Raw genomic sequence first — 71,615 nt, forward strand, 5'->3', positions numbered from 1 at the left:
GTTTATATGTCCAGTCCATGCAAGTACATTTTAAGATTTAATTTTGTATATGTGCTCTCTCTCTCTCTCTCTCTCTCTCTCTCTCTCTCTCTCTCTCTCTCTCTCTCCACTCTGTGTGTGTGTGTGTGTGTGTGTGTGTGTGTGTGTGTGTGTGTGTGTGTGTGTGTCCACAGAAGAACTGGAGTCACAGGCAGTTGGGAGGAGTCACCCAACATGGTTGCTGGGAACTGAACCCAGGCCCCCTGAAGAAGCAGGAAGTACTCTTTTTTTTTAGATTTTATTTATTTATTTATTATGTATACAACATTCTGCTTCCATGTATATCTGCACACCAGAAGAGGGCACCAGATCTCATAACGGATGGTTGTGAGCCACCATGTGGTTGCTGGGAATTGAACTCAGGACCTCTGGAAGAGCAGTCAGTGCTCTTAACCTCTGAGCCATCTCTCCAGCCCACAGGAAGTACTCTTAACTGCTGAGCCCTCTCTCCAGCCACCCCACCTCCAGACCCCGTAAGAGCATTTTAATAGGTCCAACCAAGTTGATCTCCAAACCCTAGCTGCAAAGTAGTCTGGGAAATACCATCTTTCTCCTTCAAGACTGTGCATACCAGAAAGCACACAGAAGGAGGTTGAAATGGACACTAAATGAGTCAACCTTCCACATGAGCCGATGGCTACAGGGATGCCTCTATTTGCAGTAATGAAAACAAAGGGAAGCAACTGAAGTGTACAATAAAATGGGACAGATACAACAGAGTTCACCTATTGGGTGGAGTTCTAGACCACCGATAATACATGCTGCAGAAAAGCGAGAGGCTTCAAAAGCATTAGACACGCAGGGGGCAAACATATCACATGGCAACTTTCACAAAAGTAGGCACCATGTCCTTCCTGTCCATCACCTGACCTACCTTCCTGTGGTACTCAGCACAGAGGAGGCCCTCAAAACACAAATCCTGAATGGTGTAGTGGTTCTGTTTTTAGGAATGCAATGCATAGCTATGTGAGCTTACAGTTGCCTGGATATAACAGAGCAAGCAGGAGAGATGTCAACAGTTGCTCTCTCTCTGCTGGTGATTTTCAGAGTGACTTTCACTCTCCTCTTTTAGTTCTTTGAACTTTGTAAATGTCAAACAGTGAGCAGGCATCAATATCAATTAGAGAGAGCACAGATGTTCTGGAAGAGCCTCAGAGGGAAAACACTGATCTCATTGCTCTTTCTCTCACAGGGCTAGCCAAACGGGGCCCACAGTGGGTGCTGCTCTCCGATTGCTAAGCAGCAGTTGAGTCTCATTTGGCATTGGTGTGTGTGTGTGTGTGTGTGTGTGTGTGTGTGTGTGTGTGTGTGTGTGTGTCTTGGGTGGGCAGGAGCAGGACAGGGAGGGGGTTCCCTGGGTGTTTCTCTGAGAGACTGAGGGGAACTAAGCTTCCAGGGTGACCCTACCTCTTTGGTAGTGCTTCACTTGGTTGAGCACCAGAGCTTGGAGCCCTTTGAGAGATCCAGTATTAAGTACTGCTAAGGCTGGCTTAGGTCATCCTCAGGTTCTGTAAGGACAGGATCCATGATTCAGCCCAGCTCTTCCATACACCCACCAAGGCCTAGGCCATTGCTGTGCCAGCTCCCAAACCAAGCCTGACATCAAAGCTCCCAGCTGTACCTAGAATCAGAGGCTTTCTGGAGATGGGAGGTTAGGAAGGCTTGCCCTTCTTCAAGGCTGCCCAGCACATCACCTGGAGACGCTCATAAGGGTGTGCCCATGTCACTGTATTGGGCTGGAGAGAGACACAAGGCCAGAGTCCAAGAGGCTTCTGCCACCCAGAACACACTGGGTTTGATGAAGCAAGTTATATGCCCCAGTTTCCCCACCTTTGCTAACAGCCAGCTGGTAGATAGGACTCTTGGTGACAGCTGCCCTCTTCCTTCTCGGTACCCTTGTAGGTTTTCAGCCATTGAAGCATCTACCACACACATCCAGAGAGGCAACAACACGACCAGGCCACACACAAGTAATAGAACGTGTACAAAGAGGATCACTGTCCCCACCAAGGTCTTCTGAGAATCCAGGGTAGTACCTACAGGAAGATATGGAGAGGGGTATACTAAAGGCCCAGGGGCTCACCAGCCTCCTCCTCAACCTCTATGCCCCTCTCCTGACAGACTAGGTGGGAGCTGCTGCCCTGGGTGGCTGCAGGTACCACTGCCAGCTCTGGCCTCAATGTATTTATATTTCAAAAGAGCCCAGGGATGCTGATATCACAAAACCCAACTCTAACAGTCATAGCTAATGTCATCATCCCGAAACTCTGCCCCAAACATGCCACTCTCTTTCCTTCAAAATAATGGGGTCTTTGTAAGTCAAACCCCAAACCTGGTGTACTGTGCTGTCTGTGCTCCACGCATCTAGTCATCCCCTCCATGGCCTTGAAACTCCTGTGCAGATGAACTTTCCTTTGGGCTGCCAGCTCACAAATAACAACATGGAGACTTACTATTAATTATGAAAGCTTGGCATTTGCTTAGGCTCTTCTCCAACTAGCTCTTATAACTTAAATTACCCTGTTTCTATTAGTCTACCTTCTTCCATGTAACTCGGTTGCCTCTCGTCTGTACTGTATGTCCAACTTCTTCAGTGTCTCGCTGGTGTCTCTTTTGCATGCCTAGTTCCATCCCAAGTTCCTCTTGCTGCCTGGAAGTCCTGCCTAGCTATTGGCCACTTAGCTCTTTATTAAACCAACCAGAAGGTGCCTTAGACACATCTTTACAGTGTAAACAAATAGTCTGCCACACTCCTGTCGTGTGTTTCTCCACATCTGCTCACTTCTGTGACTTGGTCCTGTGTGTACACCCAGGTCTCTTGTTGGAAATACTGTACTTTGCCATATCTGCCCAACCCATACAGCAACGCTCAGACTGTCACCTCTGTCTTGATCTTCCAGGCAGCCCCTTGGGTCTCACATCTTTCCCTTTGCAGCTCTAAGCTCAGGCTATGAACCCCTTACACCGTGAGCATCTTGGAACCTGCCTGTTTACCCCACCAAGTTAAGAGTTCCTCAATGAAACTCTATTTACAACTCAGGACACATGAGGAGCTCAATAAATATTCAGGAAATTATTCTGTCAGTTAGTCAATTCCCAAAACACCCCATGGCTCTGCCTCTAAGTTTTAGGGGTCTCTGACAATGGGAGCTATTACTTGCTGGCCTGGGGTGTGGCACAGTGGTAGAAAGCTTGTCCAGCATCACGGTTTACCCTGAGTTCCATCAGAAAAAAAAATGAAGAGGAAAGAGGAGGCGAGGAGGAAGGGGAAAGGAGGGGGGAGAAGGAAGGGGAGGAGGAGAAACTGAACTAGCTGCTTCTGAGGTCATGACCTCATGATGTCTGTCTTCACACAGCTGTGGCCAGCCTGGGCCCTGTGGAGCTGCCCGCTAGTTCCACTGAAGTAGAAAGAGACAGAGAGAGCCAAGCTGACTTGGAGGCCTCACAGCACGTAACACATGGGGCCAAATTTCCCTTTCTCTAAGATTCCTGAAACTGAGGCACAAAGTTGGGGCAGTGTATCTGTCTGTTCTGTCCAGACAGAGGGAAGAGCCAACACAAAAGTGATGAAGGCCAACTTCTGCTGGAGCTAAGGGACCAGGGACAATGCTGGGAGAGACGATTCAAGAACCATGGTCAGGCCATGCAGGAGATGCAAGCAGATTATCACCCCAGACCAGCATCGATAACAGACCAAAAGTGTGATGCCACAAAAGTCCAACTTGTGAAACCAATGAGTTTATTGGCTTTCCTGCAAAGCACAGGTGAGGAAATGCTTACAGGAATGGCAGTTGCATCACCGAAAAGGCTCACCCCATCATACAAGTTCCTGATTTTAATTAGCCTTTCTCTTCTTGTATATTCTGGCATCTCCCCAGATCACTTGCAGCTGTGGAAGGAGCAATGCCAGGAATGCCAGGCAAGGGTCTGATGAACTCTTCAGAAGGTCAATAGCTCTGGCCCCATTACCACAGACCTGGCTACCACTGTGTTGTTCTTCTCTAGTTGCCATGGCCACAGGGCAAAGTCCAAGGATGGCATCTTGTCATGGCCAGAGGAAAAGTGCCATACAACAGGAGGCATGTGAGCACTTCAGCCCAAGTGGAATGGAGAGGAGTCATTGCCTGTTTTTGAGCAGGAATGGTGCGATCTGCCTTAGGTCTTAAAGAGCTGTCTTTCTGTTGCTGTGATTAAACATTCTGACCAAAAGCAACTTAGGGGAAGAAACAGTTTAGTTTATCTTACAGTTCTGGGTCACAGTTCATCACTGCGGGAGTCAAGGCAGGAACCTGAAGGCCAGGCTGCCTGCTATTTGATGCATGAAGCATCATTTCCAACCAGGGGAATCAGGGTGAAGGAAACCATGGAGAAAACCTGCAGGAATGTTGGCTCACTCAAGGGCTCATGCTTAACTAGCTTTCTTGCATAGCCAAAGACAACCTGTCTAGGGAATGGTGTCGTCCACGGTGGACTGGGCCCTCTGACATCCATTAACTAACAAGATGATCATCTGCAGACATGATCAAAGGCCAGTATGACCTGAGCAATTCCTCAATTAGAGCTCCCTTTGCAGGGAGGGAATCTAGGTTGTGTCAAGTTGACAGTTGAATCTAACGGGCCAGGGGTCCTTCTGACTACTATGTGGGGGGTTTAGACCAGGGACAAGGAACGAAGCAGGAAGACTTAATGCAGGTGATAGACACCAGGACTGGGGTTGTCCTTTCCTGAGAAGCGCGAGTACAGGAACCAGGCAACCCTAGTCCTGAGCAAGTGCCTCAGTTTTCCCATCTGTAGGAGGGTGGACCATTGGTGGTAACTAAGCTGGTGTTCCGGGCCTCCTATGGGCCTGGTGGGGAGGAGTGGTGGAGGTTTAAATCATGAGGCCCTGTGCCTTAAGGAGTACCGTGGACAGTCTCAGCCAAGCCAGTATGGGGGACTGCTGGTGGTTTGGGGGATTGAGCAGGGAAAGGAGGTGATGCTTTGTATTCACTTAGAGATGGGGAGAACAGAGCAGGGCGTGTGGGATCCACAGAGATAGATGTGGCTCAAGTGTGAACCTGGCCCATAGATCCAGCACCCGTCCCAGCACAAATTCCACCAGAGGCCACAGGCAGGTGCCCCACCCATGCTCTTCAACCTCAGGCTCCTCCGTGAACACAGGGCATGGAGCCATTTTGCAGAGAACTATCCAGAGAATGACAATGTGGGACCAGGTGAGGCTGCAGACAAGCAAGCATCAGTAATGGACTGGAAGGAGGCGAGGGCCTGCACAGGAGGGGCCACCCAGGTGTTAATATCTCCACATCCTCATCCAGCCATATCTACGGCACAACATACAGCCGCTGGGAAGTGGCAGGGTTAATCTAATCAGAGTCTCCAGATTGTGCAGGGACATTCGCTTTATTTTTAAAAGGTGGAAAAAAAAAAAAAAAAAGGCCTGTCAGGTCTCATTTAGGAACTTGAACATTCTGAAAATATTGGCTACGAGAGGGGGCTGGGCCTGCTAAACCATTCCTCTGGAGGAGTGACACTAATCCAAGCTGACAGGGGTATCTCTCTTTTTAAACCAAAAAGGCAGACAGGGCAAATTGCTCTTCTGGGATTGATGGCCTGAGATGCTAACTCGGTAGGCACCCAGCAACCCCAACCCCCTGGAATCAGTAGAGAGGCAGATGAGCCCCCCTCCCACACCACACTCCCCCCCCAAACACAGCAAACAGCAAACATAGCAGGAAGTGGAACCATCGACAATACATTGTTTGATCCCACTTAATCTTTTCACAAATGGGAAACTGAGGCCCAGAGAAAGGATATACAGAATTCCTTCAGCCAGTGGGAAGTCCCAGAACACTCCCTGCCTCCTCCACTGAGGAGATGCTTGCCCACCTCCAAGGCCAGGGAGCCAAGACAGGGGTCACAGTTCCCTGACCTTGCAAGGAAGTCCCCAAGTCCAATATGTGTCCATGGGTGTGCTATTTGGGATTTCTGAGTCCCACTCTTCTAGGCAGAATGATGACAGGCTTCATTAAAAGTGAGAGGAGTTCACAGTCATCACTACTACACTAGATAGGGAGACACTCAGTTTCCAGCTGGATGGCATCCTCCAGATCAACAGGAGGGTTGCAAGGACAGCTAGCAGACATTTACCCAAAGAGTAAAGACACTGGTCCTCCCAGAGCCGCACCTGGAGGGTTACAGCATCTCCTCCGTCATCACCCAGAACAATCTGAAACCAGTCACATGGTTCCCACTGAAATAAACTGTGGAACATTCATCATATGGAATCCTACTTGGTAATAAAAGGGGATTGAGGAGGTCTGCGGCAAAGTGGGAGTATCCACCACATTACTCTAAGTGAGAGAAGCCATATCTACACAGGACTCCACTCGTAGGACATTCTGGAAACAGTAAAGCAAGAGACCTAACAGTCAAGTTGGGTCTGATGGCTAAGGCCTACCATGTGCTCAGGAGGTGCTAAGGCAGGGGGATTGCAAGGTCAAGGCCTGTCTGGGATATAGGGTGGGTTCAAGGCCAGTGTGGGCTCCTTAGTGAGACCTTATCTTAAAATAAACATTTTTTTTTAAGAGGACTGGGGCTGTAGCTCAGAGGTAGAGCCATGCCTGGCATACCAGAGGCTGTGGGTTCCAATCCCAACACCATAGATGGATAGTGGTTGCTGGGCATAGAGGAAAGGAAGCAGCTGCACCTGCAAAAGAGCCTGGAGGCAATTTGGGGAGAAATAAGAACATTCTAGAATCTAGATCATGACTATGAATTAGCACCCCACTGAGTCATAGCTGACCTGAATGAACTGCATTTTATGGAATCCAGCATGGGAAGTCGGCATGTAAATTATAATTCAGAATCAAAAGTCTTAAAAATAACAAACCAAACTGGAAAGGCCCAGCTTGATGAAAGGCCCAAGCCGAAGCTGACTAGGAATGGATCGGCAACTGCCAACCCTTGCTGAAAAATTAGGTCCATGTTGTAAAGACCCAAATTCCCAGAGGAGTATCCCATTGGCTGAGTTTGACTATGAACTAGAATTGGATAAGACCACTTGATTGACAGTCTCATGAGCTTGTAGGAAGGGACCACCACCCAGCAGCACAACGCTGGGCCAGCTGTGTCTACAGAGAGCGCTATCGTTGAAGAAGCTCTCATGAGCTGCGGGACTCTGATCCAGGACTCAAGCCATGCCCTCCCAGGTGTGAACCAGACCGCCCATCCCCAAGCACGAGGGTGGGATCCAGCCTCAGTGAGTCGCCCTGATTGCTGCTACAGATCTACAAGCCCTCGGGAGGCTCAGGATACACGCGGTAGACAGTGTAGCAAATGTGTTTAAATTAGTAGGACAACCTCAACTGAGGCCCTAGAGGCTCATTTGTTTCCATGAAAAAGTGCACTTGGCTCTGTCTGACTGACCTGGGTGTGTCTGGCAGACACAGCCCTGAGTCAGAGGGAGGGATGAGGAGCTGAGCAACCCCGCAGAATCCGGGCGGAGGATCCCAGCGTCTCAGGCAGTCCCACTGGGCCCAGGAAGCTTGGATGATCACCTATGCCCATACCCAGACGACTTTCTCTTATATCACAGCAGTACTGAGCCATCCTCCGTCTCTTCTATGCTCTGTGCCTTGGACCATTTGCTTCACCTCTCCGAACCCTGCTTTGTGTAAAGTGACAGTCCTCAGCTCTTTTGGAGACTTGAGTCTGAGGAGGCGAAGTGGTCCAGCATCATTAATCCCAGCCATTGGAGGCAGAACTAGTCCAATCTCTAGCCTGGACTACACAATGAGTTCTGGGCCAGCATAGTGAGACCCCGACTGATTTTTAAAAGTACACAAACAGGGCTGTGAGGAGTACAGTCCGGAAGCCGCAGGCTTCAGATGTGGGGACCCTTACTTCCTCTTTCTTCTTAGCTCTACTTGTGGCTTTGGCAGGAGAGGTGGTGCCAATATTGACGGTAGGATTTTCTGGGTTGACTATGGGTGTAGAGGAAGTGTGTCCCTTCTCTTTTTATCTCTGTACTTACGTCACCGGCACTCCTCTATCCCGGAGAATGCCCCATGTTTTGTGAAAGGTCCATTCTGAGAGTGCAGAACAGGCCATTCATTCCTAAATTAACCTTCACCTAAGTGAGGCGGAGGATCGTTTGCAAAACGGTTTCCTCCTCCCAGGGAACACTGAAACCTTTAAAGGCAGCAACCCACCCCCAGCCGGGTCGGGGCCGCTCCCAGCACTGTGGACAGCTTGGCTGGATTTTTCCAAACCCTCCCCTGCCTGTTTACATTCACACAGTGAGTACATGTTTACTGTCTGTCCCCACACAACAGGGCTGGTCTGTAGAGACCCCACCCCCGCCCTGCAAATTGCTCTTCTCTCTTCGCTCAACACTCAGACTCAGATTTTTTTTTTTTTTTAAATCTGAGGATGATTTAATTTAGGCCCAAGCTAGAGCTCTGCCACAAAGCCACAGTCCTAGCTCTATCTCTTAAAAAGTGTGTGTGTGTGTGTGTGTGTGTGTGTGTGTGTGTGTGTGTGTTAGTATGGATGTTTGCAAATGCAAGAAGAGACAAGGTCCACATACAGTTTCTTTTCTTCCTGGATCTTCACCTTCATTTAAAAAAAAAAAATTGGGAGGGGCCAGGGCAGGGTTAAGAGCACTGGCTGCTCATTCAGAGGACCTGAATTTGATCCCAGAACCCACAACTGCCAGTAACTCCAGTTCCAGGGGAAACGAAGCCCTCCCTCTTCTAACCTCTGAAGATACCAGACTTGGCACATGGTACGTAAGTACCTAAAGGCAAAACACCCATAAGCAAAAAATTAAAAAATCAATCTTTAAAAAGTGGCAGGGGCTGAAGTGATGATTTTGCTGTTAAGAGCACTGGCTGCTTTTCCAGACTACTCGGGTTCAATTCCCAGCACCCATATGGCAGACAATTGGTCTGTAGCTCCAGTTCCAGGGGGTCTCATACCTTCACACCAATACACATAAAATAAAGCTTAAAAACTAAAAAGTGTCTAACTCGTTGCCAATTACATGACACATACACTCAGTTTTCACCCTTCATCCCCCTCTCATCCCTTTTCTCTTGTTAGAACCCTTCCCTTCTGATCAAGTCCCCTCCTACTTCAAGGTCTTTAGCCCCCTTTACCCACTAAGTTCAGCTGTGGCACTGCATGAACATGACTTGGAGGCTAGAATGTGGGCTACTTTCCAATTGCCCCCAACCCCCACCCAAGTACTGCCCCCAGTCATCAGTGAAAGGTCAGGCCTTATGAGCTCCTCCCTCCTGCATGACATGTCTGGCTTTGTTTTTTGAGACTGGGTCTCTCACTTAACCTAAAGTGTGTGGTTTGGCTGGGCTGGCTAACCACTGAGCTTCAGGGTTCTGCCTGTTTCAGCCCCACCCCAACCCCAGTGCTGGGATTACGGACAGTCTGCTATGCCCAATTCTTATGTGGGTTTTGGGGAATCCAAACCAGGTTCTCAAGCTTGTTTGGGAAGATTTTACTGACTCTTCCTTTTTTATTTTTTTTAGTTGCTAAATAGCATTCCTGGGCATGACTTATTTATCAAAGCCCCTCTTGGGCACTCAGGTTGTGGCTGATTTTTGATATAACAATCAAGGTTGTACAAAGTTAAGAGTAGAGCTCTTTCCCGGATGTGGGTCTGAGGAGGTAGGGTGGTCCCATTGATCTCAAGTTGTCAGCAGGGACCAGTAAAACGGCTCAGCAGGTAAAGCCGACCCCCCCCCCCCTTCCAGGTTAACAACTTCAGAACCCATACTGTGAAAGGAGAGAACTGACTCCCACAGATTGTCCTCTGACCTCCATGTGTGTGCTCTGGCACTGGTGTGTCCTCACACCCACACAAATGAAGACATAAATGTAACTTTACGAAGGCCAAGAGCTGTGAGGGGAACTGAATGTTTTGGGTCTGAGAACTGCTGTACACCGCTGGCCAGATGTGCACTGAGCCCTCTGGGTGCAGGACAGTGCTTGTAGACACTTTGGAGCTTAGGCCTGGCTTTCTGCTTTTGTTCCTTCATATCCTGTCATTACATGTGCATCATTAACTGTAAATCACACATAAGAAAAAAAAAAAAAGCCATCCATCTAAAGTGGTTTCGGCAGGTTCACGGGTTTGGGCAGCCACCACCACACTCTAATTTTATAATACTTTCTTTATATGCCCAAAGAAATTCCTCACTCATTACCCATCGTTTCTTGGCTTTGGGTGGTAAAGATCCATTCTGTCTCCAAGGTTCTGCCTGTCCTGGTGTTGTCTAAGCAGAACTCTGTGGCACCAGGTTGGACAGTTGGGCATGACTTATTTATCAAAGCCCCTCTTGGGCACTATCCACATGCAATCCTGAGTTCCTAGGGTATCTCAGTACTCTGTTGTTATTTTTCCCCAATAAGCAGCTCCCCTGGCTTACCAAGTGAGGTGTTAGACTCAAAAGCCTGTGAGGTCAGTCCTGTTGTCACTGCCCACTTTACAGAGGCAGAAACTGAGGCTTGGAGAAGTACTATTGAGGCCAGATAGAAGACAGGGAAAGTCATGAGGCCTCAAGGAGGGGCACAGATGTGATCTTAGTTTGTCAATGGCTGTAATCAGTGTTTCTTCAAAACTAACAGCTGTGAAAATTGCCTGTATAGAGGCAATAAATAAATAAATAAATAAATAAATAAATAAATAAATAAGTAAATGCTGCCCCTTTCTGATGATTCCTCCAACACTATTGTTAAAACAGCCAAGGAATCAACCAGATACAAATGCTTCTTCTTCTTCTTCTTCTTCTTCTTCTTCTTCTTCTTCTTCTTCTTCTTCTTCTTCTTCTTCTTCTTCTTCTCCTTCTTCTTCTCCTTCTTCTTCTCCTTCTTCTTTTTTAATTTATTTATTAGTTCTAGTTAGGGAACAAGCTTGTTTCACATGTAAGTCCCTTCTCCCTCTCCCTCCCCTCACCCCCATCCCTCCTCCTCCAACCCCAACCTACCCCCCACCCCATCCACCTACCACCTACCACCTACCACCTACCCCAGGCAGGGTAGGGCCCTCAACGGGGGCTCTGCAAAGTCCACCAAATCTTCTTATTTTTTAAGACAAGTTTTCTCTGTATAACAGCCCTGGTTGTCCTGGAACTCACTTTGTAGACCAGACTGTCCTCGAACTCACAAAGAACTGCCTGACTTTGCCTCCTAAGTGCTGGTATTAAAGGTGTGTGCCACCATGCCTGGTGATGCTTCTCTTTTTTAAAGGATATTTTTACTTTATGTTTGGATGTTTTGCCTGTATGTATGTGAACCACATGTATTCAGTGCCCGTGGAGGCCCGGAGAGGGTGTTAGAACCCTTGGAGTTGCAGATGGTGAGCTGCCTTGTGGGTGTTGGGAACTGAACTCAGGGCCTTTGCTAGAACAGTAAGTTCCCTTACTCGCTAAGGTATCTCTCCAGCTCCCCAGATCCTTTCTTAATAAACCTCAACTTGGCTTCATTCTGGGTAGCCCTGGGATTCTTTTCTGTATGAACCAAGATCCCAACTGCACCTGAGTGGACAGCCCTGTGGGAAAGTCCTGCTGGCAACATTGAGTTCCTCTTCTAAGACTGGCGATCCTGTGACATACCCAAGACACAATGGAAAGTAGCTGGCCCAGCTGAACCTGGGCTAGGTCTGCCATGCTCTCAGCCTGGGTCCTGTTGCTGGACTGTGGCACTGCTAGCTGAAGCCTTAAAAGGGTCTGCAGGCCATTTACTGCTAATTGTCATTGGACAGAATTTGGGATCATGGGGGACACGGACCTCTGGGCATACCTGTGCAGGGGAGGGTGGGCAGTAGTACCTTGATTGTCACAGTCAACTGATACGGGAAAGTCTGCTCACTGTGGGTAGCACCATTCCTTGACTGGGACTCTGGACTGTGTGGAGAAAGGGTTGGACAGATAGCAGCACGCATTCTCCTTTCCTGTCCTGTCTATGGACAGCAATATGGTTAGCTGCTTCAAGCGGCTGACTCCAAACTTCCTCTGAAATGATGGATTATGACCTTGTACTGTGAGCTAAGGTAAACCCTCTTCCTCTTAAGATGCTCCTACCGGAGGATTTTAACACAGGAACAGGAGAAGAGTGAAAACAGGAAGGCCGGAAACATATCTCAGTTGGTACGGGATCTGCCAAGCAAGCACGAGGACCTGAGCATTACATACAAGCTGAATACCACGGTAAACACCTTATGTAACCTCAGTGCTGGTAGGGTGTAGACAGACAAAGACATTCAGCACTGACCTCTAGATGGAATGCTGGTGGCCTTCAGTCAGAGCACCACCATTCTCCACCCTTCACCTCCCCTGCAGCCTAGACATGCCATCCGCCCCAAAGGCTTGCAGGGTCTGGCTACCTCTAGACATTTCCACACATCCCCCATGCTAATGGCCCCACTGCACCATCATCTCAGCTCAGGGGAGTGGCCCGCTGCCCCGGGTGCCTCACACCAGATATGCTCATCCCTGTTAGTCACAGTTGGTATGGTAGAAGACGGAAGGCTTCCTAGTACCCCATCCCTGTCCCACCCTTTCGTGCAACCCACGGTCAGCTCTGGCCCAGGGACCTTTGCTCTATGGGAATAGACAATGTCTGGGAGCCCAGTCATGCTGTGACTTCAGGTTTTGCTCCATCTCTGAGTTTAATCTTCCCCTCTGACTTCCCTTGCTATTTTCCCCAACTCATCCCTTTTTCTGTAACGTCACAGACATTTTGGACTCCCAGAGCATATGACAGACCATAGGTCAGATGCATGAGCCACAGCCCCGAGGGCCTCCCTTGCTGAGGGCTGTAGACTAGACTGACACAGGCCCCTGAGGGCTTCCCTGGGGCTTCTGGAGACAAAGCTAGCCTGAGTCTTGGAAGAATCAGCCTAGGTCTTTTATCTAGAGCTCTTGACTGTGTGAAGTCAGGCATGTCACTTCACCTCTTTGGACCTTTGTTACCTCATTTAACAAACGGCAAAAAGCATGTAGCAAGGCTTCAACAGGACACATGACCATAAATGGAGTATTCAAGCACCCAAAAGCTCACCTTTGTCACCACTGTGAGATTGAATCATCCCTTCAGATGAGAGACCAAGTAAGTACCCAGGGCTATAGGACTCAGCACTCTGACCCAGGCACACACACAGAGGCCTTGGGGGACAGGGAACCCTTTGGAACACCCCCAGCAAACAGTGTTCAGCATTTGTGACCTGCTTCCCATCCCTGGGGAGCCTCATTTTGTGAGGAGGCACCAGATCCTTGTGATTGGTGATGTTTACTGATTCTGTGTGTGTATGTGACCAACACCAGGCAGACAATGTCTAATCCCCCAGCTGGGGACCCATCCACCTCGTAGACGGAGGGACCAGAGCTCAGAGTTTGGGGCTGGAGAGATGGCTCAATGTTTAAGAGCACTGACTGCTCTTTCAGAGGACTGAGGTCCTCTGAATTCCCAGCACCTACATGGCAGCTCACAACTGTCTGTAACTCCAGTTCCAGAGACCTGACATCCATGGCAAAACACCAATGCACATACAATAAAAATATCTATTTTTATTAAAAAGAAAGAAAGCTCAGAGCTCAGAGTGGCCGAGGGACCCTGGTAATAGGACTGGAAACCAAGTCTCTAGGTCTGCTCTGCCTTGGCCCCTGCCTACCACCTTCCCTGAAGCCAGTCCTGGTTTAACCATCCCAGCCCTGTATGGCTCAAGGCTCTGAGTCACTCAAGTGGCTATAGTTCTGTGGAAAAAGACAGAGGAAGGATGCAGGGCTGGCTTCTGGGTGAGGGGCAAGTCTTCAGTTTCATGCCGAGTCCCTTGCAGGCACCGGGAATAACTGATGGGATGTCCTCCCACAATCTGCTCAGTGAGTCACTGCCTGCTAACTAACCCTTGCCCTAGTCCTGTCAATGTCTGACCCCACACAGACCTCTCAAACCCTGCATGGCAACATGATGCATGCCTCCACCTTACAGGTGGGAACTTGAGATACAATGATTAAGCCACACCACTGTGGAAGTAACACAGACAGGACTTCAGGAGCAGGGGCTGCTGCCAAAATAATAGGGGCACTATGGTGACAAGGGTGACAGGCCTCCACATCAGCCATAGAGGGGCTGGTTGGGAGCCCTACAGCAGGAGTAGTAAGGGGCTGGACAACTTCACAGCATTCCTGTCCTCTGAGGTACTTAGGGTGGGGACAAAGGTGGGAAGAATGTACCCTCCTGGAATGAGAAAGGTCAGCAGAGGCATCTCTGCCTTTCTGACACCCTGGGGACACCAGGCCCTTAGGCTAACCTGGGCTTAAGAGTCCTTAGGTATTGGCCATTTTGGCTAAGCCCCATTCCACTTGTGTGGAATGAATTCTTGCCCTTGTTCTTCACAAGACAGAATGGAAGCCCCCAGAGGTGAGATGCCTTCTTGAATTCCTAGCGGTCAGGGCCAGAATGGGCACTCAGGGTTAGCCTCTTAGCTGTCAGTCACTCACCAACTCTTCCCTCTGATCCTTCACCAGCCACAGGGAGCAATTCTATAACAACAACCATAAAGCAGAGTGACCCAGAGCCCCCAAAAACTGTGTGGGTTAGTTCTGGCTGCCAGAGTGACATTCAAACAGAGCTCCAGGGTGTCCTCTCAGACCAAAGTGGCCAGTCATGTAAAGTGTTCCAGAAAAAGGGCTGGAGGGAACCCACAGGACTCTTCAGGAAGCCCCTCCCCACTCAGACTTTGGAGTGGTAAAGGATTGTAACAGGCTGTCACCAGATGAGCTAGGATGGGAGTTGGCCCATGGTAAGGGGCAGAGGTACCGTCCCTGGAAAGGGGTTCTTCCTGCTTTAGTTCACAGTGGGCTAGCTACAAACATGGGGAGCACAGGGAAGGAGGAAAGAAGGGGATAGGTGAGTGGGTGAGGGAGCAATGGGTGGGTGGGGGATTAACGGAATGAGTGACTGGGTGGGACAGGAAGGGTATGGGTGTCTGTGGGTGTCCACGAGCCAGTCAGTACCTGTGCCCCTGTCTGCCAAGAGTCTATAAGCTCCCACCTCCAGATACCGATTCACTTGAGGGCTGTATGTGGCTTAGTTGGAACCCAGCCTCATGTCTAGGTGTGTCTGCATCCTGGGTGATCTAATCACTGTGTCTCCAAAATTGTGAGTGGATTTTGTGGGATTCTGCATGGATCTCTATGTCTGTCTGTCTGTCTGGTTGTGTGTGCCTGCCCCATGTGCATGTGTGTGTGGTGTGTGTAAGTGTATGTGTTGTGTATGCACGTTTGCAAATGCATGTGGTGTGTAAGTATGTGTGTATCTGTGTGTGTGGTATGTGTGGTGTGTGGTATGAGCATATATGTGTGTGAAGGGGTGCGTGTTTTGGGCCACTGATCTAGCCTGTGAATCATTTCTGTGTATTGCGTGTTCAGTGGCCCTGGTCTGGTTTGGGTGTATATCGCCGTTCAGGGTTCTGTTCCAAGATCGCTCTGTGTCCGGCAGGGGGTGCCCTTGGCCGTCTTGGTCTCCGAAGTGACTGCCCCGAGTGTCCGCCCCGCCCCGCTGGGGCCCGCCCGGCCATGGGCTATAAGTTCGCGCCGGGCAGCTGGCCCGCAGCACCGCGCTGGTGGTCCGCGCCCCGAGTGTCCCACCGCGTCTGAGCTGTCGCCGCTAATCTGGTCATGGCCGAGGGTGAGTGCCTGGGCAGCAGGGTGGTGAGGTCGGGAGCAGACTGGACTGTCTCCAAGTCCCCAGAGGAGAACAACATGTGGGCCAATGGGAGGGCCCTCGCTTGCTCTAAGTTGTCAACGACCTTCCTACCTTCCTTCCCGCAATCCTGGGGCACAGCTGTTAGCCCTGCCCCTGAATGAGGTGAAAATGCTACCAGAAGGTGTCCCTGGAAGGGTAAGGTACTGTCACCTTTCCTTGACTACCTAGTTAGAACTGTGTCCCTACCATGTGTCAGGTACAGAGATGCTGGCAGGCATGGGGTCCTTGGTTCTCCTTGGTGCCTGGTGAGGGGTGCAGCCTTCCTGGCTGATTCTGTGGTCTCAAGTTGAAGGAACATTCCAGCATTTAGTGGGGCACCTCGGAAGCCAGGCACTGTTCTCTCAAGTCCCTTTGAGCCTTCATGTTCTCTAAGCCCAGACCTTGGCCACCTGTTGAAGCTCAGTGTTTCCTGTTGTAAGTTGGGGGCAGTAGTGCCAGCCTTGGTGCTCCCACGAGGGCGAGAAGCGTGGAAAGGACTAGCCCTACTATGCGGCCTTGGACACTCCTTTCTCTGAAACCCCAACAGGCTATGATATGTCACAGAGGCCCCTTCTGTTGCAAGCAGGACCTTGTGATTGAAAGCACTGGAGATATTTAGCCTTGTCAGACTCCTGTGACCATGGGAAACTGTGGGCTTGAAAAGGTCAGGGCTGTGCCTTATAGAGGTAAAAGAGTGTCACCAGAGTCTAGGGAAGGTCCCAGGGGTACAGAGCCCCCATATGCAGGGAGTGGGATTGTATCACTGAAGACCACAGCTCTCTGAGAGATGCCACAGTGGCTCATGCCTGTCCCCTGTTTCTTTCTCTGTAGAGCTGCTCCTGGAGAGGTGTGACTTGGAGATACAAGCCAATGGCCGTGACCACCACACGGCCGACCTATGCCATGAAAAGCTGGTGCTTCGTCGTGGCCAGCGATTCCGGCTGACGCTCTACTTTGTGGGCCGAGGCTATGAGGCCAGTGTGGACAGCCTTACATTTGGTGCTGTGACAGGTGGGTACCTTTGATCTCCTTTGTGTCCTGCTTTTGATAGGCCACAGGACAGATGAATTCCCACCTCTTTTCACAGTCTCTCCCATCCTGTGAGAATCTCAGTTGTCATTAGCCCCATTTTACAGATCAGAAAACGAGGCCCAGAATGGAGAGTGGAGTGGCCACCACAGGTCACCCAAGCCTTTATACTGGGTTGCCACTTTCCACAGCTTTCTGCCTTAAAGGTTCATCACAATTTTGTAGGTAACTTTTCTTTCCTGCTAGCCAGTTCCCTAATATCCACACAGAGACTTTTTTTTTTCTCGAGACAGGGTTTCTCTGTGGCTTTGGAAGCTGTCCAGGAACTAGCTCTTGTAGACCAGACTGGTCTTGAACTCACAGAGATGCGTCTGCCTCTGCCTCTGCCCCAGAGTGCTGGGATTAAAAGCGTGTGCCACCACCACCCGGCTTCACACAGAGACTTATTACTAATTATAAATGCTTGACTGATAGCTTAGGCTTGTCTCCAGCCAGCTCTTACAACTTAAACGAACCCATTTCTATTCATCTGTGTGCCACCCGAGGCTCGTCTACCTCATCTATGAACTTCCCCCTGTTGCTTCTTCCGAGTCTGGCTTTTGATCCCTCCAACTCTGGCCTCCTTCTTCCCAGCATTCTCTCTGCCCCGAAAAAGCTACCTAACTGTTGGCCAACCAACTTTTTATTAACAATGAGAGCAACACACCTTCACAGTGAACAAAAGGATTATTCCACAGCGTGATCCAGCATAATGTTTCCCATAGCAAACAACTTTCTGTCTTTTCTCACCAGGGTTTCCTAGAACCCACGAGGCCTCTGGGATCTGGTTTAAACCAGTTCTGGGTAGTGGGGAAAGAGTCCTATCAAAGGTAGGGTGGACTGCTGACCTACTGTGTGACATTAAGACACTTGGCTTCTCTGAGCCTAAGTTTCAACAGCAATTCACACTGGAGGGTTAAGTAAGATGGCCTGCTGTCTCATTCCAGGGGCTCCTGGGATGGGCAAAGAGAGTTGGACCCTGTCCATCCTGTTCCCAATCTCTCTGGCTGACTGTTCCTAGGAAGCTGGCCTTGAGTGTCAAATCAGTTGTCTGGCTTCTGGTAGGAACCTCTCCCTTAGGGTCAGCAAGGGGTCACCTGACTGGGATTCTGGCCCAAGGGTGTTAAAGGCCAGCTTTCTCCGGTGTTGGTGGTAGAAAGAGTGGCAGGCAGGAGCTGCCGACCCAGCCCAGCTGAAGTCTTTCTATCTAAGGGCCGTTTGATAAGCTTATCTCGGGGTTTGCAGGCTGCCAGGATATCCCCTCCATCCCTTCCACCTCCCTCCTCATCCACAGATGAAACCATTGCCCAGGTCACCCCACTCCAGAACCTGTAGGGCTCTTTCTAGCCACTGAAGGGTCCTAGCCAGTATCTGGCCTTCCAGCCCCTGCGGGGTAGAAGGTTGGCAGCATGCAGTTGTGCAGGGCTGGATCATGCTTGGGAAGGTGACACACAGAGTGGGACCGTGCACGTGCCCACTCCAATGCCCCCAGTGTGGAAGCATAATGGGCTCCCATTTTACAGACAGGGAGCTTGAGGTAAGGCTAGATGATCTAGTAACTCACTCAGTGGGTCACGAGATGGTTAGAAGCATTGCAGGCTTCAGTCCCTGACCCAGCTGTGAGTTGAGGCTCTCTGTCACTTAACCCAGTGTCCACCTGAGCTGTCAGCTTGAGCAGCCTGTGAGCGCCCATTTTCTGTCTCCTTCCAGACACAAACTCTTCCTTCTCCATCTCCACGGTGTGCGGAGTGTAGCAGAGGTGCTTAGCATCCTGAATTCAGTGCTGGGAGGTACGCTGACCTCCTGAACCCTGCAGCTAATCTCTGTTCTCCAGTCCCCGTGGGTCACTTCCATCTGTAGGCAGTCATGGCTTCTTTGTCCACTATCCAAGACCCTCCCAGGGGCCTGGGAAGCCTGAGGGACAATACTAGGAAGCCAGGCTCCTACCTCCAGGCCAGGCTTGAGTCAGTGCCCAGCTCAAGCCTGGCTGGGGACCTCCTTCTCCATTAGAAGTCTGTAATTTATGCTCAGCTGGTCCTAGCACTTCAGAGAAACTGAGGCCACTCAGTGAAGGAATTTGGGGCCCCACCCCAGCTGTTTATTTTTCCCTAAGCAGTTTGGGTCTGGTGGGCTCTGCAGCACTCTTGGGTCACAGTGAACAAACAACCCTTGTTAAAGGATGAAGCATTCCCCTTCTGGAGGGTGGAGGCATGAGATGAGGCCAGCCCAAGGGGGTGAAGGGAGCAGTTGTGAGGCTAATTGAAGGTGTTGCCCTAGAAGCCTCACTTGCTCCAGCCTAGCCTGTCATCATGCTCTGGAAAGTGCCAAGACCCCTTGGTTCTCTAGAGTTACATGGATCTAAAGTGCTCATCATGGAACCTTTGACCTCACCAAGATTACCTTGTAGAATCACAGCCAGGAACTTTGCAATGACAAAGCAGTGGTGGGACCAGGGGACAGTGTGTCCTTACCTGTCCTCCAGCAAGCCCTGTTGGAAGAAAGGTGTGTGTGTGTGTGTGTGTGTGTGTGTGTGTGTGTGTGTGTGTGTGTGTGTGTACATTCACAAGTACGCGTATGACTGTTCCGGATAGAGAGGTAGGATGTGTGTTTCCTGACTTGCCCTAGGGATAGTATGTCAACAGAGACAGTGCCAGTGGGACCTGACCCAGGCAGGTTACCAGAGTGACCAGATAATTGATCATCCAAACAGGGACATTTCTGAGTAGGGAAGGGCAGTGGTCAGGCTGTGCTGGGGCTGCAAGCATAACTGCCACTGACCCACCCCACCCACTCCTCCAGCCTTACTCCCTGTACCTCAGTTCCCACAGCCATGGAGTTATTTCATTGTGCTAAAAGCATCTGTTTTGTGTCGCAGCCCTCAGAGCCTTCTTCTCTCTGGCCTGAGAACTCAGATGCCTTGCATCCCTTTGGAAGGAGCATGTCCCTGCTCTAAATGCTTTCCGTGGGCCCTCCCTGAACCCACCAGCTGTGTCGGGACACAGTAGTGAGAAGAATAGGCCATAGTAACTGTTTACTGAGTACTTGCTGTGTGCCAGGCTTGCCTTCTTGAAGCTTCTTGGCAACCTTAGAAGGAGTGACTTCATTTCATAGACAGAGGAAAGCCCCATGTCACAAACAGTGCAACTCTGGCTTATAGAAACAAGTCCCTTGCTACAAGGTTGCAAGCCAGTTTCAAACTTGAGACTGGAACTTCTGAGGCATGTGGCCCAAGCCTGTTTCTTAGATGACGATACTGTGGGTCAGAGAAGCCTGGGTTCTTGGCTTAGATTGCACAGTGCTGGGTTGGGGTAGAGGTGGGGACTAAACTCAGGGTAGCTCTCTTGAGTCCCAGGCTAGCTGGCTCCTTTCCAAATGTCAACTCTGGAAGGGAGGGAGGGTTTGGATGCCTCCACCTCAGCCCCTGGCACCCAGGCAGCCTCTTGAGGCCTGTGTCATGCCTATTAGTTCACGGTTATATTTGGGCCTGAGTGCAGTGGTGCTGGCAGGCAGGGAGGAGGGGCGGAGGCTGGGAGGGAGCCCCTCAGTGAGCAGGCCCCAATATTGTCAGCGGTGGATGGCAGAGCCACAGGGAGGGGGTGGGTGGAGAAATAAAAATAAACCTCCAGGCTGCCTCCCAGCTAGCCAGAAAGCTCCTCTGTTTCTCTGCTCTCAGCCCAAGGCCAAAGTGACCAGCCCCGCCCTCTTGTGACTCAGGCCTGCCTGTGTGGGCCAGGCCACCCCTTACCTGGAAAAGGTCTGTGCAGACCATGACACAGGTCCTTTGCAACCCATCAGGAAATAGCATCTTTGGAAATCAAGTAGTGTGGCAGTACCAGGGCCTCAAGACCCCAGAAACCCAAGGTCTCCCAAAAGCCTCCTCTCCGGGCCTCGTTTCTCCACTCTCTAGCAGTTGAAGGGAACCCCAAAGAATCATTGCTGTGTGTAAGATGTACGGGGCTATAGGGAAGTTATGGTCCTCATGTGCCGCTCATGAGATTTGAACCCGAAGCCAGAGGGTCCCTGGTAGGCCAATGCCCCCTACCAGCCTGTAGCCAGGATCGCAGATGTTCAGCTCCTGTCTCAGAGTGTGCAGCTATCTTGGGAGGGGAAGAGTGGTGTGCAGGAGAGGGATCCAGACATAACAAGGGTCCTTGGCGATGTCTGCCTTCATTCCTGCTGGTGTCACAGACAGGCAAGCTGAACCTGTCTAACATCACCTCAGATCTGAGGTGGATAACCTCAGTTCTCCCAAGTTGTACTGTCCTTTCTGGGGACTCTCTGGTTGTAGACCCATCATGGTCCTATGTCTGTTCAAGTGGGCTTGCAATGCCTACTTTGCCAATGAGAAAACAGGTTGAGAAGGGTGGAGCCTCTTGGCAGAGTTCCTCCAGTGGCTGGAGGTGGAACTGGGCCTTGACCCCAGGCCTGGGCGCCTAGCCTGGACAGTGTCCTGCCAGCCCTTCTCATTCACGGTTGTGCCATCTCCCCTCTGCAGGCCCAGCTCCCAGTGAAGAGACAGGGACCAAGGTCCGCTTCCCACTGTCTGACGATGTGCAGGAGGGATCCTGGACAGCCTCCGTGCTGGACCAACAGGACAATGTCCTCGCGCTGCAGCTCTGCACCCCAGCCAATGCTCCTGTCGGCCAGTACCGCCTCAGCCTGGAGGTCTCTTCTGGCTACCAAGGCTCCAGCTACGTTCTGGGCCATTTCATCCTGCTCTTCAATGCCTGGTGCCCAGGTGAGCCGTTTTCCATCTCAGGGGGATGGGAGTGGCGGGAACCAATAGAAGAAGCTACAAAGAGGATTGCTTGGGTGGGGCTATAGGTCAGCTCCTGTCCAACCTCAAACTAAGGATTCTTTTAGCATCCCAATTTACAGACAGGAAGCCAGGTGACTCATCCAGTACCAAAGGATGCAGTCCAGGTCTGGGGCCCATGAGTTCCTACAGCACTAGGAACCAGGTGTCTGAATCCATTTGGCTGCTGTGACAGAATCCCATAGACCACTTATAAGCATGGCTTATATTCTGGGGATCAGGAGGTACAAGATCAAGATTGTGGGTCACATCCAGTGAGGGCCTCCTTATTGTGACCCAACATGACAAAAAGCATCCCGTGGAGAGAGAGGGAGAGAGGATTGAACTCTTCTATAGCCACCCCAACCTCAAGGTAACTAACCTAGTCCTCGGCTAGGGACAGGAGTTCATTCACCAGTCCCTTCTCCTAATACCATTGCAATGCAAGAACCTCGGGGGCACAAGGTGGTGTGTGGTTCACGAATCTCCATTAGGGGAGAGGTACCCCCAGCTTATGGCCAGTGCCAGACACGGTGCTCATTGTATTCACAAGGCCCTGGTTTAAACTCATCCAGGTTGGCACCAGGATGGGAAACCGAGTGAGGCACAGCAGGACTTGAGTCTGGCTACTACTCAGCTATGACCTTACACAGCTGCCAGTATCCTTGTTGCCCAGACAGGAAACTGAGACTCAGAGAAGTGAAGTGACTCTTAGAAGCTCCTTCAGTCAGCCGGGGACAGTGGCAAAGAGGAAGTGAGAGAGGAGAGCTGGGAAAAGCCCAGGCCAGCCAGCCTCAGTTCCCCTATCTCAATGGTTTCCTTCTCGCTCTGACACAGTGAGGCAGGAGAAGACCCTCAGGCCGTCCAGTTTGGGAATCCAGCAGCCTTCCAGGCAAGGCCCCAAGTCTGGCCTCTCTGCTATTAGGCAACCTCTTCCTCTGGGTCATTACTTGTTTTCTTTCCTTCTCTATTTTGGGAAATTTTATGGCATATTTGATAGGGAGGCTTTTAAAATTCTTCTGCTGTGCCTACTTTGGCTTTTCTAGTTCTAACAGATGCCAGAACAGCCTTTTTTTATTTTTTATTCTATTTATTGATTTTCTGAGGCAGGGTCTCATGTAATTCAGGTTAGCCTCCAACTCACTGTAGCTGAGAATGGTCTTGAACTTCTGATCCTCCTACTTCTACACTCAGGTAAAAATATAGTCCCCGCCCCCCAACCCCCACTCCACTTTGTGAGGCTGGAGAGATGGCTAAGTGGTTAAAAGCACTGGCTAGTTTTCCAAAGGATCAGGGTTTGAGTCCCAGCACTCACACAGTGGATAACAACCATCTGTAACTCCAGTTCCAGGAGATCTGATGGCTCTTCTGACTTCCTTGGTGGTGCACATACATCTTCGCCAGCCAAACACCCATACACCCACCCACACACGCTCACACACACTCACACACTCACACACTCACATGCACACACATGCTCTCTCACACTCACACCCACATACACACTCACACACATACACACTCACACACACATGCATACTCACACACTCACACTCACACACACACAATGTTGTCTCTCTCACACACACACATACACACACACATACACACATACACACTCACACACATGCATACTCACACACTCACACACATACTCACTCACACACACTCACACACATGCATACTCACACACTCACACACATACACACTCACACACATGCATACTCACACACACAATGTTTGTCTCTCTCTCTCACACACACATACACACACACATACACACTTACACACTCACACACATGCATACTCACACACTCACACACATACACACTCACACACATGCATACTCACACACTCACACTCACACACACACAATGTTGTCTCTCTCTCTCACACACACATACACACTCACACACATGCATACTCACACACTCACACACATACACACTCACACACATGCATACTCACACACTCACACTCACACACATGCTCTCTCACACTCACACACACAATGTTGTCTCACACACACACTCACACACATGCTCTCTCACACTCACACCCACATACACACTCACACACATACACACTCACACACACAATGTTGTCTCTCTCTCTCACACACACATACACACACACATACACACTTACACACTCACACACATGCATACTCACACACTCACACACATACACACTCACACACATGCATACTCACACACTCACACTCACACACACAATGTTGTCTCTCTCTCTCACACACACATACACACTCACACACATGCATACTCACACACTCACACACATACACACTCACACACATGCATACTCACACACTCACACTCACACACATGCTCTCTCACACTCACACACACAATGTTGTCTCACACACACACTCACACACATGCTCTCTCACACTCACACACATGCATACTCACACACTCACATGTACACACATGATCTCTCACACTGACACACATTCACTCTTTCACACACACACACACTCACACACATGCTCTCTCTCTCTCTCTCTCTCTCTCTCTCTCTCTCTCTCTCTCTCTCACACACACACACACACACACACACACACACACACACTACTCCAGGGACTCTGTTGTCTGCTGATTTAGGTTAATCTTAGCTCTGTCCATTCACACCTGAATAAATTGCTATTTCCAAGATGTCCTCTATCAAACATGAAAGGCCAGGCCTGGTATTGCGGGCCTATGAGCCTCATACTTGAAATCTGAGGCAGAAGGATTGTGAGTTCAAGGCCAGACTGGGCATCTTGGTCTCAAAATAAAAAGAGAAGGCTGGGGATGTAGCTCTTGAAGGCCTGGGTCCAATCGGCTAAAATCTGGGTTTTCCTGCAGTCATCTTCAGATCTGTGCACAGTTCTCTGAACATAGCTACACAGTCTTTCCAATAGTTCAAACACCTTGGACCTTGCCAACACAGACTGTGTCTGCTCGGTGCCCTATTAATGGTCCTGAGGTCATCCCCAGTGGTCTGTGGGGTGTCTCGCAGAGCATACAATGCAGTGGTGTTTGGAACAAAGGTGACTTTGCTGAGACAAACTACAGTTTGTTTGGGTGGAGGAAGAACTTTTGCCAACCCACAGGGTTTTAGAGTTCAGGGCAGGGAGAGGACAGCTCCTGGGGATGTCCCCCTTCCTCTGGCTCCGCCCTCACCCTGCCCTGAGGGTTGGAGTGGGTCTTAGCCAAGCAGTACAATGAATGACTAAGGTGATCCACATTGCAGGGTCTGGAGGAGGCAGGAAGTTGGACTCGGGTGGGGACAGCTATGGGGGAATTTTCAAGGATGGATGGGAAAGGGCTGGTTCTTCCTGTAAACGGGTGCCCCTGCCCTGGATCTAAGGCCACAGCATGCGTATGGCTTCATGTCCCCAGTGTACTCAAATTTACCAGAAGTCAGAGCCATGGTCCCAGTACCACTCGTGCTAACCACACTCCATGTGGCAACCCTGAATTTTACTTTCCCTTTTACTCTCCCTCCTTCACTCTGCACAGAGCTCAGTAATTTAAAGTTCCAGCTCTGGAGCCAAAGAGCAATGTGCCCAGAGTGCCCATCCCACTCACCTCCCTCCCTGCAATGCCGAGGTGCTGGGCACTACATAGATCTCGCTGGTGGTCTAACCTTGCCTCGCAGTAGCCCCTGGAGCCCTTTTCCCCAGCAGGTTCAGCAGGGACTGGGGTTTGCCTTTTTTTTTTTTTTTTTTTGACATGATGAAGATACTTTAATTTCTTTAAAGCAGGAGGGGGTGGTGGTGCTGGGGATTCACCTCAGTTGGTAAGATATTAGCCTAACATACACGAAGCCCTAGTTTGAATCCTAGCACCACAGAAGCGAGACAAGGTAACACACACTTGTGATGTTGGCACTCAAGAGACAGAAACAGGAGGATCAGAAATGCAAAGTCACCTTTAGCTACATAGGGAGTTTGAAGTCAACCTGGGATCCATGAGACCTTGCCTTTAAAAACATTTGTTGTTTAAGTGAATCGTTTCATTGTGTGATATCAAGACATCAAGCATAGTTAAATTTTCTCTGTGATGGGGGAGGAATTCAAGAAAATAGACACCCAGGATAGGGTTTCATCAGAATCACGGGGTCCTGGGTTTCTCCTCCCAGCCTCAAGCTCCCTGTCCATGGAGCAGACATCATAAAGCCAGCCTGACCACTAAGCCTCAGCCTCATTGGCCCTATTTCCTCCCCTCTAGTCATGGGGAACACTGCAACCCACACCTTCTCTGGGCCAAAGCCTTGACATGTGTCCTCAACTCATGCTGTCATCTTCCAGCCTCCTTAGCCATGTCTCATGGAGCATCCCTGACCCCAAAGCTGATCAGGCTCTGCCTCCCTAGGACAGTGGTGACCCTTCCATGGTATCTTTCTGGCTCTGGTACCTTCTTCCCTGCTGGTTTAGGGCTCTGTTCCCAGCAGGCCACGTCTGCCATACCTTTCACTTTCAGGCAGCACCAAGTGGTGCTGAGATGGGCTCACAGACCCAGTCACATTGAAAATGAGTGTCAGAGCTGGGCAGTGGTGATGCACGCCTCTAATCCCAGCACTCGGGAGGCAGAGGCAGGAGGCCAGCCTGGTCTACAGAGCGAGTTCCAGAACAGCAGGTTAAGCAGAGAAACCCTGTCTCAAAAAACAAAACAACAAAAGAGCATCAGGACCAAAGACTTCCTAGTCCAGCCCCCCCCCCCCCATCACTTATTTGGATGTTAGCTTTCTCAGCTGTGAAACATTTCTGAGCCTTGTTTAAGATGGGCAGAGTAAATGGGTTCATGTGTTCTGCTTTCATCACAGCTCTGGGCATGCTGGGAAGTGTAAGTATGGCAGCCTTGCCCCTAAACAATGAGTTTCTCTAATTGAGAGAGGCTTGGACTAGGGAATTAGCCTCCAGATGCCATGTTGCAAGACCCCTGACTTGTCGACTCAAGCTGAGCCTCCTTGCTTCTGTCCACAGCGGATGATGTATACCTGGACTCGGAGGAGCAGCGACGGGAATATGTCCTTACCCAACAGGGTTTCATCTACCAGGGCTCCGTCAAGTTCATCAAGAGTGTGCCTTGGAACTTTGGGCAGGTAGGGCAGTGCCTGTCCCTTTTGGTGACTGGCCTGTGTCTGAGGTGCCTGAGATTTCAAAATGTGAGGGGGTTAGAGTCACCCACCCCATCCTGTTAGAAATGCAGGTTGTCCATGTAGCTGTAGGCCCAGAGTGGTCTAAGGCTTGCCTAAGGTCACACAGCAGAGTCAGCATCCCTGGGCTCAGGGTGAGGGAAGGATGAGGAGAGTCTGTGGAGCAATGAAGCCAGCTGGCGTTCTTGGAGGAGGGGCAGTGAAGGCCCCTTGATATAGCGATGACACTCAGTGGATATTCAGTGTGTGCTCAGCCTGTGTCAGGAAGTGGGTGATAGTAACCTCTCTGGGATACCTGAAGACACAGGTGACCAAGCCACACCCCTAGCTTTTGATTAGGCAATCTGGGTAGGGCTGGCGTGTACCTTCTCAAGGCTTTCCCAGGGTTGCTGATGTTGCTGTCCAGAGAACATGTGTTTGTATCAGCCACTGCTCAGTAACAAACAAGCCTATCACATAAGCGGCTGAAAGTAATGACCATTGTCAGGTCATAGCTTCTTACAAATCGAGACCAGCCACAGAAAGCTATAGCATCCTGGCTGGGCTGGACTCAGTCAGCTAGCTGGCTACTACTGTTGTTTCCAGTTCCCAGCCAGGGCTGGTTCTGCAAAACTCAGATCTCATTTCCTTCATTACCCAGACTCCCAGAAGAGATCCTGTAGAGAAAACTTAGAAAGCAGAACCATGACATCCGGCCGCTGGCTCACTGGGGGTCAGCTAGGATGCAGCTCATCTTGAGATGTCCCTCTACCTGCCCTGCAGCCTCTGGTCAGAGTCTGGTGTTCAGACCCTCCTTGGGTGGAGCAAGGCCTTCCCGTATGCCTCGGGGTCACTCTGACCACAGCTTCCTCCTGAGGGATCATAGCCACAGAGATCCTACCAGGCAGCCTGGCTGTGGGAGTGAGTGAGCCGTGTCTCCATGACGCATAAACCTCACCCACAAATCAGTCTCAGCTCCCAGGGCTTTGCATCCTCTTCTGCGAAACAGGGCCACGTCCCTGCTTTGACCTTCAAGGTTCTACTTTGCAGAGACTTAACAGAGAGGAAGCCTCATTGCCCGTGGTGATCTGGGAGGGCTTCTAGAAGTAGGAAGCATTTGACCTGGGCTTTGAAGAGCAAGTAAGAGTTTGTCATACAAGAGGCTAGCTCTGTGGGGAAAACTCCAGAGGTGGGAAAACTTATATCCATTGTAGGTAAAGGAACCCCAAAAGGTGAGCTCACATGGGAAAAGTCCTGGTTGTAAATGTGGCTGATGGGAGTTACAGTAGGGAACTTCAGCAAGTCCTAGAGGGCTGTTGTGTAGCATGGAACAAGGCTTGATCCAGAACAGCACAAGATGAGGAGCAGAGGCAGGAAGGAGAACCCTTGAGGGGTCACATGGGCATGCCCCCCCCTTCACACCCATGTCCCCCAGATGTCACACTGATCCCTCCTTGGCCTTCAGCAGCTGGTATCCTGGGGATGCCCAGGACCAGCTGGACTCCATCTACTAGCAAGATGGAGTTGTGGCTCCCACAGCTATGGAGGTATAGGACAGCTTCCTGGAGAGGCTGGCATCCCAACTTCCTTTTCTGTTGTTTGCTTGGACACAGTTCGAAGATGGAATCCTAGACATCTGTCTGATGCTCTTGGATGTGAACCCCAAGTTCCTGAAGGACAGTGCCCGGGACTGCTCCCGCCGCCGCAGTCCCATCTATGTGGGCCGGGTGGTGAGTGGCATGGTGAGTGTGGGGGGCTCCAACAGGCTGTTCCCTTCTGGGGTGATGAGGCTATGCTCTTTGTTGGGGATGATGAGGACTTGGGGCAGAGGTAGGTCTCAGCAAATAAGTTTAGAAAGCTTTACACAAACAAGGTTCCCAATACAACTCATTTAGCCATTTCACCTAGCAAATATTGACCAATGGCCACTAATGTCCTGGGCACTAGGGTAGAGCTGAATCTAAAGCATATATGATCCCAAATCCCATAGTACTGTCTTCTAGTGGGTGGGAGGACACAGACCCTAGTGGATTGAGGAATGAGTGCACAGGCATCACTCAATCATGCGTGTGCTGGGGGGACAGGGTGCGTGAGCAGCTGAGCACAGAGTCCCACCACAGGGAGGGGCTGAGGGGCTTCCCTCAGGTGTGGTCCTCAGAGCTGACTAGAAGGAAAAGATGCACAACCTGTGCTGAGGGCCTGAGGAGAGGCCGGAGCAGAGTGAACAAGGGGAGTGGGTGGGTCCAGAAAGAGCTGGGTGGACAGGGTCAGAGCATCCAAGGCCATATGGTCCACGACCAAAGGTTAGATTCTATTCTGGAAATAGTGGATGTTTGGGAAATATGTGAGGCCAGCATGGGTGTTTGGAAAACTTAAATCACACCATGCCACTTTTGAGTGACCCTGGATTCACAGAGCGGGTTCCGGCCCTGAATCAAATTCTTGGCCATGGCTTTGCTAGGGGTCTGCCTTCCTCTGTCTCCTGAGGCCTCCCTGACATCCGTCTGTCGCACCGTGGTACACTGTATCTGCACTCCCTCATCCTAGGATGGTTTGGCTTTGATCCCTTGCTGTGTACCTACTCCTCCTGACCTACCCTCCACCTCGGCCCAGGCTCTGCCTCCCATGATGCTCTGTTGATTGCAGGTCAACTGCAATGATGACCAGGGTGTACTTCTGGGCCGATGGGACAACAATTATGGGGATGGTGTCAGCCCCATGGCCTGGATTGGCAGCGTGGACATCCTGAGGCGGTGGAAGGAGCATGGCTGTCAGCAAGTCAAATACGGGCAATGCTGGGTGTTTGCAGCTGTAGCCTGCACAGGTGAGTTGTGGCTGGGTCGTCTGGGACCAGTCTCAGCCTCCAGTAGCCCATGGGGACCCAGGGAGACCCGATTTCAGTACTGTTTCTGCCATTACAATACCATGTGGCCTAGACAATATATGGCAACTAGCTGGTTCTTTTCCTGCCTCTCTTCTTCTCATGGATACCACACCCTGACCCTTTTTTCTAGAGCCTACACCTTCCCTCCAAGGGACCTCCTGAAGTCTCCTGGAGAGATCCCTTACCCCAGCCTCCCACCTAGGTGCCTTTATCTCTGGCTGTGGCCACCTTCTAGGCTAGTATGTAAAGAGATAGGGAAACACTCAGTCAAGTCAGCAGCTCAGAGACCCAGGGAGTAATGCTTAGTCTAACTGTCCAGTCTCTAGGTAGATTTTGTGGCAGAGAATCGGTGGCTCTAAGCCTCAGTTTCCCCACCTGAAAAATAGACACAGGGAGCCCTGAGGCGTGGGACAGTGCCACTCAACAGAGGCAAGAATGGCTTGGACTGGGGACCCAGGGCATCAAAGGCCCCAAGGCATCTTGGTTGCTCCCTGGGCATTTTATCAGTGCCTGGCCCTCAGCAACACTAACCACACTGATGTTTGCCTTGGAGGACATGTGACACACTGGCTGCCCCATAGTACTTCCCAGTGCTGCTCTGGGCATGAGGCAGAAGGGCCTGCCACACCCACTCCTTCTCTGAATCACCACATCCTAGCAAGATGCTATTATAAGTGCCTCTTCCCCAATGGGAAATGTGAGCTCAAAGAGAGGAAGTGACTTGCCCAGGATCACACAGCTGGCTTAGGGCACAGTCTGACCCTGAACCAGAATGTATGACTCTGGGGAAGCCCCAAGTCCATAGTCTGTGGTGATGAGGTCTCTCAGAACACTGTCCTGGGGACAGGAAGGGTACTGACTCTATGGCAGCAACCAGGCAACACAGAGCCTCCTGTCTGTACCTGGAGGTTCACTGCATACGGAACAAGGCCTAGGGCTTCCACCAGCTTCAGCTGAGGCTCAGGAATCAGGCAAGAGGTAGCGGTCACTGCTGTCCCTCCCCCTCCAAACACCTCTGTGTCTACTGGCCAGAAGCCAGGCCATCTGGGAAGCTCTTTCACAGGCCTATGTAGGGCAAAGGGCAAAGGCCACGCCCAACCTCCCCCTTCAAAGATTCAAAGTCAATCGAAACGAAAAGTATAACACAAGTCCCACGGCTATTGTTTACTGTGAACTCTTATCTGGCTTTATTTTTCAAACATTTACTTTCCTTTTCCCATTCCCGGAATCTGTCCCTTTAACAGCAAGGGCTAGGTATGTCTCAGGGTTACCCTGATTGCCTAGTGGGCCCAAGGTCCTTGCAAAGAGTTGGTAGAGTGCTTACCTAGCATATACAAGGCCCTGGTTTGAACCCCACCACCCCATAAACAGATGTTATAACAAATGCCCCACAATCTCAGAACACAGGAGATGGAGGCAGGAGGATCAGGAACAGAAATTCAATGTTCAAGAGTTCAAAGTCATCCTTGACTACATAGCTAGGCCAACCAGGGTTACATGAGACTCTGTCTCAAAAGAAATTAAAGTGGAGGGAGGCATTCACAATTCTTGCCCTCCTCTTTGTGATGAGCCTGCAGAGTTGAGCTTAGCCTACCCAACACCTTGCTCTGCCCTGCTGTTCCTGACCGGTTCTGACCTCCCTCATCACCTGCCCTTTGCTCCCAGGGCTTCCAGGCTAGAGTACTAGTACTAGGGTACTAGAGGTCAGTGTGGCTGGAGGAGATGAGGAATCAGGGGCCACAGCAGAGATCTGGCTTTAATGTCAGTGCTATGGGGAGCCACTGAAGGTTTTATTTGTATTTTAGAGTGATGAAAGAGGAACACAGTGGGCATGGGGTGACCAGCCAGGTAGGCATCATTGCCAGGCAATCATGACTGGTGCATAATCTCACCATCTGTTCAGTCCCTATGGAGGCCTGGGCAGGGCAGCTTTGTTCAGAGCCTCAGCAACAATGTGGGCCTTTCTTCATCTCCCCACTGCCCAATCTCCAGTGCTCCGGTGCCTTGGCATCCCTACCAGAGTGGTGACCAACTACAACTCAGCCCACGACCAGAACAGCAACCTGCTCATCGAGTACTTCCGTAATGAGTTCGGGGAGCTGGAAAGCAACAAGAGCGAGATGATCTGGTGAGGGGCCTGCAGTGAGACCAGGAGGGGAAACCTGCGAAGCTTCCTAGGATAGGCCACCGTTGAACTGGACCTCGATGGCTGAGCAGGAATGGACAGGGGAACTGGGCTGGATGGAGGCTGAGAGGCAGAAATCCTACCAAAGACGGCCCTGGAAGGGATGGCAGGAGGAACGGGAGGGGCTGGGGGGTGTTATAAATACAGCACAAAGTGGGACTGTGGTGGATCCCATGGCAGAGGACAAACATGCTGTCAGGCAGAACATACAGGAGAAGGAAGTTTTATTGGGAAGGGAAGGGAGTGGTGGAAAAGAGAGAAGAAAAAGATAAAGAGAGAGGGACAGAGAGAAAAGAGAGGGGGGAGAGACAGAACAGAGATCTGTCTTCCTCCTCAGAGGGATGTTGGAGAGCAAGGAGGTGGGTGGAGCTTGCCTCTTAAAGAAACCTTTGCACCTGTGTGCAGACTATGTAGTGACATAGCAGCCATAGAACCCTGAGCTGGCCAGGGTACTTGCCTGAATACATCTTGCAAGGTGATGGGGGCAGGACAGCATAATGCCTGAATCCTAACAGGGGTCTGGAATGTGAGTTGGGATCCTGGCTGGCTTCCAGGACTACTCTCAGCTTCAGAGTGGGAGAGGACTGAGACATCCCCAAAGACCCGGGCTGGAGCAGGGAGCTGGGGCTGGGGTGCTCAGGAGGTAGAGAGGGGGCCTGGACCAGGCAGGGAGTTAGGGCAGGATAGGAGCTAGAGCCAAGGAAGGAGAGGTTAGTGAGACCAAAGGGCTCCAGAGATTGTGGAAGGTCAGAGGACAAGGAGTCCCCACTAAGAAACTCACTACTGAGACAGCTCCTGGAGAGGCCAGAGAGGTGGGCTCAGGACTTCCTGGTTTCCCATAGGCCATGATGAGTAGGATCTGTAGGGAATGACCAAAAACACTGTCTTCTGACTCTGTCCCCAACTAGGAACTTCCACTGCTGGGTAGAGTCCTGGATGACCAGGCCGGACCTAGAGCCAGGCTATGAGGGGTGGCAGGCCATTGACCCCACACCGCAGGAGAAGAGCGAAGGTGAGTAGGGACAGCATTCCCTAGAGGGAAGCTAGGTGGAGGAGCTGCAGCATGGTGGGGCTGAGACGCCAACCTGAGGCCAGCAACGGCATGGCAGCACTTCATCAGTGTTCATAGTGTACTTCTTTATCATTTAGAAGTGCAGCATGCTCCTTGTACAGGAGGGAAAGTATAAACAAGCACAAAGAAAAGTAACATCTTCACCCTCCCCAAAATAGCATCATCAATTGATTCCAGCAATTCCAAATGTGATATGTGTGTGTGTGTGTGTGTGTGAGAGAGAGAGAGAGAGAGAGAGAGAGAGAGAGAGAGAGAGAGAGAGAGAGAAAGAGAGAGAGAGAGGCAGACAGACAGACAGACAGACAGACAGACAGCACCAAGGCAAGGTCTGACAAAGTGCATAGACATCCCCTTGGAATATTTTTTAAATGCACAGAACCCAAGGCATGGGGATCCAAAGAGCATCAACATTCTTAGAAAGATCTGGGAAAAAAACCCTTTATGGCATAAGCAACGCTTGATCCTTACAGAGCAAGTTCTAGTCCTGGGGCCAGAGTATGTGACAGCCCCTGCTATCTGTAACAACTGCAAGGTGATGAGAAATGTCTCTGGTTCTTATTAGTGGCAGTTGTAAGTGCCCCTGTGCCTTGTCACTTTATTTTGCCATTAGAGGACAAGCTGCCAAAGCTCAGTAAGTTAGAGATGTCATTTTTCTACATCTATTGTCACTGTTGGAAGCTGGGCAGGGACTGTGAAGTTGGTGAAGAGTGACAGTGTTGGGTGGCCTCTTTGTAGTCTCGTCTGTATCCCAGGGTGACATTCCTGTGAGTTTCATTTTCATTTGCTGTGACAATGTCCCATCTTGGGACATGCCAGAATATCCCCACCCATCTCTGGCCCCTAACACTGTAGGTGTGGACAGCTTTACCTTGGTAAACCCAGGTCCCACATTCAGTATTGACTGAGACTAAGCTGTCATAGGCATTAATCTCCACTCAACATGCCCAGTTGGTGGAAGCAAGACCTGGCATCCTGGGGTTGTTAAGATGCCCTGGGATAGGTACATTTCTCTTTGACTTAGCCAAGACTGTGGAGTTTTAGACAGAGAACTTTACCTCTGTGGTTCATGGACCATCATTTGGTGGGTGCAGATACAACTCCACAGTGAAATGCAGTTTGGAGAAGTGACTGGCTTTCTCAAAGTCACACAGATAACAGCAGGCCAAGCTCAGACTTGAATGCCAACATCTGGTTCTAGAGTCTGTGTCCTGGTGCATTCTGGGAATGGCTTCCCTGGTCAAAGAGTTGTCTGGTCCTGGGAGCTTCTGTTGCATGTGGGACAATCGTGGACGGGTCTGGTGTCACCCTCTGTGTAGCTCTGCCCATTCCTCCCTCTTATCGCAAACAGGGACATACTGCTGTGGCCCAGTCTCAGTGCGGGCCATCAAGGAGGGTGACCTGAGCACCAAGTACGACGCACCCTTTGTGTTTGCCGAGGTCAACGCTGATGTGGTGGACTGGATCCGGCAGGAAGATGGATCAGTTCACAAATCCATCAACCGCTCCTTGATTGTGGGGCAGAAGATCAGCACGAAGAGTGTGGGCCGTGATGAGCGGGAGGACATCACCCACACCTACAAGTACCCAGAAGGTAGGCATCCACACCCTCGAGCCTTCAACCTAGCCTTGCAGATGAGCAGCTCATTTGCCCGTCAGCCTTGTGTGTCACATTTGGCAACCTATGTATGTCAGTGACCCACATGTTGTGGTCTATCTTAAGAAACTCCTCAAGAGCAGGTGTAGACACTGAAGCATAGTAGTAAAAGGTTGTTTGTTTAGAAAATCATTCAACAAAAAGATTTCATCTGAGCATGTACACACGGGTGCATGCCTGTAATCCCAGCTACTTGGGAAGCTAAGACAGGAAAATCCTGAGTTCAAGACTTAACACAGTGAGGCCCTTTATCTCTTTTTCTAAATGATTTGTTTATTTTTGTTTCATATGCATTGGTGTTTTGCCTACATGTATGTCTGTATGAGGGTCCCGGCTCCCCAGAACTGGAGTTACAGACGGTTGTGAGCTGCCATGTGGTTGCTGGGAATTGAACCCAGGTCCCCTGGAAGAGAAGCCAGTGCTCTTTACTACTAAGCCATCTCTCCAACTCTGAGGTCCTTCATCTTTAAAAAAAATGGGCCTGGAGAGAGATAGAATGTGGTGTATGTGTGTGTTCATGTGGACATATTCATATGCCCATGCACATATATGCATGTATGTGGAGGCCAGAGATGATGTTGGCTGCCTCTATTGCGCTCCATTTTTACAGGACTTATTTTTTATTCATATGAAGCGTGTGTGTGTGTGTGTGTGTGTGTGTGTGTGTGTGTGCGCGCGCGCGCGCGCGCACACGTGCCCAAGGAGTCCGGAAAAGAGTGCTGGAGGCCCTGGAACTAGAGTTACAGACAGTTGTGGGGTGACTGCTGTGGGTGCTGGGAACTGGTTTAAGGTACCCTGGAAGAACGGGAAGTACTCTTAACCTCTGAGCATCTCTCCAGCCTTACCTTATTCTTTAGTCAGAGTCTCTCAGCGAGGCCAGAGCTCACCAGTTGGCTAAGCTGGCTGGATCCTCCTATCTTTAGCTCCCCAACACTGGGGTTATAGACATGCTCTACCATGCCTGGCTCTCACAAGGGTGCTAAGAATCTAAAGTGGGTCCACAGCAGGCACTGACTGACCCATGCCTTCCTCCTTGTCCCTCCAGTTTGTAAGTCTCAATTTTTCATTGATTTAATTCTCAGTAAAGCTGGAGAGCATAGCTGCAAAATAGGGGAGACATGGATCTCAGGAGGGCAATTAATAATATCCATGTTGCGTCTTATGTTATTAATGGGGTGTGTTGGGGCAGGGTCTTTAGCTATACGTAGACCATTGTTCCAGTACATCCGTACTAGAAAAGCTAGCCGTCCAGATAGGCCATGAGGTGGATTCCTGGAAACTGGATAGTAACAGTTTCAATCCCACCCAGAGGGCAGCATCTCTCTCTCCCTAATGGAGAATCAGTAAGGAAAAGGTTTTGCAAGACTGACAGGGCAAATCCACCAGCCCACTCGGTATGATAGAGGTTTCCCAAGTCTCACCATGTGCCAACCTCCATAACACTTACTGAGCTGACTGAAATATTGCAGTCCTTGCTTTGGCCTGGCCCCCACTGATTCCAAGGCTGTCTGGGGATTGATTGGTACTGTCTGGACATGCTTTAGTTGGAAAGGAGGAGGCAGAAAAAAACATGCTATCTCTGGACTTCAAAAAGTTCAGGCTGATAGACTAATAGAAAAACAGGTGGGGCTGAAGGGATGGCTCAGCAACTGAGAGAGTACTTGCTGCTCTTACAAAGGGTCAGGGTTTGTTTCCCAGCACCTACAAAGTGTAGTGCGAGCACATGCGCGCGAGCACATGCGCACTCGCACACACACACACCCTAAACACGCACCAACACACAGGCACACAGTGGCTCAAACCATTGGTAACTCCAGTTTCATGGAATCTGACCCCTTCTCCTGGCCTCCATGGGCCCCAGACATGTATATGGTACCTATACATATATGCGGGTAAACACCCATACACATACAATAAATAAATCTTTTACAAATGAAAAACAGCTGTGTACCTAATAACAGTGGGAAGAAAAGGAAAGAGCACACAGGAGAGAGGGTGGACGGAACACAGAGGAAGAAATGGTCATTTCCGCTGGAGACCTCAACAATAGGAAGAGGAGGGAAGGGCAGTCAGGAGGAGTAGTCCCTGTACTAACAAATCATTGTGTCCCTGGTTCATGTGCACCAGCCACTGTCATAGCTCTAAATGTGGCACAACCTTGACTCTTGAGCTGCTGGGGGGGGGAGGGGTAAAAACATAAAAGGAAAGCAACCGAGGAAGGAATGGCAAGAAAAACTTTCTTGGGGGAAGGGTTGCTTAAGGGTGGATCTTGAGGGTAGTATAGGAGTTCAGCTGTGGAGAGTAAGATCCAACTTCCTCTTCCTAGCACAGAAGTGCAGAGGGGGTTGGCTCCCTTGGGCCTGCTTGGAGTCATCAGGACTCTGAAAGGTCAGCAAGCCTCTCCCATTGTAGCAGGTAAGATCAGAGCTCTCTTCCCTATTGTACAGGGTCACCGGAGGAGAGGGAAGCCTTCACCAGGGCCAACCACCTGAACAAACTGGCAGAGAAGGAGGAGACAGGGGTGGCCATGAGGATCCGTGTGGGCGAGAGCATGAACATGGGCAACGACTTTGATGTGTTTGCCCACATCGGCAATGACACCTCTGAGAGCCGTGATTGTCACCTCCTGCTCTGTGCCCGCACCGTCAGCTACAATGGGGTGCTGGGGCCTGAGTGTGGCACTGAGAACCTCAACCTGACCCTGGATCCCTTCTCTGGTAAGGCTCTGCCCGTGTGTGTCTCACCTCCCAGACCCCTGCCTGGCATCACCAGGGCCAAGCACCATGCTAAGCACTTTCTTAGTACCATGGTGTGTTAATGTGCGTGCGTGCGTGCGTGTGTGCATGCGTGTGTATGTTGTGTGAGGGGGGAACAGAAGGCACCACAGGTGTCGGCCCTCAAGCACCATCCACCTTGTATTGTATATGACAGGGTCTCTCACTAGCCAGCTAGTCCCAAGGTCCTGACTAGGGACCCCCACTCCTCCCAGCACTGCAATTACAAGCCTGGCATTTTTTTTCCACTTGTGTTCATTCCAGGGATAGAACTCAGGTTCTCATGCTTGCAAGGCTGAGACTGAGTGGACTCCCCAGCCTCCCAGCATGCTTAATCCTTACATCTAAAAGAGAAATGGGAGCCAGCATGATGGAGCATACCTGCAATCCCAGTTCTCTGGAGGCTGAGGCAGTAAGATTGACAGTCTGAGGCCAGCTTGGGCTACATAGTGAGATCTTGTCTCAAAAAAACAAACTATAACAACAATAACAACAACAACCACAACAACAGCAAAAAACAAAGGTGTGTGGATTCCATCACTGCACCCATTTTCTAGATGAGGAGACGGAGACACAGAGTAGTCAAGTCAGGAGTTTGAGCCTATCTTGTTTCATGGCATCTTCCCATGACCCTGCTGACTTTCCCAGACACTGTTCCTCTGCCACAGCTAATTCCATTCCTCCATGTTCTCCTAAAATTGTTCTGGGCCCTGAGGTCACACACTGAGATAGCAAAGTGCCAGGACACAGTCCATCTCCATAGCCTATCCATCACTGGTCAGTGTGGATTTCATGTACTGTTTTCCTAGCAACACTCAGTAATGAAGAGCCAGTGTGACCTGCCTAAAGAAGGGGGAGGCCCAAGCTCTCCCTACTCCCACCCCTGCCTACACACAGCACTCCAGGCCCTCCACCCAGCACTGGCATAGCTCAGCTTCCCTGGGCAGACAGGCCTGTGTTTGAAGCCAGCCCTTCACTCTTCTCTCCCAGGCCTGGAAAGCCCCCTTAGCCCCAGGCTGGGGTCCCAGAACTGACACTTTTGAAAGATGCATTCCAAAGCCAGCTGAACTCACATGGCGTTCGCCTCTACCACCTTCACAGTGCACAGTGCACAGGCTGGCAAGGTGACCACACCCTTCGTGTGAGGCAGCAACACACACACCTGATGAACAGATCTGGGGACTCAGAGCAGATGTGGGAGTCACTGTGGCCAGGACCTGGTGCCCTGCTTCTGCTTCAGTGTGACATCCAGAGAGACTGAGAGGCCGGGTCTTTCCTAGCACTGTGGTGACAGGAGGCAGGATCAGCTCAGGGTATCTCTGCCACCTTGATGGCATGGGAAGAATACAACTGACACCACGGTGTCTGGATCCCAAGAGTAAGGGGCAGGGCCTCATCACCATGGCTACATGGGGTAGCCTGGATACCCAAATTCTAGTTGCCACCACCTGCTGCTATTGCCCTGGACGTTTCTCTTTCCCATACAGGTCACAGGCCCCCATTTGTACAAAGGTCAGTCCATCTTTTAAGGCCTTCCAGCCAATAACAGTCACTTGAGCCTTTAAATGAGCTACTCTGAGGGAGACAGTGATGAACCTGGGCCAAGCCTAAATGCCAGTTGCCTTACTCTCAGCCGTGGAGTCACCTCTGCCCCACAGATAGCATCAGAGCGCCTGCATTGTATTGCAGGAGCTCCAGCCAGGCACATGGTTCAATTGAGGGTGTCTTGCCTGCCAGGAATCCATGAGGGACGGCACAGGGAACAGGAAGGACAGGACAGGAGCTCCGTGTGCTGGGCTTTGGCTGGAAGGCACAGCTAGTCCAACATGGCCTGTTGGGGCTTCCAAATCCAAGGAGCACTTGAGATGGATTCTTCTCCCTCTTTGGCAGCATTGCTGGCGATTATCGCTCTTTGATGATACAATCTACGTACTTCCATGTGCTAATGGACAGGAAGCCAGGCCCAGGACAGTTGAATGGAGTCCAGTTGTCCCAGCCTGACCGCAGCCCAACTGCTCTCCCCTTCCTCCACCCAGCTCTCTCTCTCTCTCCTCCCTCAGCCACCAGCAGGTCAGGAAAGTAGTCAGTGTGGTTCTGGGACCATCCCCAGGGGACCTTCTAGAACAGGGCATAATGTTCAAGGGAGGACTAAGGCTGACCACATTCAGTTTCTCCTCCCAGCCAGCATTTGTCCCAAGGCCAAGGCCTGGTTACTGACCTGTGAACATTGGCTCTCCAGGACCTGGCCTGGACTGGCATTCTGCCAAAGCCCACAGTTGTAGCCACATCCTCCTCGTGTCCACTGTTTCCTCTTTCTATTATGCCCCCAAGGTGGGGCTGCTCATTCCAGTCTTTTGTCCCCCTGGGCATGGGGGTGGGGGTGGGGTGGGGGCTTTGCTCTCCAATCATGTCATCAGGCTGGAGTAGATCCCTCTGGGGATGATGCAGCTGGGAAGGCCACCCCACTGCCTAGTTTCTAAAGCCTGTGCCACCTGCTGCTTGAGCCAACAATGAGAAGGCTATTGTCCCTCAGCTTTGTCAATCCTCCAGCTGACCTGAGTGGCAGCCCCATGGTGGGAGCAGCTCCGTGCTAATTTGCCTTTGGCTCCACAGCCCTTGTGAGTCCCCTCATTATCAATTAGCCCTGGCCCCTGTGACATCAATGTCCTGCTAGAGTGCAGGGAGCAAGAGTTTGTTGGTATTTATTTATATTTATTATGGTGTTAGTTTGAAAATCTTTTAGCCAAAGATAATGGTGATGGTGGTGGTGGTGAAAGGGATTTGTCCTGGACCTCAGTGAAAGAGGAAACAGAATGCATTGTGCAAGCCAGATCCCAGCTCTGGCTCCTTTCTCGAAACCTTCCTTCATCTGAAAGACCTTTGCTACCCCAGGCCTTCGTTTTCTTGCCAGAAAGATGAGATTAAGCCCACTCTCAGTCCCTAAGCTATGTGCCATTTTTCTGCAATCATCTCTGGTTGGAGCTCTGCCCTTCATATGCTGAGTGACCCCAACTGGTTGGTTGGTGAGCACTTCCTGGCAGAGGCATGTGTTCATCTATAAAATGGGTCAAGGCTGTGGACTCAGTGGGGAGTGAGTTCACCCTCAGAGGGCAGGTGATGCCGGGGATCTGACTCAGATGCCTGGGTGGCATGTTCAGCTGTGCGATGATGTATGGCAATACCATTTTACTTGCCCAAGCCTTGGTTTCCTTGCCTGTAAGCCAGGTGATGATCCAAGCATAGCCATGCTTGGGCTGTCAAGAAGGTAAAATGGGAGGCACTGGGAGAGGTGTGGTGTCTGGCATTCAGCTGCTGTCCTCCCGCTGCAGCAGCCTGGTGCCTCTATGTCCCATTCAGGAAACCCTTCCTAGCCTCCTATACTGCTCAGGTACTATTAATAGGTCCTAGAAGGTGGACACTTGCCAGTTCATCGGCTCGAAGGAACAGAGGCAAACTGGGAATGCTACTCAGTGAGAGAGTGCTTGCTCGGCACGCATGAGGCTCTGGGTACTGTCCAGGTGTGGTGGTGCATGTCTATAATCGCTGCAGTTGGTAGGATCCAGCCCTCACAACTCACACATCACACGGCCCTCCCTCTCCTCATCACAGAGAACACCATCCCCCTTCGCATCCTCTACGAGAAGTACAGTGAGTGCCTGACAGAATCAAACCTCATCAAGGTGCGGGGTCTCCTTGTCGAGCCAGCTTCCAACAGTTACCTACTGGCAGAGAGAGACCTCTACCTGGAGAATCCCGAAATCAAGATCCGGGTAAGGAGCATATGGGGCCCCAGGACAGACAGCCCACGGCTGGGGAAGAGGCAGCCTGCATATATGCACACACCTGCTTCCCTGCAGCCTGGAGCCTTTCTGGGCCTCAGGAGCCTTGTGGAAAGGGGGTATCAGAAAGCTAAGAGAATGCAGGACTCAAGCCTCTGGAAAGGGCTCTTAGAGCCCTGGGGTTGGGGGATAGCCAGGTATCCTTAAAAAACCAGTGTACCCATTTTGGTGATACTGCTGGGGCCAGGGAAGGGAGGCAAGTATGGTGGGCCAGGATTGTGCCTGGGTGGCACTGAAGATGCCATTTCACCCTTCTGAGCCCCAGTTCACTCCTCTGTGGGACCCGGTCAATGTTGGCACTCAGAATGCTGTGAGAATCCAAGTGTGGCCACAGGAAGCATCTGGGGTGTGCCCTGCATGTTTGGAGACTAGGTGAAAGCGAACTGTGCCATCACCACCATCTTCTTCCTATCCCTCTTCTGAGGTGCCCCTGAGCCCCAGATGCAGTTGCTCTAGAGTGCCTTGTAGTCACTGGATCTGCCAAGGGCTGCACGCTTAGCTTCCTTGTCCTGAAGAACTGGCAGCTTTCATAGAGCTCAGAGAGGGTCCAGTTTCCACAATATCACACAGTAGAGAAGGACAAGGTCAGTAAGCTCCAGTCCTGACCTGTCAGATTCGGACCCCGGGACACAGGAGTCCCTTCATATACCCCCAGGGTCCTGGGAAGCCTCAGTAAAGCTCCATGAAAGAGAGCCAGGGAGTAGCCATCACCTGCATTTTGCAGATAGGAAACAGGCACTGGACATGTCAGAGCTGGGAACAGCTTCATTTAGCAAACACTGGGACAGATTCTGTAGGCACCCAGCTTGGCCCCCTGCTCCAACCTTCATCTTCCCCTCCCCCTGCAGATCCTGGGGGAGCCCAAGCAGAACCGCAAGCTGGTGGCTGAGGTGTCTCTGAGGAATCCACTCTCTGAGCCCCTGAATGACTGCATCTTCACTGTGGAGGGGGCTGGCCTGACCAAGGAGCAGAAGTCTGTGGAAGTGTAAGTGTTGGGAACCTAGGTCTCAGAGAGGAGGAGGCTGGAGCCAGGAGGTGCCCTTGAACCCAGCCCAGCCTGCAGCCCAGGCCACTCATCTCCTGTTCACCTGCATCTATACCCTAAACCCCAAGCCAGAGTGCCCACAGACGCCCTTTCACCTCTCACAGTGTGCTAACTGCAGTTAGCATTCCCACACCAGCACACACCTGACCCAAGACACATCAGTCACAGTGGGCTGCCTCCGGAGTCCTCACAGACCATGGGTGCCCACACATGTCTCTGTGCATAAGGGTACACACAGGCATGGGTGTGTCTTCATCTATTCGCATCTATACACGCCCGTGTAGGAACACATGCTGTTTTTCTTTTCCAGTGCCATATAGCTCGCACAAGCAAAACAAATGGAGTGCTGCACAATCCAGATGATGTGTTGTCTTTCCTGTAGCCACCGAGCATGTCCATGTCACCCCTCCCCCACCACCTACTGCCAGCACACATGGGCACATATGATTGCCCATCCACAAGCAATTTTCCCATTCACACCTGTTCATACATGTACACACATGAGCATATACACTTACTGTCTCATACACACCCAAACTTATGTACACACTGAAATGTGTGTGTGTGTGTGTGTGTGTGCGCGCGCACACACACACACACACACACACACACACACCCCACTCTAGAAGGCCCAACTCTATAAGTCCTGCATAGGCCATGAGAAGGACCCATCATCATCAATACTGGCCTTAGTCGTCCTCCTCGGAGGCCCTGGCCTAAGTCTTTGTGTCTCTTCACGGGTGCCCCATGCTTCACATGGCAGCCGGGCCTGTCTCCTCACCCTCTTTTTTCTTCAGCCCAGACCCAGTGCCAGCAGGAGAAGTGGGCAAGGTGAGAGTCGACTTCTTCCCGACTGAAATTGGCCTCCACAAGCTGGTGGTGAACTTCCAGTGTGACAAGCTGAAGTCTGTAAAGGGCTACCGGAACGTCATCATTGGGCCAGCCTAAGGAACCCCTTCACCAAGCTCCACCTCACCTGCTGCCAACCCTCAACTCAACCTGGTCTTTATCCCGAGATAATGAGCAACTTCACCCCTTCAGGTTGACATGGCTGCCTGGGGGCTCTTTGGAAGGAAATGCACTTCCTGTCCATTCTGTTCCTCTGGTCTAGTTCCCCATCTGTCCCCTTAGCTGTGAGGAATGTTTGATGCCAACACAGTGGGATCCCTAGCCTTGGCAGACCAGAGCTGGGGGAAGAGGAGAACCATTGCCAGCACCCTGTGTTGTTCAAACTGTCCCTAGATCGTCAGAGAAAGTGCAAAGGGATGGTGAGCCCTCTGGCTCAATGAAGGAATCAGCTGCCCCGGCCATCAGTATCCCAGCCACCTCCCCTCTGAAAGGGAACTACTATGTACTAGGCACCTCAAGTTCTCACAGGGCCACCAGCCTGTTTAAAGTTCACGAGAAACTGCAGGATGGAAACCGAGGCTGCCCATGTTGTGCTGTGTCAGTAGGCTGGCCATCACTTGCATGACCAGTGAGCGAGCCTGGAAACAGGGCCTGTGCCATCTAGCTTGAACTCTAGTACTCCATCTGTGACATCAGCCCTGACCTGAGAGAGTCAGAGAGGCCACATGGGACCAATCTGGAAGGACACAGTTGTCGTGAGGAGGTAAAGAAAGGGCAGCGAGGCTGGGGAGCTTGGGAGTCGGAGCCTAGGGTTGAACCCCAAGGAGAGCCATACTCTACCCTCCTCTTCTGGGCTTGATGCTTCTTCATCAAAGCAATGATTGGTGATCCCATCTCCAGAGTCCTATGGTCCTATGCTTCTGAAGCCTGCCACCCAGGTCCAGGGCACGCTGGGAAGGAGGCAGTAGCACCAGGCCTGGACCTGGACCGTCCTGCTTCTCACCTATGCCCGGGCCCCTCAGATGCAGTTCCAGAACTACTCATAAGCTGCCTGCAGTGCCTAGCCTAGACTTCACAGGAGGAGCCTTAACTGTCCCTGCTGGTCACTTCCACCAGGGCCACGCCTCCATCAGCCTGCACCCCCCAGGCACAACACTTGTCTACAAGAAAGCATGGGAGCCTATGGGTCACCATCCCTTACTACCTCTCCATGGCTGGGCCCTCAAACTGGAAGACTTCAGAGCAGGGGAGCGTTCTCTGGGTGACAAGATCAGAGGATCTGGGACTCCCTGAAATCCCAGAGAAGAGCTTGAGGAGAATCACACTGTTGCCTTTAACACTTTCCGCTTTACACAGAGAATTGCACCGTGAGCCATGTGTCTGCCCCATTACCACACAGCTCTGCTTCTGTTGGTTTGTGCAAGCTTTGGGTTCCAAGCAGGCAGTAGGCATTCTTTTGAAGCACACGTGAGCACTGAAATAAAGGTCTATTTTTCACATTAAAACAAGGTCTGCCCTTATCCTTTGGGAGTTTCTGGGGGGGGGGGTGGAGAGGCTCGCTCACACCTGTGCCCACTCCCTGTTTCCTCACCCAAGCTTTAACCTGGCCCTACAGTTTCCTGGCACTCAAGGATCTACACACTAAGCCCTCCCACTAGCAGAGCCAGGAACTTCCTGTGTCCCCCAGTGTTCTTTCCTCTCATGTACCTCTTAGTTTTTGCATGCTGTTCCCTGTGCCAGGAATACCCTTCCTTGTCTTTCCTTATCTGCTTGGCTTAACATGAAGGTCACCTTTGGTTGTGTGCTGGGGTAACAAACCATGGTATGGTGGTGCCCATCTATAGGCCCAGTTCTAGGGATATAAATTTCAGTTCACTGGCCAAACAGCTTAGCTTACTTGGTGAGCTCTAGGCCAATTAGAGACTATCTCAAAAACAAGATGACCAGTACCTGAGAAATGACAGCTGAGGGTTGGCATTTGGTACACACAAACATGCATGAGTGTGCACACACACATATATAATGCACATACAGACACACAGATGCATGCACACCTACACAAACATGTGCGTGCATGCGCGCACACACACACACACACACACAAGTGTAGAATAACCCCAACATCACATTTCCTGGGTGCCAAGTCCCTGTGATCCCTGAATGCTGTATTCCTGTGCTGGCTAGGGTGGCTTAGGTGTTGTCTCAGTGAGTGATATGCTAGAACACAGGGCCAGCAAGATGGCTCAGCAGGTAAAGGTACCTACCACATGACTGAACCCATATTGTGGAAGAGGAGAATGGACTCTTGAGAGTTGTCTTCTCATCTCCACATGCGAATGCATACACACAATAAATAAATGAATAAATAAATAAATAAATAAATAAATAAATAAATAAATGTAGCTGTCTTTTCCCATGGAGAAGGGTTCTAAAATACCTGGAAGGCATTGAAGGCGCAGGAATCTGGAAGGCCTGGGGTGGCAAGGGCTATCTCACTGTGGAGGGGTTACCACAGAGGCAGGCTGGTCTGGCTAATCCTGCTTCCTATCGCCTGCTGGCAGATACTTACTGGACATCAGGTGGTAAAGGACTCTGGGAAACTCCCCTGGAAAGCAGAGGAGGTCAGGCAAGGAAAGGATGGGCTTGGGTGGGACCTACTGTCATTGACTCTTCCTGTCAGCCCACATGGAGGACTCTTACTGGGCTTCGGAAACCCGGCCCCAGGGAGGCCACCTCTCTGAGGTCTCCCTAGGCTGTACCAGATGCTTCTGCCTTTGCGAGTCTCAGGCAGATGTTTATGCAGGTGGCAGCCAGGGTTGTGATCAGTCATTTCTGCACATGACTGTTCTCTGGATGCTAGAGAGCAGGGGCAGACTCACAGCAAGAGGATTCCAGGGAAGTCAAGGCCACCAACTCTGGCTCCCTGCCTGCCTGCTCACCCCTAACATGGAGGGACCAGGCTGCCCCAGCCAGCTCTGCTGTTCATAGCTCAGATGACTTGTGCCCTCTCTCTTGCTTACCCTGAACTCCCCACCCCAAAAAACACTCCTACTTATTGCTTGTGACCCAAAAGTACAGCTACAGTCGGGGCAAGTGACCCAAAAGTACAGCTACAGTCGGGGCAAGGTCTCAGCTAGAAAAATGCCTGCCACACAAGCGTGAGGATACTTAGCACACACATAGAAGCTGGGTGCACAGCACCCAAGTTTGCAGTCCCAGCACTGGAGAGTGAAGCTGAGCAAGCAGTGGATCTTGGGGTCAGCCAGTCTGGCTAAATCATGATCTCTGGGTTCAAGGAAAGGCCCTGTCTCAAAAAAAGTAAATGGAGAGCCGTTCAGGAAGAAACCTGACGTTGACCTCTGGCCTCCATGTGCACACACATACACACACACACACACACACACACACACACACACACACACACACACACACACACCAGGTCCACTCCTACTTAGAATACAAAAGTTTCAATAAAAGCCTAGAGAAATAGGGCTGTTTGTACAGGACAGACATGCTGGCTCCTGTTTTGGGGCTTCTGTGGAGAGGCAGAGTGTCTCAAATGTGTTTATGTGGTGCACTTCCACATCTGCCTCTGGGATTTTAGAAACCCTAGAGGTTGTGGCGTTTCACCTATTTGTAGATACAGGAATGGAGGGACAGAGAGGTTAAGCAATTTGCCCCAAGTCACACAGCTGGTAGGTTGCAAAACTGAGCCTTAGTCTATACAAGCAGTCATGCCCAGCACAGAGAGTGGCATGACAACCTGTTTCTCCCAGCATTCTCCTTGCTCACCAGGGACCAGGGCTCCTGGGATGGAGGCCTTCATACATGCCTGGCAGTCCTTGTGGAATGGGGGGGTCAGGTCCCTCCTCCTACCCCAGGGGCCTCTTTCTGTTCCAGCTGCTCTTGTTTGCCTAGGATGTCTGCCAGCTCACCCCTCAGCCTCCAGCCAAGCCTGGAATGACAGAAACCTGATGGAGTCCAAGAGAGAGGGTGGGGTGGGGCCAAGCCAGTGCCACCTCCAAGCACATTTACCTTGGGGCTGGTGTAACAGGGAAACCCAGTCAAAAAAGCTAGCAGCTGGAAGACATGTAGCTGGGACAAAGAAAAGATTTGTTCAGAAAGCCAAGAAACTAAAGAAGATGGAGGTGCCTCCAGATACTACCACTGTGCCTGGGCTGCAGGCACGTACAGACAGAGGGCCGTGTGGGCAGATCGACTGGGGGTGGGGTTGTGCTTTCTCCCAAGCTGCCCTTATCTGTAAGCCACTGGGTACTCTGGGTTCAGCAGGTCTAAAGAAAAGTTACTGATTAGGGAAGTGTGTGACTCGAGTCTTTTTGGTTCCTTTCCTGGCAAAGGTTTTCTACAGTTAATTATTAGGTTCCAAATGGTTTATTTTCTCTGGAAGACAAGGAAAAGGAAAAGCCACTTTGGAAGCCACCAGGGGAAGAAAAGACAAGTTGTATATGCTGCTATTATTGACAGCCAGGCTGGAGTATTATGTAGGGTCTCCCCTGCTTCCTCCTGAGCACAGGCCGGAGCAAGTACACAGGGACTAGGAACCCCATGCAACCCGTGGGTTCTGGGACACGAGGGAAAAGAAACAGCCCATCTAAATGAGAAGCTGTGCCCAAAGAACAGCATGTCTAGCCTTGAAGAACAGGGTCAGACTCTCAGTGAGTGCTGAGAAAAACTGCAGACACAAAACAACGCTTGGTAACTCTGTTCACATGAACCCACAGCCACCAGTCAGAGAAGCAGAGTCACAGGTCACAGACTCACCCAACCCCCAGCAAGCAAAAAGGAGCTGGAATCCAACTGGCTCACATGGCTCTGAAGAATGGCCTAAAGAGGAGGGGAGAGGATGTGGGGAGGGTAGGGAAGGGGTGGCTTGTTTCCTGAACCCTGGAAATTGGAAGTCCTGAGTTTATCCACACATTGTTTCCCCATCAGCAGCCCCGGGGGCTGAGAAAGTAAAGGTCAGAAGACCAGACTGATAAATATGGAGTTACCCTATGACCCAGAAATTCCACCTGCAGATATTTATCCAAGAGAAATGGAAGCATGCATGCACACAGAAAGTTGTTCAATAATGCCCACAGTCACATCATTCATATTGGATAAAAAGTGGAAGCAACCCAACTGTCCATTAACTTAAGAGACAAATAAATATGGTGTATATATCATGGAATGTAGCTCAGCAATGAAAAAGAACAAAGCCCTGAGACACGCTGCAGTAAGGAAGAAAACATCGCAATAAGTAGAAGAAAACAGAAACGAGAGTTATCAGAATGTGTGGTCCCACTTACAGGGAGTAGTAGACGTGGAAGATGGGTGGCTGTCCGGGGTTTGAGGAATGGAGGGATGGGGAATTAGGACTAAAGCGGGTAATGGAAATGCTGTACACTGTACCGATAGATGCAGTTGTCTGGATTGGAGCCATTAAACTGTGTACTTTAAATGGGTGACTTGCAAAGCACTGAATTCTATCTCAATAAAGCTGTCTAGATAATTAATATGAGCACAGAGAAGGAAAAGGTTGAGCTCAGAGCAGCGGTCTGGTATTCTGCCTGGGCATGATCAGGGAAAAGCTCACCCCCTCCCTGGGTCTTTGTTATTGCTGCTGAGGGAGGAGTGCCATCAATTTGGGAGCATGTTACATTTTTCATGACAGCTGTCAGTGATTATGTGTACTCCAGCCCACAGGGTAAAGTCAGCAGGCTCCGGGGGACCTTGGTAAACACCTAGTCACTCACCACTACCTGGCCATCTGCAGGTCACCCTTAACCTACATACTTCACAAATGGCCAAAGAGCTGCCCTAGACGGCATTCTCAGCCACTACCCTGGGTTGGGAAGTATTGAGCAGTGTAGTGCACACCTGTAATCCCAGTAGTGAGTCTATGGCAGGAGGATTGTGAGTTTGAAGCAATATACACAAGGGTGGAATTACCATGGGTGGCCCGGGCAGGGCTCCTTTGTTTAATCAGCTCCTACGACAGGGAATGCAGAGGTGGCTGCTGGGTGAGGGGGTGGGGGGAGGTGGGGGGTATGTTAGGGGTAGGGGGGTAAGAACTCGGAGATACCTAGATAGATCAGAGTTAATAAGTGCTACACTTGGCTTTAGGGACCCAAGGTCACCGTAGCAAGACTGCCCTATAGAATGTTCAAGCAGACTCCAGGGAGAAAAAAGATGAGCCGAAAAGGAGGGACTCGTGTTGAGAAGAGCAGAGATGTGGTATCAGTTCTAAGATGCAAGCTGAGGCTGGGAAAATGGTTCAGTGGGTAAGAGCATTTACTCTGAAGGTATGAGGACCTGAGTTTGAATCCCCAGCACCTATGTAACTGCAGCATTGGTCCTGGGTTCTCACATCTCCGTCCTGCTGTAGAGCAGCTGAAACAGAGGCTGAGAGGTTACTGCACAGGCCAAGGCCACACGGTTTGGAAACAGACGGTAGAGCCAGAGCATCAACCAGACAAGATGGCCCACAGTAACTGTTCCCAACTTCCCACCCTATCCTCACCTGTCACAGTGTTCTGTATGGTTCAGAGACTCATCTACTATAGTTGTAGTTTTAATTTTGAATGAGGGAGTTTATTAAGTAGATAGCCAAGTAGAGATCAAAACATAATCAGACTGGGTGTTGGAAACATCCAGCCCAAATGGTCTCAGGAAACTGTACTGAGGCAGGCAGCTGCAGTTTCCAAAAGAGAGAGTCATAGGCAGAGCACTGTCCCCTCAGGTGCGACTTCCAGGTAAAAAAAAACAAACACATTTAATCCCAGCAGAGGCAGGTAGATCTCTGTGAGTCCAAGGCCATTCTGGTCTACATCATAAGTTCCAACACAGTCAGAGCTACACAGAGAAACCCTGTCTCAATAAAACAAAACAAAACAAAAACCAACACCATCAGACTGGGTGTTTACAACATCCAGCAGAGTCTGCCTGAGGATGGGTTATCAATTGAGCTTTTATGTCATGGGATTAAACATAGCATTGTCTGCTGGGAATGGTTACCTTCTAGCTATTTTTTAAGGACACATGTTTATTGCTGTGTCCCTTTACTCCCTGTTAGAGTTAGGGGGGCCAGCCCATCCCCAGACAAGGAAGGAACCTTAGAAGACATCTTAAGAAACCCATGCTTGGGTCTGAAATGGGGGTTGTGAACTCCACCTCCAGAGGCAGCTTTTCAGTAGGCTCAACAGCATGTGACAGTTTGTCAGTATAATGCACATCACACACTCACAGAATATGCATATGTATGCTCTCTAGCACACACACACACACACACACACACACACACACACACACACACACACACCCGTGGACTCAGGCAGGGGGCAGGGAAGCTACTATGGAGAGGAGCCTGAGGAGGATCGGCCGGGGACAAGCAGGAAGAAAGGAATTCGCAGCTTACAAGTCTCTAGCAATTTGCTGTGGTTTCTCTTCTACATATTCTCTTCTCTTACTAAATATTTACTTTTGTGTCTGAATTGCTGTTCATCATTTTCTTTTTGTATTCTCCTTAAATCCCATCTGTCAAAATAAAAAGTAAAGCTACTGTTGCCTTGCCAGAGGGAATAAAATTAAGAAATTTTAAAAAATACACATTTGTCCACTTACAGTGAGTCATAACATTACTTTAAAACTTTATAGTAGAAATGTGTTTATGGGCTTGGGGGGATGGCTCCGTGGATAAAGTGTCTTGTGGCACGAGTGTGGCAACCCGGGTTTGGCGAGTGTGCCTGTAACCGCAACACTGGGTGCCGAGGCAGGAGTGTCCCCAGGACTTCCTGACCAGTCAGTCTAGAGGAACCATCAAGCTCCCAGTTCTGTGACAGCCCTGTCTCAGAAAATAAAATGGGGAAGTGACTGAAGAAGGAATCTGGACATCTGTTTCTGGCTTCCACTTGAGCCGGCCCAGGTGAGTGCCCCTACAAACTCCCTTCCACACAACATATACACTGCACAACCAGCCAGACATCCTTGGTCAGCCAGCCTCCCTCAGAGACGCTCTGGCCACTCCAACAACCTATGACTGGGCCAAAGTCTGCTTTACAACACAGGTTTGACTAGCTGACATGGCGTTGGTTTGAGACTAGGGTTTTTGCTTGTCTGTTTGTTATTTATTCATTTGTTTTGACTCAGGCTCTCCTGTAGCCCAGGCTGGTCTCAAACTCATTATGTAGCCAAGGATGGCCTTGAATTCTTGATCCTCTTGTCTTCACCTCCCAAGTGCTAAGGTTACAGTCCTACCACCACACCCTGGTCTTCTGTGTTTATTTTTTTAATGTGCCCCTACAAGGGAAAAGCAATATTCTCATGTGAGAATATTGTCACACCACAGTAATACACACACAAACACACACACACACACACACACACACACACACACACACACACACACACACACCAGTGAAGATGTGGAAAGGCTGTGGGAAGGGAGATTTGGCACATCACCCTGGGGAACATTAGGCAGAAGCTTAAGCTTAAATATAGGCAGTCTCATCTTCCCCTTTGGGCCAGCCAGCCAGCCCTGTTTGACATAGAGCAGATGGATGGGAGCCCACGTGCCTTCCAAAAGCCACAAGAAAGAAGTCTCAGGGCATCTTTCTTCCCAGATACCCCAAAGCTGAAAACAATGTAGGGTCCAACACTCCCAGCATAGATACGGAATCTGTGACCAGTCATGCAGATAATGCCACAGGGAGAAGAAATGACCAACATGGTGCTTCCAGACTGCATCTCATCTGCTAGTGAGCACAGATGGGATGACTTCACTCACTGGTAGCTCCATCTCAGGCATAGCTGGTCCACGATGATGGAGGTCAGGGAGGTGGTGACTTTTAAGGGCTGGGCAAAAGCTCAGGATGGGCACTTGGAACAGGGAGCTTCGGGGTGGGGGTGTGCCAGCAGTGTTCGGAGTCTGGATGCTAGTTAGCATGACTGGGTTGTTTAAGAAAATACACACTGGGCCTCGAGATGGTGGCGCTTGTCTTTAATCCCAGCACTAGGGAGGCAGAGGCAGGAAAATCTCTGTGAGTTTGAGGCCAGCCTGGTCTACAAAGCAAGTTCCAGGACAGCCTCCAAAGCAATACAGAGAAAACCTGTTTCGCAAAACCAAAACAACAGCAACAAAAAAAGTCAGGGTCTCAGCTATCTCAGGCTGGCCTCAGACTGCTCTGTAGTAAAGGGTGACCCCAAACTTCTCATCCTCCTGCCTCCAACTCCTGAGTATTCATGAAGTGCTAAGCATGTGTGTGTGTGTCAGGCAGACTCTCTACCAACTAAGCTACATCTCTAGGCCTGCCTTTATGTGTATGTTTGTATATGTGGTGGTGCATGCATGTGCAAACGTGTGTGTGTGTGTGTGTGTGTGTGTGTGTGTGTGTGTGTGTGTGTGTATGTGTTCACACCTGAAGTTGACATTGGGTGGGTGTCTTCATCAACCTCCACTTAATTTGTTGAGGAGAGAGTCCTCCTTGAGCCTGGAGCTCACCAATTCCTGCTAGTTTAACTAGCCAGTTTGCTCTAGTTATCCCGTATTCCTTTCTCCCATGCTGAAATTCTCGGTGACCACCTACCTGGCTTTTACATGAGAGATAGAAACTCCAGTCCTCACAACTGCTAGGCAAGCACTTTATCCACTAAGCCATTTCCCCACCCCTCCCCCTTCTTGTTCTTTTGAGATGGTTTCACTCTCTAAGCAGCCCAGGCCTCAAACTCTCAGTAATTCTCCTGCCTCAGCTCCCTAGTACTGGGATTACAGACATGAGCCTACACACACTGCTAGTTTGTGCCCTCTCTGTGTACATGTCAAACCTGAATGGGAATGCTGTCCTGCACTGGCGTTCAAGCAACAAACTCCTCAAAACTTTGGCTTATCCTCAGGACAGGGAAGCTTTGGGATGTGTTTTCATGACTGGTGCCCCCTGGAGGGCTGTGGGTTGACAGCAGTGACGGTCACTCTCCTTGCTGCTCTAGAAAGCTGTGTCCAACTAGGGGATGCCAGACCAGGGCAGGAGTGGGGAGAGCTGGGAGGGACAGTGCCAAATTGCCCAAAAGGGAAGATGACAGAGATGTCTTCCATGGTGGACACAGCTGAGAGAGGATGTGGAGGGGAGGTGGGCTGGGAGGTTTGGGAAAAGCCAGGAAGAGGAAGTTGGGTAGGGGTGGTCATGGGGATGGAAGAGGAGGGAACCTGGCCTCTGATGCTTTCCTGAGCTCCAGTGGTCCTGCCCTACAGGGCTAGCTGAAGATGAGCAGCCCACACCCCACCAGGCACCACCAGGCCCCAAACCCCCTGAAAGGGTTTTCTTTGCCAACTCCCCCTCCATTCTTTGCCAGGCCTGGCGGGCCCTGCCCAGTGCTGACAAGCCGCCCACACCCAGTGTTCTGCAGTGCCAGATCTTCACAGCCCTAGCGATTTGTCTCTCGTCCATCACAGACCATCCCTCCCCCCTCCCTCCCCCTCACATGCTGTTCTTTCTCTTTCATGTTTCTTTGGCCCATTCCTTTGGTGGGGGTGGGGAGCTTTTTGAACTTGATTCTACTGCAGTCTGTGTCACTAAGGTGCCTGGTGGTCCTCAGAAAAACGAAGCCCATAGGAAATGACCTGAGGCCAAAGTCACCACCAAATAATGGGCAGAGCTGGATTTTTTTTTTTAGATATAACTTTTGCTTTTAAAGACTTATCTATTTTATTTCATGTGTGTGTAAGCGTATATGTGTGCACCGCATGCATGCAGGTGTCTGTGGAGGCCAAAAGAAGGTGTCGGATCTCTTAGAACGGGAGTTACAGGTGGGTGATTGGGTGTTGAGAACTGGACTCTGGTCCTCTGCAAGATCATGAAGTGCTCCTAACTGCTCAGCCAACTTCACAGGCCCAGAGCTAGATTTCAACAATAATTACAATAACACTGACTGTGTGTCAATGTGGGACCCAGAGTGAGGCACTGTGCAAGCATTTACTGTAACCCCTCACAATGCCCCAGAAGAGGAATGGATTGCTATCATCAGTCTCTTCGAATGCTATTGAAGTCTTACATGGCAGGAAACGCATGCGAGTACACGCACATACACACAACATACACACACACAAGAAGCAGGGGGAGAGAAAGGGAAGGGCTCTATGCAAAAGGCTAACTGAGCAAATGGAAAGATACTTAGCGGAGAAGCTTTCACTTCAAAACCACAAGGAGATTCATCACACCCATTTAGGGGCTGTGACCCTAATTCAGATAATGGCAAGCAAGGGCAGGATGTGGAAAGCTGGGATTCTCTCACAGCTCCTCTTGGAGACACTCTGTGAGGCAGCTGTTTGAAGAAACAAGTGCTTATTACCAAAAGTTAAGCACAGAGCAAGCATCTGACCAACTGGTTCCTCCCAGGGTGAAACCAGAAAGTGAAGCACATGTCCGTGTCCACACAGAAGTTGGCCCCCAGCATTCACAGCAGCCAAAGAGTGGACACAATGAAAACTTGCATTAACGGATAAGCAGGTAAATAGGGACTAACTCCACAGTGGAATATTATCATGCAATGAAATGGAAGTAGTGATGTGTGTACAGCACGGATGTGGTTTGAAGACATTTTTTTCTACATGAAAGACGCTGCTCACAACACACATTGTAAGATTCCATTTATGTGAAATAACTCAAAACAGACCAATGGTCAGAGAGTAGTTTAGCCATGGGTGCCTGGGGGTAAGGGGCAAGAGTGACTGCTAATGAGTGCTCTTTTTGGGGATGATGAAACTCTTGTAAACTTAAAGATGATGGCAATGATTATGCAAGTCCTAAACAGACTTGAGAACACTGGATTCCACACTTTCGGGCAGTGAGTGTGTGGTTCATAAACTATATTTCAATAGAGCATTTTAAAATAAAAAGATGAGGATGGAGAGATGGCTCAGCAGTTAAGCTCAGACTGATGTTGCAGAACACCCAAGTTCAATGCCTAGCACCCAAATCAGATGGTTCACAACCACTGGGAATTCCAGCTCCAGGGGAGATCTGATGCCTCTGGCCTCCATGGGCACTGCCCTCATACATAGCCATACTCAGACACAAAAAAACCACACATGATAAGAAAACGAAAGCTTAAAGTAAGAAGGTACTCACGTTTTTGTTTAGGCTCCTGTCTTACCTAAGTCCCTCCTTCCATCTTCTGTTTCTCTGAGGGACTACAAGTTATTGATTTCTAAGACCCAGCTCAAAGACCACTACAAAGACTTCCTTAACAGACTCCGGTCAGAAGCATGTCTGTCCCCTGAACTCCTTGCTGATGATTTAAAGGGCACCAGCCCATGGATTGCCAACATTTATTACAGCTGACATGATTTAGGAACTCACCTTGCCTCTGCTACTTTATTATGAGCTTTTGGAGACAGAAGACCTCTTACTTTCTGAGTACCCAGAGAGCCCTGCACTGGGACTGGCATGCAACAAGCATCCATAGTAACTATTGTTCTTTCCTCTGTGCTATCTGTAGCAGTTTAAAGAGAAAATATCTATTTATTATGTATTTATTTAAGGAGGAAACAAAGCCCAAGGTTTGATAGGGCACAGTCCATCGTGGCAGGGAAGTCACACGGAAGTCCTTCAAAATGGCCAGGTCCGTGTCAGCAAGAGCAGGAGACTGCTTGCTCAAATCTCAGTGGATCAGGAGGGGGATGGGAAGGGGAGTGTGCTCAGGCTTAATCCAGGCGATAATTCATGAGCCTCCACTAAAGTCCCATGGCCTTCTTCATACGCTCGGCCATTCTGACAAATGTCTCCCACCCTCCTACCAAAACAGTTCCAGAAGATGAGAACCAAATGTTCAAGTTCATGAGCCTGCAGGGGGCATTTCACTTTCAAACAATAACAACAATGGCATCATTTTTATTGTATTTATTTATTTGGGTTTTTGTTTTGTTTTTGAGACAGGGTTTCTCTGTGTAACCCTGGCTGTCCTGCAATTCACTCTGTAGACCAGGCTGGCCTTGAACTCAGGAGATGCAGCCTGCCTCTGCCTCCGAATGCTGGGATTAAAGATGTGGCCCACCACCGCCAGGCTGTCAATGGCATCTTTAAAAGTGTGCAGAGGATTCACTCTAAATGTCCACGTTCCCATATCAGCCTTCCTTCAAGAAATGAGCTCCTACTGCAGTGGTTCTCAGCCTTCCTAACGCTGCAACCCTTTCATACATTCCCTCATGTTGTGCTGACCCCAACCATTAAATTATTTTCATAGCTACTTCATAACTGAAATTTTGCTACTGTTATGAAGCATAATGTAAATATTTTTGGAGATGGAAGTTTTCCAAAGGGGTCTTGACCCACAGATTGAGAACCACAATGGAACATGCTGGACCTGATTTTCCAATTTATTCGCTGTGGAAATACCCTCTTTTTTTTTTGTCTTAAAGTAAACACAAAATGATCAAATGACGGAGACATCTGGTCTTCACTGTGGTTAGCCAGGAAGTGGTTTTAAGGACATGGGACTTGGCTCCAGAGTTAGGGGTGGCTGAAGATAGGCAAGGATTACTAATTCAGACAGAGGGGACCTACATCGTATAAGTAGTAATTATTTTAAAATGTGTGTGTTAGCCAAACATTTCATCGCTGTGAGAAAATACCTGATTGGAACACTGAGGATCAGGGCATCAGACATTTTCAGTCCATTCTGTCAGGAATGGCACAGTAAGCAGAGGACTTACCTCAAGGTGGCCATCCAGGAACACAGAGAGCATGCCTGTGCTTTTTGCTTGTCCGTGTTTTACAACTACCTGATGGGGCCACTCTTCCTCATCTGCTTCACACTGCCTCCTCTTCTTCCTCCTGACTCCAAATGACAGGACACCTGAGAGCTCACTCCCATCTTTGACCTGACTTCACTGGCTCAACTCATCTAACTTAGGCTTTGTGTGCTGACCAGCCCCAGAACTTTCTTCTAAACGCTAGATTGACACATGCACGGTCCACTCACATCCATCCCTGTGAGAGGCTGCTGCTCCTGAGGACTCCAGGATTCCCATGAAAAAAAAAAAATATATATATATATATATATATATATATATATATATATATATCCTCTTTTCTAGCCTTCTCCTCTTAGACCTGCCCTGCCTTAGTAATGGGCATTATAGGCCATTCAATTGCTCAAAACCAAACCCCACACACTGCCCTCAAACCACCAAGACTGGATGATTTTTACTGCCAACCCACTCTGTCTGACCTCCCTGCTCCAAGTCACCAGGATCACCCATGAGGATAAGCCCAGTGACACTCCAGGGTCTTGTGTCCTTCTGCCATCTCCTCTCCTCTCAGACACCAGAGGGTTCTTTAAGACAGAACCTATCATCACTTGCCTTTGCCCAAACCACTCAGCAGTCCCTGTAGTCTGCCCCACACTTGCTCTGCTACCCCAGCACCTACTAGACTCCAGCTAAACTTGCCCCTTTTTGGTCTTTCAGATACCCCAAGCCCTTTCCTTCTCCAAGGCCTACGCTCAAATATATTCCGTCCACATCACCAGTATTCGGGTCCTTTATTTTTAAAGTTTCACTTATTATTATTATTATTATTATTAGTAGTAGTAGTAGTAGTAGTAGTAGTATTGGATGGTCAGTGCCACAGCACATGTGGGAGGGCAAAGGGCAGCTTTTGAAAGTCAGTACAGGGGATCAAACTCATGTCATCAGGCTTGTGTAGAGAGAGTGTCTCCTCGCTGTCCCATCTTGCCAGCCTCCCATAGGGTCTTACTATATAACAAGCCACCAGCAAAAGTAGCAGCTTAGAGTAGCCACTTTTCACAGCTCTAGAGACTGCCTGGACTCAGTGGATGGCTCTCTTCGGCTCATCTGAAGGCTCCCTCTGCTGTGGGATAATCAGACAGCCCCGCCCCACCATAAGGCTGCCTGGATGCCATGGGGCCTATCCAGGGACACTCCATGTAGCTTCTCCCAGCTCCTGGTTCTAAGACAAAATGGCCTAAAAACAAACTCCCAAGAACACAAGGAAAAAATCAGCCTGAGCAGTAGAATCCAGGAATGACTCGGCATCACTGCCACCATAGTCCCTATGTATGTTTATGTGTGTATTTGTGCTCATATATTGTGAACCAATGTTCATGTGTGTACATGTATTTGTGCAGTAGCCAAAAGTCACTATATGTCTTCCCTAACTGCTCTTCAATCCTACTTTTTTGAGACATGGTCTCTCACCGAATTTGGAATTCATTGATTCAAATAGACTATCTTGCCAGCACGCCTCAGGGCCCTCCTGTCTCTGCCTCCGGTATTTCTAGCATGTGCCTCAGTGCTTGGGTTTTACAGGGGTGCTGCCCAGATCCCCGCACTTTACTGAGTGACCCATCTCTGCAGCCTCTCTGCCAACCAAGCTACATCTACAGTCCTCACCCATTCTAACTTCTCTCACAGCTCTTACTTCCTGCACTTTACGACAGGATTGCCACCAGATGAAGTCACTGAAGGTGGAAAATGTTTTAAGTAAAATGCATCAAATTTCCCTGTGGTGGTTTGAATGAGAACGGTCCCCATGGGCTCATATCTTTGAATGCTTAGGTCTACAATTGGTGGAACTGTTTGGGGAAGCATCAGGAGCTGTGTGGAGGCGGGCTTTGAGGTTTCAAAAGCCTGTGCCATTCCTAGTTACCTCTCTGCCTCATGCTTGTGGATCAGGATGTAAACTCTTAGCTCCTGCACCACGCCTGCCTGCTTGCTGCCTTGCTCCCTGCTATGGTAGTCATGAACCCTCTGGAACTGTGAGCCCCAAATTAAATACTTTCTTCTAGAAGTCGCCTTGATCATTTCATTTTACCACAGCAATAGAAAAGTAAGTAAGACAATCCTTAACCCACAGAAGCTTCGAAGCTTCTGTGATGGCAAGGGTGATTTGGAGCTGTGACATCAAGAGGAGACTGCACCTCAAATCACTAGTTTACAAAATAACAAATTTCAAAGTCCAAAGCATAGTGTACTGAATGTGTTCTGTTTTCACACCATCACGGGGCCAGAAAAATTCCCAGTCCAGCCCTCATAGGTAGGAGACTGAATAAGTCTGCTTTACCTCCCTAACATTCAGACTCATTCCTGCTCAGTGACCGGTCCTCCCCTCTTTATACCACAGGCATGCAGTATGTACTCAAGGAAGTGCTGGTGAAACATTTATATGGCATAGGCAAGAAGTTCTTGTGCATTTCAGGGTGACCCCTGTGGAAACTGATGGCTCCACACGCAAACGAACAACCATTACCGGAAGGGTTCAGGTGGGGACAGGACCAGCTGCCTCCAACACTCGTGTATATGGATTTGGGTGCTGAGTGAGAAGTTGGTCCTTTCCCAAACTGGCCCTTAGCTCTTCAAAGGCCCTGGGAGGCAGCCTCTGTTTGCCTCTGGCTCCTCTCACAGTCGGCTTAATCTCCCTGATGCTGCCAATAAAATGAGCCAAGATTTAAGACTCCGGGAAATGGCGGCAGCAACCCCTCCTCTTGCCTCTGTTTAAACAGCTTTTGGTTTCAGGGAAAAACCCACGGGATCATTCCTCCTCCCTCCCCCAACCCCACCTGTCAGGCCTGCTTCCTAGCTCAAGAATGCCACTCAGTGGCACACACTCCTTTTCAGATCCCGAAGCAAAGAGCAACACCATTGCAAGCCTTTGCCCGGTGCCTTGCTTTGTGTTCGAAGCTTTTCATGCTTCCCCACCACCATAAATCCCTATGAGCTGGGACCTTCTGTCAGCACTCAGGTGACACACAACATGAAGACCTGAGAATTGGAACATTCTCTGATCAGACCACGTGTTCTGAGAAAACCATGGCATGGCCCAATGGTGTCATAAAAGCAGGTGCGGATAAGAACTCCTGCCTCTATGGCTCTTCTGTCTTATCCCAAAGTAGTTCCCCTGAACTACTAAAGCACTAAATCCTCATCAGGGAGGGACTGAGGAGGCAGAGACAACTCTGGAGCCAGACAGACTGACAGAGACGGTACTGAACTTTGCAGCCTCAAGACCCATGGCCCATCTTCTCCCCTGCAAAATGGGTTTTGACTGTACCTGCTTTGCTGAGGTTATAAAAACTAGTGGGGGGCTGGAGAGATGGCTCAGCAGTTAAGAGCACTGCCTGCTCTTCCAAAGGGCCTGAGTTCAATTCCCAGCAACAACATGTTGGCTCACAACCATCTGTAATGAGATTTGGTGCTGAACACTGTACACAGAATAAATAAATAAATAAATCTTTAAAAAAAAGAACTAGTGGAGATAGCCAGAATACAGGCTCCCCATCACAGAAGCTTCCTTCCCCCATAGCCCTAGGTACCAGAGGTAACCCTAAAGTCCCTCTTCTGACTTTAAAACAGAAGACCTGGGGCTGAAGCTGATGCCTGTTGGTGACCTGGGTAGCTTCACTGCTATATACTCTCAGCTTGCCCATTTCAGACAGATGGAGGGTGGGGAGGCCACTAATATCAGCTTTCAGAATGTCCCTTTCTCCAACAAGAGTTCCTCCTCTGACCAGCACCCTGGGAGGGCTAGGGCTGGCTGGCAGTAGTGTCAAATGCTCCTAGCCACTCAGTAAATCCCTTCCATCCCCAGGCACAGCCCAGGGAGAATGAGCTGTGATGGTCTTCTATTGCTGCTTAATCAGTCACCCAGGACATAGCTGCCAGAACCATGAACCAATTCCATCTGTTTCTGAGGGTGGGTTCTGAACACGGCCTAGCTGAGTGATTCTGACTCACTGGGGTTCTGAGCCACTGCAATCAAGGCATTAGCCTTACCAACAGTCATCTGAAGGCTTGCCTGGGGCGAGATCAGGTTCCACAATTCCTCACTAGGTGTTGACAGGCCTCAGAAGATCCGTTTCCAAGCCTGTCACCTGTCATGGCAACATTGGCCTCTCCACGTGGTACCTCTGGTTGGTTGGATTCCAGTCAACAACTGAACCCATGATCAGGAGGAGGCAATGATAAAATGTCATGGAAACCAGAAAGTGGGGTTCATGGGGCCACCTCAGAGGCTGCCTACCCCATGGAAGCTCCTGCTGGGACCTGGCATCATGGCTTCACAGAGATCGGAGGCAGATTCACCTTCATGGCACTCTCCAGAGAGCCAGGCATTGGGCCCCAATATCTGCAGGTCCAGTTCTCTTCAAACCTTGCTGGCCTTACTTCGCATGGCTTCCTCCCACCATGTGGGGCCTAACCTTGCATCCTCCTGATCCAGACTTGCCCACATTTGTTCCTCCTCTAGGATGGCTTTTCCTACCTAACCCCTAATTGCTCTTTGGACCGGAGCTTGTCACTTCCTCAGAGGAGCTAACCCTATCCACCCTAGCCAGTTTTGAACACATATTTCTCTTGACACAGTACCTTCCATGAGCTCCCTCCCTCCCTCCCTCCCTCCCTCCCTCCCTCTCTCTCTCTCTCTCTCTCTCTCTCTCTCTCTCTCTCTCTCCTCCTCCCTCCCTCCATCCCTCCCTCCCTCCCTCCCTCTCTGTCCTTTGTAGACTAGGACAGCCTAGAACTCACAGAGATCTGCCTGCCTCTGTCTCCTGAGTGCTGGGACTAAAGGCGTGTGCCACCACACCCAGCTAGCCCTCTTTCTTTTGGGGACTTGTCATCACATCTGCCTCAATATTGCTTATGTTAGACAAACATGGACTGTGGGTTTTGCTTAGTTTTTTGAGACAGGATTTCATGGAGTCCCTGCTGGTCTGAAACGTACCATGTAGCCAAAGATGACCTCCAACTTCTGATCCTTCTGCCTCTGTCTCCTGAGGGCTGGGGTTCTAGGGGTGCGCCACCAGTTTCTGTTTGGGGGTGCTAGGCAGCGCTGCTAACTGCACATCTCATCTCCAACTGGATTTAGTTTTGCTAACTATACCCAGAATGCCTCTTGCCTAGGGCCTGTTTAAGATACATGGATATTACATTTTATTTAAAAATGAGTACAGTGGCACATGCCTGTAATCCAGCCCTTGGGAAGCTGAAGGGGAAGGGCCAGGAGGTCCAGGCCAGTTAGGCTCCACAGGGAGACCCTGTCTCAGACAGACAAACCAACCAACCAACCAACCAACCAACCAACCAGGCCTGGGAGGGTGGCTCAGTTGCTAAAACTCTTGTATTACAAGCATGATGACATGAATCTAACCCTGAGGCTGATAGGTCACTTGTAATCTCAGTTCTAGGCAGGCAGAAAACAGACAGATCTCCTCAGCTCAATGGCCAGCCAACTGAGTCTACCGGGAAAGCTCTAGCCAGCGAGAGACCCTGTGTCAAAAGACCTGGTGGATGGCACCTGAGGAATGACATCTGAGACTGCCCTGTGGCCCTCACATACGTCCACATGCAGGGGCACACGTGTCAATGCACACCAGCATACTCTCACACTAACATGCTCTCTCTTACACACATGCACTGTTGAAGTCCTTCTGATGACAAAGAACAGTTTGGAAGACATTAGCCCATCAGAATGACACAACTTTGGAGTGAAGAAGGGATACAGAAACCAGGCGTCTCAGAAACAGACCCAGAGACAGGCTGGGGTCACCAATGCCGCTATCAGTATGGCTCTTGACAGGCAGCCAGGCCACTGGTGTGACCGCCTCCCCCGCCAATTACCATGTCACAAGCCCCACTGCATCCATTACTACCCAGCCTTCACTCTGGCCCCTGGCAAATGCCAGCAGATCACTCTGTCAGCCTTCAGCCTCTGGCACAAAGTCTCTGCCAGCCATGGACAGAGCCTCCCTCCTCCTGGTAAATTCTTTCTCTAGTGTTGGCAGCACTGAAAGACATGCAGCCAATCAGGAAACAGTTGTTCTTACCTCAATCAAGAGCCAGCTCTGCATTTATAAACTCCACCCTTTGAGCTCTCTCCAGGAAGGTTCTAGACCTTTAGAGTTGGTTGGGGCCTAGGATAGTCTAGGCCAACTCCAAAGGGAAACATGAGCCCTGAAAGCAGGGGCTGGGCTCCAAGCCTGGCTCCTCACACTCAGGCAGGATGGGACTCAGCTAGGCTCAAAGTCTAGCAGGTTGTTTCTAGAACAGAGTCCTCCCTAGACCACATCTGCCGTGTGGACCTCTGCCACTGACCCCAGAGGAGGACAACTGCTTCTAATAAGAGTGGGCAACTGGTATTCTGAAACAGAGTTTTCACATGCAAACCCAGGGGTCTACGTTCCCTTTGAAAAATTAGAACATCTTGCAATGTAGTCCAGCTTGCCGACACTTGGCTGAACTGAGCATGGCTGGCTGTCCAGGCAGCCAAGCACTCTCCTGTTTTCCAGCTTGCTTGCTTCCTTCTTTCATCTGTTTATTATCATGGAGGAAATGTATGTTTTTTTTAAATGTTCATACAAAGTAACAGGTTTGTTAGGACACCCTCACGAAGGCATGTCCATTACCCATTCTTGTTCAATCCCCATTTAACCTCCTTCTCTCTGAAACAGACCCTCCTCTTCTGCTTCCATGTCATTCACACACACACACACACACACATCTAGATTCTATGTATGAGAGAAAACACTTTATTTGTCTTTCAGAGTGGGCGTGTTTCACCTAAGTTCACACCCACTCCCCTGCAAGTTCCATAATCTCGTTCTTTATGGCAGAATAAACTCCATTGCGTGTGAGTACCACATTCTCTTTATCCATTCTTTATCCTCTGGCTGCCTCTCCGGTCCCCGGGGCATTTACAGCCTCTCTTCACCCCAGCTGGGACTTTTTTCCTCTGAACCTTCTCCCAATTGAGTTTGCATTGGCTTCAGTGGATGCCCCTAATAATAGGGAGGTCATTAAGGTTTGTCCCCTTGTTCAGAGAGTCGGAGGGTGAGGAAGAAACTGGTTTAAGCCATGGCTTATCTGAAACAGGTCTCATAAACTTTGATTGCCTCACTGCCAGCATCTCTTACTTATGTAGACTGAGGCAGATAAGAAAGCCAACACTGGAGATAACTTAGGCCATAACAATAAAGACACAGCTGTGCTCTGGGTTCACCAGGGCCACATCTGGATGGCCCTGAAGTCTGAAGTTCTGCAGGAAATCTCGGCAAATATCAAAAGTGTCTGGAGGGCTTCCTCTGGGTTCTTGAGCAACGACCAAGTTTCCCATTTGGTGCTGATCTGGGCTGATTCTCAACTTTGCCAGAAATGGGCAGATCCCAAGCAATGTCAGGACACTGAGCACTTTATCAGGGTACAGCCTGGGAATCTGTGTGGACACTGTTACCACGTTCTTGGTGAGCAACCACCTTTAAAATAGAAGTGGTCTTGTCCCTACTGTGCTTATCAGTCATCCCCATCTCAAAGCCAACTGAAATGCTAGGAGTCTGGACTATTGGATCTGGAAGGGACCTGGTGTGTTGCTCTCCATTTCATTCTCTATGTGAAGAAGAGGCTCCATCAGGGGCCCTGGCTGAGGGCTCAGCAGCTCTTCCCCTAGAACTTGAGCTCTTGGTCCCAGTTCTGTCCTCCAAGTAAGGGCCATCATCAGCCCTGTGTGACCTACACACATGCAAGACCCGCATCACACCCCACTTGCTTTCTCTTCCTCTGCAGGCTATGACTGACCTTCCAGGTCCTCCAGCCATCCTTGGAGGTCTGGACACCCTCTGATGATTGGCTGGTGTCCCTTTCAGCATCTTGTCACAATAGCTGTGACCTCAAAATATGGAGCTCTTGCAGCAGCCTCTCCAGAGGAGAAAGACTACAGCCAGCCAGAGCTCATGTCAGGCAATCCCACCCCAGAATTCTGCATCAACAAACACTTAAGTCTTCTCACAAGCTGTGGAGCTCAGCCTAGGTGAGCAGTGTGAATTCAAATCCCCCCTGCAGAAACCTATGTGATACAACTGGTCATCATTTTTATAATTTGAGTAACAAAACCTGCACAGAAGCCAGGTCAATGACAGGGTGTGGATTTGAACCCACGGGGGTGTAGAGTGAACACTTGTTTATGTCTCCCTGTGTGCTGTCTCTCTGCACAATGCTCACCTCCAGACAGGGCTTCCAGGGAGATCTGAAAGTACTTAGTATCAGTTCTGCAATCATCCAGCTGTAGCTTCCACTGGAGTCCAAGTTTAAGGCTCTTTGCCTTAGCCTGAAGCATTCTGAGGAAACTAATCTGATTTAAGTGAAGTAGAAACAAATCCCTCAGAGAGGCAATGTTACTGAAATCCTTTCTAGAGAAAAGAAACATATTCGAACGTGGCTTTGAGCCCAGTGCGTATCTAGAGGCTGTGTTACACAGTGGGTCCCTAGGCCACTGCTTTACACAGTAGATGGCTAATCCAGAGAACAGACACATAGCCACTCTAAGTACCTGAGAGTCTGAAAGTGCACATGTTGCAAACACATGAAGACTTCATTAATTAATTGCCAGATAATTCAGGATTATCTGAATTATTATACAAGTCTCTGCTGGCTTGAAGAGCTGTCACTTGAAGCCAGAGTTTGGAGAGCCTGCCCTGTAAAGGGCCCCTTCAGAGGCAGCTGCACCATGCCCAGAACTGGTCCCAGCCAAAAGGTCCTAGGGGAGCAATGTTCATCATAGAAATTGAGCTGACTGTTCTTGTGTAAAATACTGTTCCATCCAGTACCTTCATGTGGTGGTTTGAAGAAAAATGGACCCCATAGGCTCATAGGGAGCAGCATGATTAGAAGGTATGGCCTTGTTGGAGTAGGTGTGGCTTTGTTGGAGGAAGTGTGTCACTAGGGGGTAGGCTTTGAGGTCTCAGAAGCTCAAACCAAGTCTAGTGGCTCTCACTTCCTGCTGCCTGCAAATCCAGATGTAGAACTCTCAGCTACCTCTCCAGCACCATGTCTGCCTGCCTGCTGCCCTGCTTCCCACCATGACGATAATGAACTAAGCCTCTGAAGTGTAATCAAGCCACAGTTAAATGCTTTCCCTTATTAAGAGCTGCTGTGGTCATGGTGTCTCTTCACAGCAGTAAAACCCTAAGATGCTGTGTGGGGAGTGTTTCTTGACAGCCATGCAGAAGTTGACAGCCTCAGATCACTGCTCTTCATGACACACACAGTACTAACTGCTATCGTCTACCCTGGGATCTGGCAACAGGACTCTTAGGCTTGACAAAGTATTTTAGACTGTATGGACCATACAGTGTCTGTCTCAACTGTCCAGCTAGCTCATGGGGCAAAACACCTGTAGCCACACGTAAGTGTACAGGGCCAGGTGAGGGCAGCTGGTTGGTCCCTGTGCTGTGTTATGGAAAAGGCATCACTGAGCAAGTCAGGTCTCACAATGGCTGGGCCATCTCAGAGGAATCCTACAGCAGCAGCCATAACTGTCATGGTGTTAAAAGAGTCAACACACACACACACACACACACACACACACACACACACACACACACACACTATACCACACATCACAGCACCAAAATGAGGATTACAGCCTGAGACCTCTTACCATAAAACCGAGTCTACATCTATCCCATTCTATCATTTTGAAAGTGTCCTGGCCTCTCTGATCTTGTTCTGAGAAGTGAGCAGATCATAGGCCTTTCATGTGAGAGGTGAGGACTCTGGGACACAGCAAGGGCACCAGACATAACCCAGGCCCCAGAATTGATTGATAACTGTCAGTTGATCTGGGCATGTACTACAGTGGCACAGCACTTGCCTAGCAATAGTGAGGCCCTAGTCCCGTGACCAATATACCACACATATGCACACATACACACATACCTCTATACATACATACATCACTAAATATACACACACACTTCTACACACATACACAAACACATAAACATACTCATACAACTCTACACACACATACCTACACACATACAGCCATATACATACACACACACCCCTACATCATATACACACATGCACAAACATATACATATACATCTATACACAAAAATACCTATATGCACACCCTACACACATTCATATATGGGCACACACACACACACACACACACTGTGCTGCTCAGCAGCTAGCTCTTCCCTCACAACACTAACAGAAACACAATCATCTCTTTTAGAACAGCGGTCATCCATGTCACTCAAACATTACACTAGATAAGTCCGGTTTTATCACACCGTTCACCTCCTGTTGGCTGTAACAACAGAGCAATAAATCTGAAGTCAAAAAACAGTTTCAGGAACTCAGAGAAAGATTTCTTTTCTTTGGACCTCAGTTTCCTCCTGGTGTAAAAACAAAAGGCTATGTGTTTTCCAAGTCTAGTCTCCAACTACCTGTGGATCACGACAAAAGGAAAGCTGGAGACAGGCAGAACTGGGTGTTGAATTCCATTCTTCATATTCTTGGGTGAGTGGTGACCTGTCGGGGACTCTGTTTTCCATCTGTAAAATGGGACTGTTGTGCTGTCACTGAGATGCTGTGAAAAATAAAGGGGGAAACGCCTATCTCTCCAGGGCAGAGGTACTCACCACTCACCTGCCCTCCTTTATAGCAGGTATTTGTGTGTGTGTGTGCGCGTGTGCGTGTGCGTGTGCGTGTGCGTGTGCGTGTGCGTGTGTGTGTGTGTGTGTGTGTGTGTGTAGAGGGATGCATGTGTGAATGTTTGGGTGTGTGTGTAAAGAGGTATGTGCGAGTATAGGAGTGCATGCATGTGTATGCGCGCGTGCACGCGCATGCACGCACTTGCGCACATGTGTGTGTTCAGTGCGCTTGTCCATGTATGTGCATGTTGAAACCAGAAGTCAATGTTGAGTGCCTTCCTCTGTTGTTCTCCACCTTTAAAATTTCTCTATTAGATTTTTATTTTCTTGCATGCATGCATGCCCATACCACCACACATGTGTGGAGGTTGCTTCTCTCCTTCCACTGTGTAGTTTCTGGGGATGGGTTCAGATTGTCCATCTCAGCAGTAGCCTCACCCACTGAGCTGTCACCCCAGCCATCCTCCTAGTTGGCAAGGTGGGGTCTTTCACCAGGAGCTCACTGTCTGGCCTAGACTGGCTGCCATGGAGCCTCTGGAGCCTGACTGTCCCCCAGGGCTAGGATTATAGGTAGCTGCTGCCACACCTGGCTTTTACATGGGTGCTGCAAAACCAAACTTAGGTCCTCCTATTTACACAGCAGACCCTTTACTGACTATCTCCCCAGCCCTGACAGCTGACAATTTTGATGGAGCCTGAGCAATCTCTATTTGGTTTTATTGGTTTTTTATCCTCGTTACATATAGAAAGGCTTTACCTGAAGCAAGGGCACCAAGATTTACTCACATTTTCTTTTAAACTAATAGTTTCATAGTTTTAACTGTTTAGCTCAGCAATCTTCTCTGAGTAAGTTTTTAATGTGTGGGGTGGAGAGCTCTCGCTTCACTCCTTGGCACACCCATGTCCAGTAATTTGCTGAAGAAACTCTACTTTCTCTCTCAAGTGGCCTTGCCTCTGTAGCTGCCAATCAACTGATCACAAAGCACAAAGCGTGGGCTAGTTTTTGGATCCAGTGGAGCCATCAAACCTATGACAGTACCTTGGAGTAAGTTATAAGCATGGGAATGGCCAGCTATGGTGTTACGTGTCTTTAATTCCAACTCTGGGGAGGCAGAAGCAGGCTGATTTCTGGAGTTTGAGGTCAACCTGATCTACATAGTGAGTTCCAGGACAGCCAGAGCTATGTAGAAAAAACCTGTCTCAAAATAAATAAATAAAAATAATAAATAACTTGAGGGTGTTACTGTAAAAAAAAATACTTAAAAATTTTAAATCCATCTGGGATCCTCAGAAGGAGTGCACTGGACCTGTGGGTCACTTTGGGAAGTTCTGGCATCTGGACAATAATGTCTTTCGATCCAAAAGTGTGAGATGTCTTTCCATTATTTCTAGTTTTTCTTGAGACAATGTTTATTATTTCCAGAGAAGAAGCTTTGTGTTCCGGTGGGATTTATTTTCCTTCATGCTTTTTAAGTGGAGCTCTTTTGGGATTGTTCATTGTTTAGACAACACACTCATGTTTGTATTTCGTGTGATTGTTGACCCTCATGTACTTGTTTAGTAGCCTTTTAAGAATGTTTTATTAGTATGGGGTGGGTGTGCCATGGTGAGTGTGGTGCTCAGAGGACAACTTTGCATAGCCAGTTGTCTCCTTTCACCTTTATGTAGGTTCTGAAGATGGAACTCCAATTATCAGGCTTCCTTTTCCTGCTGAGTCATCCTACTGGCCCCTCGTTATTAAATATGTTTGGTGGGTTATCCAGGATTTTGATACATACAAAATCATGTCACCCAGGAGAATTCATTGTTTTACTTTTTTACGTTCCAATTTTGATGTCTTTTATTCCAATTTTGTCCCAAGAATGCTCAGTACAACACTGGTACAAATGAGGGAAGACATCTTGGTCTCGTCCCTGATCCTTCCCTCCAGTTGCTCTTTTTATCTTTAATTTTTGAGATGGGTCTCTCACTGAACCTGGAGCTCATTAGTTCAGCTACACTGGGCTGGCCAGTGAGCTCCAGAGATCTGCCTGTTTCCAACCCGTCCACCTCACCCCAGCACTCGGTGTTTTGCGCCACGGGCTTTTTGATGTGGGTTCTGGGGATGTGAACTCAGGTCCTCATCCTGTGCACTGAATTTTCTGCTGTGGCTTTCAGGCTGGAGACCTGCTTTTCTAGTATGTGGAGTGCTTCTGAGAATTCCACGGCCTGTGCTTCGGCCTGTGCTTTCGTTTGCCTCTGCTTAAAATACTTTCCAGCTCCCCTTTTGAATTTCCAGATTTTCGTTTTGAATGCAAGGGAGTTTCCAGACATTGAAAGGAAAATTTCTTTCTTTCTTTTTTAATACTCATTTTATTATTTTTTTTAAATTTAACTTCTTTATTGATTCTTTGGGAGTTTCACATCATGCACCCCAGTTCTGCTCACCTCTCAGTCCCCCCATATCCTCCCCTCCTCACCCCTGCAGTACCTCCCCATTAAACAAAACAAAACAAAACAAAGTAACCAAGCAAACAAACAAAAACAAGAACAACACCAAAAAATAAAAATAAAACAATAACAACAAAAACCTCTTTGCTTCTCCTTCTTTCCAGCCTCTCCATCACCTCTTCATTCATCTTGGTGGCGTTGGGAGAGGTGTGTCATACAGAGTATACCCTTTTGTCCTGTCAGCTTTACTAGCAATGTTCATTGCAATGAGTCACTGGTCTGGTTCAAAGGCCTCCAGTTTTTAGCACACCATCATCACTGGATCCTCACCAGAACTCCTCTAGGATATCTCGTTGTTGCCCTGACTTTTGGAGATCCTGCAGGTATTGTTCCAAAGGAACGATCCCTTCACAAGCTCTAGCGGGTCCAAGATGGAGTAGATGCTAGGGTGGGCCAGCCCAAGGCCTGACTGTGGGCCTGGGTGGTAAGCTGAGCTGATCAGTCCCTGCCACTGGGGCCACCTACCTCAGGTGAGGGGGCAAGATCAGCTCCCCTATGTCCACACCCTCAGGGTCAGTTCACTCTCACTTGCCGTGAGGTATGGGGCCATCTCTCCTGAGGGCAGGGGTCAGCTCTCTTGCTGTAGTGTCCATGGAGTGTCAAGGCCAGCTTTCCCAGGGCACCGAGGAGTGGAGCTGGCTCAGCACGGCCCTCTGATTTCAATTTGAATGGTTCCTAAGACCTTCTGAGGTGACATGGGCCATAGACATCAACACAGACCCCAGTTGCTGCAGGACCACGGACCCACACATGACCTTTGGTAGCAGCTAGGGCCCAGACAACATCCTGGCCACTCAGGTAGGGATGGTTCTGGTGACCACATGGCTGCCGGACACTACCAAGATCTCAGGTTGCAGCCCCAACCCTGGGCTTCTATGTGACCCTTGGTGGCAATATGGAACTCAGACTTCATCATAGACCCCAGCCACAGTAGGGCCACAGACCCAGACATGGTCCTCAGCAGCAGCTGGGTCTGGACGTCACCACTGCCCCAGGTGGCAGTTCAGGTCACTCAGATCAGCACAAGCCCCAGTGGTAGGCAGGATGGCCCTCATACACCAACACAGCCCTCTCTCTCAGACCCAGAAATTGCCCTCAGCTTTAGCTCTAGCCCAGACATCATCATTACTTTGAGTAGCAGCACAGGCCACTCAGGTCTGCATGTATCTTGGCCCTTGGACACCAACCTGGATTCAGGTGGATGATCTGACCCTGTACATTGTCATGGCCCTCAGTGACAGCAGGAGCCATATACGTCAATCTGGACTCTGGCTACTACAGGGCCATGAACCCAAACATGGCCCTCAGCAGCAGCCTGGGCCTGGATGACACCATGGCCCCAGGTGGCAGCATAGGCCACCTGATGGGGAATGTACTGTGTATGTTTATCTTATTGATTGTTAAATAAAATACTGTTTGACCAATGAGACAGCAAGTTAGACAGGACTAGGAGTCAAAGAGGATTCTGGGAAATGTAGTAGAGAAGTGGTGATCCAGCAGGAAGTGACATAGCAAAGAGACTCATATTTAAGCGAAGGAGAAACAGGAAGTGTCCCTTTTCCCCTCCGCTCCT

The 71,615-nt window shown here is 49.8% G+C and overlaps 1 protein-coding gene across 1 annotated transcript; it reads left to right on the forward strand.

Annotated features, from left to right (window-relative positions):
- Nucleotides 1-15,587: 15,587 nt before the first annotated feature.
- On the forward strand, nt 15,588-44,613 carry Tgm2 (transglutaminase 2). The gene is made up of 13 exons (XM_027421252.2): nt 15,588-15,744; nt 16,633-16,812; nt 21,365-21,607; nt 26,655-26,773; nt 28,420-28,548; nt 29,453-29,630; nt 31,683-31,818; nt 32,784-32,887; nt 34,296-34,538; nt 37,049-37,318; nt 40,985-41,145; nt 42,063-42,199; nt 43,057-44,613. The coding sequence occupies exons 1-13, from the start codon at nt 15,735-15,737 to the stop codon at nt 43,205-43,207; spliced, it is 2,061 nt and encodes a 686-aa protein (XP_027277053.1). The 5' UTR covers nt 15,588-15,734; the 3' UTR covers nt 43,208-44,613.
- The last annotated feature ends 27,002 nt before the right edge of the window (nt 44,614-71,615 follow it).

Source organism: Cricetulus griseus, chromosome 6, assembly GCF_003668045.3.
Source record: "Cricetulus griseus strain 17A/GY chromosome 6, alternate assembly CriGri-PICRH-1.0, whole genome shotgun sequence".
In the NCBI taxonomy this organism is placed as follows: Eukaryota; Metazoa; Chordata; class Mammalia; order Rodentia; family Cricetidae; genus Cricetulus; species Cricetulus griseus.

Bases quoted from the DNA above. Each gene is read 5' to 3' on its own strand.
- Tgm2 (XM_027421252.2), top strand. The intron at 34,539-37,048 runs GTAGGCATCCAC...CCTATTGTACAG, and splicing joins CACCTACAAGTACCCAGAAG to GGTCACCGGAGGAGAGGGAA. The intron at 42,200-43,056 runs GTAAGTGTTGGG...TTTTTTCTTCAG, and splicing joins GAGCAGAAGTCTGTGGAAGT to CCCAGACCCAGTGCCAGCAG.